Source organism: Bos javanicus, chromosome 10 (assembly GCF_032452875.1).
Source record: "Bos javanicus breed banteng chromosome 10, ARS-OSU_banteng_1.0, whole genome shotgun sequence".
Classification (NCBI taxonomy): Eukaryota; Metazoa; Chordata; class Mammalia; order Artiodactyla; family Bovidae; genus Bos; species Bos javanicus.
In genome coordinates, this window is record NC_083877.1 from 67,955,703 (window position 1) to 68,016,650 (window position 60,948).

The following is a 60,948-nucleotide window of genomic DNA, read 5'->3' on the forward strand; positions in this document are numbered from 1 at the left end:
TTTCCCAATGAGTCAGTTATTTGCATCAGTCAGGGTTGATTTCCTTTAGGATTGACTGGTTTGATCTCCTTGAAGTCCAAAGGACTCTCAAGAGTCTTCTCCAGTGTCACAATTCAAAAGTATGAATTCTTTGGCTCTCAGCCTTCTTTGTGGTCCAACTCTCTCTTCCATACATGACTACTGGAAAAACCAATGCTTTGACTATATAGACCTTTGTCCACAAAGTGATGTCTCTTCTTTTTAATACACTGTCTTGGTTTGTCACTGCTTTCCTTCCAGGGAGCAAACACTTTTTAATTTGATGGCTGTAATCACCATCCATGGTGATTTTGGAGCCCAAGAAAATAAAATCTGTCACTGTTTCCACTTTTCCCCTCAACTATTTGCATGAAGTAATGGGACTGGATGCCATGATCTTAGTTTTTTGAATGTTGAGTTTTAAGCCAGCTTTTTCACTCTCCTCTTTCACCTTCATCAAGAGGCTCTTTAATTCATCTTCACTTTCTGCCATTATGCTGATATTATCTGCATACCTGAGGCTGTTGATATGTCTCCCAGCAATCTTAATTCCAGCTTGAGATTCATCCATCCTGGCATTTCACATAATGTACTCTGTATAGAAGTTAAATAAGCAGGGTGATGATCTACAGCCTTGACAAGCTCCTTTCTCAATTTTAAACTAGATCATTGTTCTATGTCTGGTTCTGACTTTGCTTCTTGACCTGCATACAAGTTTCTCAGGAGACAGGTAAGGTGGCATTCCCAGCTGGCATTCCCATCTCTAAGAATTTTCCACAGTTTATTGTGAACTACAGAGTCAAATGCTTTAGCATAGTCAGTGAAGCAGAGTTAGATATTTTTCTGGAATTTCCTTGCTTTCTCTATGATCCAATGGATATTGGCCATTTGATCTCTGGTTTCTCTGCCTTTTCTAAATCCAGCTTGTACATCTGAAAGTTCTTGGTTCACAGTTCACATACTGACTAGAAAAGAGTTACCTGGATCTGTTTTTAATAGAATATTCATGGACTACCCCTGTTAATTTAATTAAACAGGCTCCCAAACCTTTGTGGTCTCCCCACACTAGAGCCAAAGGAAGAGTTCACCTATCCCTTACTTACTGAATTTGCCTTGATTCTCCATGGATAAGAAAGGAGGGATGGGTGGTGATGGTGTCAATTATGTGGACAATGAAACTCATGGGATATTCCTCTTTGCCATCAGATCTATACTCAAAATGAGAAAATGGAAGGGTTCTGCCTCTGTGCTGGGAACTTGTGCACATCTTACTCCCTCATGGTGTCATAATACAGTGCATTTGTTTCAAATCTGATGAAAATCCAGGAGTAAACAATGCATATTAATTGATCCGTACATTTCAATGAACAATAAATTTGAGTCCTTAGATTGATTTTCCTGAGCAAGCCAATAAAGTGAGTAAACTTTGCATTATTTATCACTGGTCATCCACTGTATGTTTAAGTCAACAGAACTGGTGTGCTTTCCATGGGAAAGCAGCAGGCTTGTTTGGGAGAGATCAGGATACAGCATCAGATTTTTATTTTGATTCTTTCAAAACTTGACAGAAAGGCCATCCACAACTTTCTGTCTTCTTTCTTGTCAGGTGAGCACACATGTGTACAAGGGAAGACAGTCCATCTGTAACCTTAGAAAGAATACAGTAGACCATGAAACAAAGTGTATTTTTACCAATTAGATGAGTCATTTTCCCCATGAGGTTAATTATCATTAATGACTTTAATTAAGGAGGCATGCGAAGTATTTATCTTGGAAAGTGTGGATCCATGTGGTTTGCACTATTGGATTTTTGCTCTCCGCTGTGATTGCGCTCTTTCAAAACACCCTATTAATGTTAAATCTCTTTGGTGCTATATGCTAAGTTGTGATGCCTGAGGGCATATTTTACAGTAACATTGACCAGGTTTAGCCTGACATTTAACAAACTGTGGAGGTAGAATTATTCTTGTTCATTGGAGGCTTCCAAGTTGGAATTTGTAAGATAAATGAGTCAGTTGCATCTATTCTCTAGCAATTAACTGATAATTGGGGCATTTAATCAGAATACTGACTTGAAGGACTCTAGCCTGATTAGATGCTGTTGGCAGGAAAAAAAGATTCAACTACTTGTTCATCTCATTCGAGTACTACATTCACACCCTAAATCCAGATCAAGCCCAAATCTAGCCTATAAATATTTTACAGGAAAATGGATACTTTGCCAACAAAGGTCCATCTAGTCAAAGCTATGGATTTTTCAGTAGTCATGTATGGATGTGAGAGTTGGACTATAAAGAAAGCTGAGTGCCGAAGAATTGATGCTTTTGAACTATGGTGTTGGAGAAGATTCTTGAGAGTCCCTTGGCCTGCAGGGAGATCAAACCAGTCCATCCTAAAGAAAAAGTCCTGAATATTCATTGGAAGGACTGATGCTGAAGCTGAAACTCCAATACTTTGGTCACCTGATGTGAAGAACTGACTCATTAGAAAAGACACTTATGCTGGGAAAGATTGAAGACAGGAGGAGAAGGGGACGACAGAGGATGAAATGGTTGGATGGCATCACCGACTCAGTGGACTAGTTTGAGTAAGCTCCGGGAGTTGGTGATGGACAGGGAAGCCTGGTGTGTGGGTAGTCCATGTGGTCGCAAAGAGTCGGACATGACTGAGTGACTGAACTGAACTGAGATGACAGATAGGCTGGTTTGGAGGACTTGAGATATCTCAATTAAGTTGCTTAAAACTAATGATAAAAAGAAAAATCTTAAAAGCAGCTAGAGCAAAAAAAACATATCATTTTCAGAAAATCAAAGACTAAAAATTACAACAGTCTTCTATAGAACAGTCTTATGGACTCTGTGGGAGAGGGAGAGGGTGGGAAGATTTGGAAGAATGGCATTGAAACATGTGAAACGTCATGTATGAAACGAGATGCCAGTCCAGGTTCAATGCACGATGCTGGATGCTTGGGGCTGGTGCACTGGGATGACCCATAGGGATGGTGTGGGGAGGGAGGAGGGAGGAGGGTTCAGGATGGGGAACACATGTATACTAATTAAATAATTTTCTATTAAAGAAAAAAAAAAGTGAAAAAAAATTACAACAGATTTAATTATTAGAAACGGTGCAAGCCAGGAAACAATGGAGCATCATCTTTGAAGTACGAAAAATAAATACCGGACATCTAGAATTCTTTAGCCAACAAAAATATTTATCAAAAGCAAAGGTGAAGCAGAGACTTTCAAACATATAAAAGCTAAGAATTGTACCACAAGTCAGCATTTCTGGAAATGTTGAAGGAAGTCCTGCTGGCAGAAGAAAACCAAAACCAGATGGAAATCTGAATTTATACAAAGGTCTGAGGAACACCTGTAAATGCAACAAATTGTTTTCATTTTTAATTATTTTAAATGATAACCAACCATCTAAGACCTGAATCATAACAAATGTATTGTGAGATTTATAACGTATATAGAAGTAAAATGTATGAGAACAAATAACACACAAAGGCCTGGACGGGGAAATGGTAGTATGTTGGTGTAAAGTTCTTATGCTCTACATGAAGAGGTATGCCATCACTTAAAGTTGAACTGTGACTAATTACAGATATGTATTATAATCCCTAAAGGGACCACTAAAACAGCACAACAAAATAAGCCAACAAATCTAACTAAATAAATAAATAACATAAATAAAATCTGCAAAGGAAAAAGTAAAATTGCATTTGTAGACATCATGATTATGTATGGAGAAAAATCCACAAAATCATCAAACTACTAAGGTGAATAGTTAAAAATAATTATGCTTCTTCATATTAGCAATGCATAATTATGTATTGAAAATATTTGTGACATTTTAAAAAATATGAAATACTTGGAAATAAATTTGACAAAAGATGCAAGACCTGTACATTGAAACTAAAAGAGAAAAATTACTGAAAGACACTAAAAAAGATCTAAATGTGAAAGAAAAATTCAATAGCCTAGACATCATCAAAATTAAAACTTCTGTTTTTTGAAAGACAACCTAAGACAATGCATGAACTGAGAGAAAATATTTGAAAATTGTATATTTGATATAAGACTTGTATCTAGAATATACATTAAAAAATTTTTTAAAAAACACTCAAAAGTAAGAACACCAGCAGCCCAATTTATACAATGGCCATAAGATTTGAATAGGCACGTCATCAGAGAAGACAAGATGAATGGTAAATAAGTACGTGAAAGGACCCAACATCATCAGTCAATAGGGAAATGAAAATGAAAACCACAGTGTGATACCACCATATACCTATTAGAATGGCTAAAACTAAAAAGACTTACTGCCAATTGTGGGCAAGAATATGGAATAGTTAAAATGCTCATCTATTGCTGGTGTAAATGTAAAATGATACAACCACTTTCAGAAAACACTTTGTAAATTTCTTAAAAGCATGTACTTACCACACAATCTAGCCATTCTATTCCTGCATATTTTACCTAAAGGAAATGAATGCATATGTCCACACAAAAACTTGTAGCAAATATTCATAGTGGGTTTATTTGTAATACAAATGTAAAAGAACCCAAATGTCCACCAACATACCATAGGTGAATGAATAAACAAATTTCTGGTATAATTAACGTAACAAATACTTTTCAGCATTAAAAACAAATAAGCGATTGATATATGAAACATCATGGATGAATCTTGAAATAAATATGCTGAGGAAAAGAAGTCATACAGAAAAAAATATATAGTATATATGATTCCAGTTACATAAAAGTCTAGAAATTAAAAACTATCTATAGTGACAGAAAGCGAATCAGTGGTGCCTGGAGTAGGGGGAGGAGCAGGAGGGAGAGATTACAGAAAGACATGAGAAAATTTGGGAGGTGACAGACATGTTCATTATCTTGACTACGGTGATGGTTTTACAAGAGTGTAAATATGTCAAAACACCAAATTGCGTACTTTTTGTACAACTTGATATATGTCAATTATACTTCAATAAAGCTGTAAAAAGAAGAAAAAAATCAAATGAGATATAATTTCATCTCATCAGACTTGCAAAATTCAAAAAGATCTTAACAGTATCAAGTTTTGTCAAGGATCTGATTGTACACTGCAGAAGGCAGTATAAAATTTGCACAGCCTCTTTGGAAAGCAATTTGGCAATATCATGTTGAAAATGAACAGATGAACGTTCTTTCAACTTTGCGTTTCTACTTTCAAGTAATTACCCTGCAAAACTATTATGCATGTGCACTTTAAGGCGCATAAGGATATTCATTGCAGCATTGTTTCTGATAGGAAAGAAATGAAACAACTTGAATGTCCATCAGTAGGGGAACAATAAACATATTTACACATGGCTTCCCTGGTGGCTCAGTCGGTAAAGAATCTGCTTGCAATGCAGGAGACCTGGGTTTAATCCCTGTGTCAGGAAGATCCCTTGGAAAGGGAAATGACCACCCACTCCAGTATTCTTGCCTGGAAAATCCCATGGACACCAAAGCCTAGAGAGCTACAGACCATGGGGTCACAAATGAGTCAAACACAACTTAGTGACTAAACACCACCAACACACCTATATTATAATGTTTGTTTATTATACAGTATAAGCAAGTTGTGGCATTGTCATATAATGAAAAATAGCAGTGTTTCTTTTTCTTCCTGAGTTCATGTGAAAACTACCTGGGGATCTTTAGATATGGGGTGAGGTTTGGGGTTCAGCCTTTTGAAGAAGTCCCCCAGTGATGTTACTACTTCTGAGTCATGGTATGTCGTGTTACGAAACAGTACTGCATGAATGAACTAGAGGTATATGTATCAACATGGATAAGTCTAAAAAAGTAGAGAGGATAAAAAGCAAATTGCCAAAAGATTTGCACAGTATGATAGCTATAGCGTAAAAAGTTTAAAAACTCAAAGCAGTATTATACATTGTCCATGGGTATGAATGTTCATAAGACATTATTTTAAAGATTTAAAACCATGGACGTGGAGAATAAGCAACAGGGAAAGCTGATTGCAGAAGAGAAGGATAGGCAACAAATAGTGCTGGAGAGGGAAAGGAGACCCTCCATTTAACCATCATGTTCTATTTTGTTCCTTTAAAAAAAAGCCTGGAGATAAAATCTAAAACAGTAACATTAGTTCCTTGCTGGATGTGTATACAAATGTTTAATAGGATTCTGAGAACTTTGACATATTTTGAGCTTAGAAAAATAAATACAAAAGGAAATCAATACCTATAAATTATTTCATAGTTCAACTTCCATGTTAATAGTGCTAGTAATTGACACTTTCAAAGCTGAAATGGTTATGTCACCACTGGGTGTTGAAGTCAGAGAGCCTCCCTGACACCTCACAGAAGGAGGGAGAATCTCCTTTGGGTTAAAAGTAGCATCTTGATAGCGACTTTGCACTCTCCCCTCTTAGTGGCCTTAGTCTCCCTGGGCAAATGCCACTTTGTAATATTTTCTTTCTTTGGACACCAGATTGTGCTCTAGTGTAGGAAGTTGATGGGATGCATATGGCTGATGAACTTGGTTATAATATGTATTTTGGACATCGGTGGTAATGCATACTTGAAGTGTAAGCATGGGAATGGCTGTAGCATGATTGCAAAAGGTGAGTTATCTTCCTTCAGTCACATATGATGTGACAAGACCATCTAGACTCCATGACTGGCTGCTCTTCTTTAGAGACACGCCGCATTAACTGGCCCCCTGAAAGGAAGGGCCCCAGAGCTGTGTGAGGAGTCAAGACAGTCACTCCGTCTGTCCCTACTGCTATCACAGCTTCTGAGACCTAAACACTTGGACAGCTTCTTCTCCCAAGTGAATTAAGAAGGACCCAACTTCCCAGGAACCCACAGGCCATCAGATCATCCTAGACGTCACTGTTAGATTGCACCCAGCCCTGCCTGTATTGGTGAAAAACCTTAGCCCTTTTATTTAATATGAACCTTCTTCTTTTTGATCACAGGAGGACAGCAGGTAGCATTAAATTGTGCTTGTTTTGGGTGTGTATTCTGAGTCTCTTCTTTTGCGTAGAGGAAAAAGATTGCGCAGTATGTCTGACTAGAAAATGGCACAGCAATGATGAGTGGGCCTCAGAGTGTGGTCCACTTTCCACCAGTATTCTTGCCTGGAGAATCCTATGGACAGAGGAGCCTGGCAGGCTAAGTCCATGGAGTCGCAAAGAGTCGGACACAACGCAGGGACCTTTCACTCTCTGACAGGTTACTGTCATCAGTGTCAAGGTGAACTGGGAATCTGCAGCCTGGGGCTCTGGCAGACCTACAGAAGTGTTTCCTTTAGGGGTAGAACTTGGCTTCTTTCCTGCTAGCCACCTGTGGAGGTGGGAATCCATTGCACTTATTGTCTGGGAAATTGGAATAATGCCACTGTACCCTGAGGCCAGAGATCTTGTCACCATTCTGGCAGAGAGAGGAGAATGCTCTTGTGTATTTAGCCCAGGCAGGGGACTGGGGAAACAGAAGAATTGTCAGCGAGGTTCACTGAGCCCCAGCATTCCACAGTGCTTAATACACAGCTCGTTCCATTTCACACAACTGAGTCCTTTTTCTACAATGACAAGTGCTGTCAACTGGACTAGGTCAGAAAGATTCTGGTATCAACTGTTGGGCCATTCCTGAAACTGCTTCTCCAGACTGGATCACTGAGCCAGATCCCCCCTTCCCTGTTATAACTTCTCTCTTAAGATGCTGTTGTCCTTCCTGACTCCTGTTGCGGCCAACCGCGTCCATCAGATATGGCCATGTGGTCTGATTCCCAACAGTGAGCAGCATTCATGTCTTTTTCTTTCCCTGGGATGCTCTCAGTGCTCCGGTAAATGAGTGGCCATAGAAGGAAATGTTTAGTTGGGGAACAGAGTCCAAATCTGCTTCCCAGGGGCCTCAGGGCTCAGTTCCTGTCAAATAGGGCCTCTGTATTATAACCATATTGACTTTTTAAAAATGTTCTTCAGTTTGATTATCATGAACTCTGAGCTGGATGGTATTATATCTAGATATTTCAAATGAGGCTCAGTGAAAAATAAGAGAAGCAGTGAGTTGAGTTCAGTCCCTCAGTTGTGTTTGACTTTGTGATCTTATGGACTGCAGCACGCCAGGCTTCCCCGTCCATCACAAACTCCTGGAACTTGTTCAAACTCATGTCCATCAAGTTGGTGATGCTATCCAACCATCTTATCCTCTGTTGCCCCCTTCTCCTGCCCTCAATCTTTCCCAGCCTCAGGGTCTTTTTCAATGAGTCAGCTCTTCAAATCGTGTGGCCAAAATATTGGAGCTTCAGCATCAGTCCTTCCAATGAACGTTCAGGACTGATCTCCTTTAGGACTAAGAAGCAGTTTAGGGGGAAAGGAAATTTGTTGGTGAAGGTAAGGTGACCAAGTTCTGAAAGAGAAGAATTTAAAATGTGACCATGAAAGGTGCACATTTTAGGTTGTGAGTCTTTGAGGAGAGACAGGCTTCCCTGGTGGCTTAGACAGTAAAGAATCTGCCTGCAATGCAGGAGACCTGGGTTCTATCCTGGGTGGGGAAGATCCCGTGGAGAAGGAAATGGCAACCCAGTACAGTATTCTTGCCTGGAGAATTCCATGGACAGAGGAGCTTGGTGGGCTACAGTTCATGGACTCACAGAGTCGGACATGACTGAGTGACTAACACTTAACACAGTAGCCCAAGCAAAGAACTCAAAAACAGTGTGGGCTTGGACACATGGGGAGAGAGCCAGGAGACTGGCTTTCTGGAACGGAGCTCATGTTGGGAGAGAATCCTAATAGGTGGGGTGAAGCCTGTCTCCAGGAGTCTTCAAAGTCAGGAGGTGTGGTAGGCCAGTGCGATTCAGTGTAGAACCTGCCTAGTGTAAAAAATGATGTGGAATTGATGACAGTGTTTGGAGAGGAGAGGAGAAAAAGACTGTGGGGAGAATATATTAGAAGTTACAATAGTAATTTAAGCAAGCAAAGTCTGGTTTAAGGTGGGAATGGAGAAAAAAAGGACAAATCTTAGGCATTTCATAGTAACAGCTAGAGGATAATGAGGATGTAAAAGTCCAAACTGATGTGAACACTGGTAGAGATGGGACAGTTCAAAAGGAGTGCCAGCCACTTTGGAAGGAAAACAACTTCTCTTTGGGACATATTGAACTTAAGGTGACAGGAGAGTTTAAAACCCAACAAAAGATAAATTGTTAAAGACTCTATTAATTTTAAAGTTGAAGTTCAACTTTTAAGAGGAGCAATTTAAGGTTGAATTCTTTATTTTACCCTAAAATGCCTGGGATTTCCATAGATAGACATAAGTGAAATGGTCTCAATTAGAGACCAATGGAAATTAGAAATAAGAGGAGTAGTCACTGGCCTCTAGGATGATTATGTTAAATGTCATTAAGACCAGAAGACAGGGTTTTAACATGGAGAGAGGTAGCTTATTCATTTCTTATTCAGCCACATCACATTATACTCAGAAGTATGGATTCAACAGGGAAAAAGAGAAAAAAGTGTCTGAGGTCTCTAGGTGTTGAAGGCTTGGGGTGCAATTTTAGTAAAAGAATTTACTTTTCAAAATCCCCAATTTTTTTTTCCACTCTAATGGGTATTCCATATGTATAATTTTTTTAAAAAAAATTTATCTATTTTTATTGAAGAATAATTGCTTTACAGAATTTTGCTGTTTTCTGTCAAACCTCAATATGAATCAGCCATAGGTATACATATATCCCCTCCCTTCTGAAACTCCCTCCCATCTCCCTCCTCATCCCACCCCTCCAGGTTGATACAGAGCCCCTGTTTGAGTTTCTTGAGCCATACAGCAAATTCCCATTGGCTATCTATTTTACATATGGTAATGTAAGTTTCCAGGTTACTCTTTCCATACATCTCACCCTCTCCTCCCCTTTCCCCATGTCTATTCTCTATGTTTCTCCATTGCTGCCCTGTAAATAAATTCTTCAGTACCACTTTTTTAGATTCTGTATATATGTGTTATATATGGTATTTATTTTTCTCTTTCTAAGTCACTTCACTCGGTATGATAGGTTCTAAGTTCACCCACCTCATTAGAACTGACCCAAATGCGTTCCTTTTTATGGCTGAGTAATATTCCATTGTGTATATGTACCAAATTATCTATTCATCTGTTGATGGACATCTAGGTTGCTTCCATGTTCTAGCTATTGTAAATAGTGCTGCAATGAACAATGGGATACATGTGTCTCTTTCAGGGTGCCTAGGAGTGGGATTGTTGGGTCACATGGTGGTTTTATTCCTAGTTTTTAAAGAATCTCCATACCATCTTCCATTGTGGCTGTATCAATTTACATTCCCACCAACAGTGCAAGAGCTTTCCCTTTTTTCCACACCCTCTCCAGTTTTTATTGTTTGTAGACTTTTTGATGAGGGCCATTCTGACTGATGTGAGGTGATATCTCAGTGTAATTTTGATTTGCATTTCTCTAATAATGAGCAGTGTTGAGCATCTTTTCATGTGTTTGTTAGCCATCTGTATGTCTTCTTTGGAGAAATGTCTGTTTAGGTCTTTTCCCCACTTTTTGATTGGGTTGTTTGTTTTTCTGGCATTGAGTTGTATGAGCTGCTTGTATATTTTGGAAATTAATCCCTTGTCAGTTGTTTTGTATGCTATTATTTTCTCCCATTCTGAGGGTTCTCTTTTCACCTTTGCTGTGCAAAAGATTTTAAGTTTAATCAGGTCCCACTTGTTTACTTTTGTATTTATTTCCATTACTCTAGGAGGTGGGTCATTAGAGAAGGCAATGGCACCCCACTCCAGTACTCTTGCCTGGAAAATCCCATGGATGGAGGAGCCTGGTAGGCTGTAGTCCATGGGGTTGCACAGAGTGGGACACGACTGAAATGACTTAGCAGCAGCAGCAGCAGGAGGTGGGTCATGGAGGAACTTGCTTTGATTTATGTGATTGAGTGTTCTGCTTATGTTTTCCTCTAAGGTTTTATAGTTTCTGGTCTTACATTTAGGTCTTTAATCCATTTTGAGTTTATCTTTGTATGGTGTTGGGAAGTGTTCTAATTTCATTCTTTTACATGTAGCTGTCCCGTTTTCCCAGCACTATTTATTGAAGAGCCTGTCTTTACCCCATTGTATATTCTTGCCTCCTTTGTCAAAAATAAGGTACCCATAGTGCATGGGTTTATCTCTGGGCTTTCTATTTTGTTCCATTGGTATATATTTCTTTTTTTGTACCATACTCTCTTGATGACTGTAGCTTTGTAGTGTAATCTGAAGTCAGGAAGATTGATTTCTTCAACTCCATTCTTTCTCAAGACTGTTTTGACTATTTGGGGTATTTTGTGTTTCCATATGACTTGTGATATTTTTTGTTCTAGTTCTGTGAAAAATGCCACTGGTAATTTGATAGGGATCACATTAAATCTGTAGATTGTGTTTGGTAGTATAGTCATTTTCACAATATTGATTTTTCCTACCCAGGAACATGGAATATCTCTCCATCTGTTTATGTCATCTTTGATTTCTTTCATTAGTGTCTTGTAATTTTCTGTTTCTTTTGTCTCCTTAGGTAAGTTTATTCCAGATATTTAATTCTTTTTTGTTGCAATTGTGAATGGGATTGATTCCTTAATTTCTATTTCTGATTTTTAATTGTTAGTATATAGAAATGCAAGTAATTTCTGTGTATTGATTTTGTATCCTGCAACTCTGCTAAATTCACTGATTAGCTCTAGTAATTTTCTGATACTATCTTTAGGGTTTTCTATGTACAATATCATATCATCTGAAAACAGTGAGAGCTTTACTTCATCTTTTCTGATTTGGGTTCATTTTATTTCTTTTTCTTCTCCAATTGCTGTAGCTAGGACTTCCAGAACTATGTTGAATAATAGTGGTGAAAGTGGACACCCTTGTCTTGTTCCTGATCTTAGGGGGAATGCTTTCAGTTTTTCACCATTGAGAATAATGTTTGCTATAGGCTTATCATATATGGCCTTTACTATGTTGAGGTAGGTTTCTTCTATGCCCATTTTTTAAGAGTTTTAATCATAAATGGGTGTTGAATTTTGTCAAAGGCTTTTTCTGCATCTATTGAGATTATCCTAATGTTTTTATCTTTCAATTTGTTAATATGGTGTATCACATTGATTGATTTGCATATGTATTGAAGAATCCTTGCATCCTTGGAATAAACCCAACTTGATTGTGGTATATGAGCTTTTTGATGTGTTGCTGAATTCTATTTGCTAAAATTTTGTTGAGGATTTTTGCATCTATATTTATCAGTGATATTGGCCTGTTGTTTTCTTTTTTTGTGTTGTTTTTGTCTGGTTTTGGTATCAGGGTGATGGTGGCCTCATAGAATGAATTTGAAAGTGTTCCTTCCTCTGCAATTTTTTGAAAGAGTTTTAGAAGGATAGGCATTAGCATTTCTCTAAATGCTTGATAGAATACTTCTGTGAAGCCATCTGGTCCTGGGCTTTTGTTTTTTGGGAGATTTTTGATCACAGCTTCAATTTCAGAGCTTGTAATTGGGTTGTTCATAATTTCTATATCTTCCTGTTTCTGTCTTGGAAGATTGAACTTTTCTGAGAATCTGTCCATTTCTTACAGGTTATCTATTTTATTGCCATATAATTTTTCATAATAGTCTCTTATAATCCTTTGTATTTCTGCCTTGTCTGCTGTAACCTCTCCTTTTTCATTTCTAATTTTGTTGATTTGATTCTTCTCTCTTTTGTTCTTGATGAGTCTGGCTAAAGGTCTGTCAATTTTGTTTATCTTCTCAAAGAACTAGGTTTTAGTTTTGTTAACCTTTACTATTGTTTCATTTCTTTTTCATTTATTTCTGCTTGGATCATTATGATTTCTTTCCTTCTACTAATGTTGGGGGTTTTTTGTTCTTCTTTCTCCAGTTGTTTTAGGTGTAAAGTTAAGTTGTCTATTCAATGTTTTTCTTGTTTCTTGAGGTGGGACTGTATTGCTATAAAGTTCCCTCTTAGAACTGCTTTTGCTGCATTCCATAGGTTTTGAGTTGTGTTTTCATTGTCATTTGTTTCTAGAAATTTTTTGATTTCCCTTTTGATTTATTCAGTAACTTATTGGTTATTTAGAAATGTGCTGTTTAATCTCTGTGTGTTTGTGTTTCTTGCAGTTTTTTCTTGTAATTGATATCTAGTGTCATAGTGTTGTGGTCAGAGAAGATGCTTGATAGGATTTCAATTTTCTTTAATTTACTGAGGTTTGATTTGTGACCCAAGATGTGGTCTATCCTAGAGAATGTCCCATGTGCACTTGAGAAAGTATATTCTTCATCATTTGGATGGTATGTCCTGAAGATACCAATGAGATCCATCTCATTTAATGTATCATTTAAGACTTATGTTTCCTGATTGATTTTCTGCTTTGATGATCTGTCCATTGGTGTGAGTGGGATGTTAAAGTCTCCTACTATTACTGTGTTACTGTCAATTTCTCCTTTTATGTTTGTTAGTGTTTGTTTTATGTATTGAGGTGCTCCTATGTTGGATGAATAGATATTTGCAATTGTTATGTCTTCCTCTTGATTTGATCTCTTAATCATCATGTAGTGTCCTTCCTTATCTCTTGTAATCTTCTTTATTTTAAGGTCTATTTTGTCTGATACGAGGATTGCTACTCCAGCTTTCCTTTGCTTCCCATTTTCATGGAATATATTTTTCCATCCTCTCACTTTCAGTCTATGTGTGTCTTGAGGTCTGAAGTGGGTTTCTTGTAGACAGGGTAAATACGGGTCTTGTTTTTTTATCCATTCAGCCAGTCTGTGTCTTTTGGTTAAAATCCCAAAATTTTAATGGGAAACTTGGGCCAGAAGTTTGAGTTGGTTCAATAATGTAAAGAAGAGGAAAACTGTTATTACAGTCACAATTGTGTTCTGGAAAATTCTTCTGACTTGCTGGACAGCTTGTAGGTTTTGGTCATGCAAAGATTATTTTGGCGCTTTAGAAGTTCACATAGCTCTATTTTAGAGGGAGAAGAATCTAGAGTTTAGGACTTAGAGTCGGGAGCACCTGGATTGTGTGGGTTTGAGGAGCCAGGGGATTGTGTTAGTCTGAAGCATCTCTGCATGGAGAGGCCAGTGTGAAATCTTGGTGGAGGGGAGCCTGGAAGGAATGTCAAATGTTCAACTTAAAACTGCTTTAAATCTCATGTTAAAAATACCTCCTTTTTGGAGTAGACAAAGACGTTTAAGAAAGGGCTATAAATGCATGAACCACAAAGGAAAAAACATAAATTTGACTTTATCAAAATAGAGATTTGGACCTATATGAGACACAGATCAAGGGCACAAGCCAAACTTGTCTAGATCTCAAAAGAGTAGGGGGATCTCAACTACCATGTGAGTTATATCAGGCTTTACTTGGGCTGTTCTGATAGGGCTAGTTGGGTTTGGATAAGCATGTGACAACTTTGTATCAGAGCCTGAAGGATTTTTTTTTTTTTAATAAACTCTGGGTCTGTTATGTTGTATTCACCAACATCATCCAATGATAAGTCCACTCATTAAATTCTTTTTTTCCCCCATCCCTTTTTAGGGACTCATATAACCAATATAATCTCTGTCTGTCTGTCTTTCTCCTTCCCTTTCTTTTCTATCTCCTCTGTACATCCTTCCTCTTAGTTTCTACTTCTTCATGAATTTTCTACCTTTATTGGCTTCAGTATCATTTTATATAAAACATTTCTCCTCTTCCTCAAAGGGACACTAATAATGCAAGTTCATTTCAGTTCAGTCACTCAGTCGTGTCCAACTCTTTGCAACCCCATAAACTGCAGCATGCCAGGCCTCCCTGTCCATCACCAACTCTCAGAGTTCACCCAAACTCATGTCCATTGAGTCAGTGATGCCATCTAACCATCTCATCTTCTGTTGTCCCCTTCTCCTCCTGCCCCCAATCCCTCCCAGCATCAGAGTCTTTTCCAATGAGTCAACTCTTTGCATGAGGTGGCCAAAGTACTGGAGTTTCAGCCTCAGCATCAGTCCTTCCACTGAACACCCAGGGCTGATTTCCTTTAGGATGGACTGGTTGGATCTCCTTGCAGTCCAAGGGACTCTCAAGAGTCTTCTCCAACACCACACTTCAAAAGCATCAATTCTTCAGTGCTCAGCTTTCTTCATAGTCCAAATCTCACATCCATACATGACTACTGGAAAAACCATAGCTTTGACTAGACGGACCTTTGTTGACAAAGTAAACTCTCTGCTTTTGAATATGCTATCTAGGTTGGTCATAACTTTCCTTCCAAGGAGTAAGCGTCTTTTAATTTCATGGCTGCAGTCACCATCTTCAGTGATTTTGGAGCCTCAAAAAATAAAGTCAGCCACTGTTTCCACTGTTTCCCCATCTATTTGCCATGAAGTGGTGGGACTGGATACATTGATCTTAGTTTTATGAATGTTGAGCTTTAAGCCAACTTTTTCACTCTCCTCTTTCACCTTCATCAAGAGGCTCTTTAGTTCTTCACTTTCTGCCATAAGGGTGGTGTCATCTGCATATCTGAGGTTAATGATATTTCTCCTGGCAATCTTGATTCCAGCTTGTGCTTCTTCCAGCCCTGTGTTTCTCATGATGTACTCTGCATACAGTAGTTTGAGCAATAAAAGTTAAATTAAGTTTTGTTTTAAAATATTAAGCTTTTTTTTTTTTTTTTTTTTTTACCCACCGCCGCCCCCCCCTCAAAACAGTGAAATCCAGACTTCAGATAATTTGTTTAAATGGTAGCACTAATGGGAACATTTACTGAGTTACCACCCGAAAAACAACAACAACAAAAAAACTAACCTAAAGGTCTAGCTAATTTATAGAGGAGAGCCTTGGATCAATTTGCCTAAACACAGCTGTCCTCACAGTATCCTCCCACTATTACTTTTAAGTTTGTAGCATTTCACAGAAAATGCCAACATGCAATGTGCTGTGTTACCTCAAGCAGGCACAAATGCGCTGAGCAGATTTGCTGATATGCACAGAAAGGATGATAAGTGTTATTTTTGTGTTTTTTTTTTTTTGTTGAGAGGCTTTTTTAAAGTCTGAACTTGGTAATCCTAAAAACATGCAATCAATTTTGAGACAGAGGTAAAAATCTTCTGCAATTCTCTCTCTAGAGACAACAAAAATAGGCAGCTTCCAAAGCAAGAAATAACTGTGGTTACATGAAAACCTTTGACACTCAGTTTTCTCTTTGCACCCTTTCCAGGGCTCCAAGAGCAACTTACAATCACGGGGAGAAAACCTTTGAGAACTGGTTCTAAAGGAGGTTATTTTGAAGAAAGTGTAATTGGAAAAAAAAAAATCATGGCTGGCTGGTTTAGAATTTGCTCATGTAAAATGCATGTGTGTTTGCCTTCCACAATGCACAAAGGATTCCAGTTATAAACCTCCCTCCACCAGTGAGGAAAATTGGTCTACTGGCAAATATATCAAGGGATTTTTCAGCTTAAGTACTATTTGTCTGTGAAATCTTTTGCAGATGGGGAAATTGTTTTAGTCCACTCTGATGTCCTCCAGATTACTAAAAAAAAAAAAAAAAAATGGACTTACGAGTTGTCAATAATACCATGATCTAATTAGACACACTAGACATTTTGCAAGAAGCCATAATATCTAGCTGATACCAGCAATTCTTACATAGAAATAAAGAAAGATGTCCCAAATAATTCAGTGATTTCTGGCAGCAAATGGGCAAAGAGAAGAAGGGAAGGAAAGAAGGAAGGGAAGGAGAGAAGAAAGGAAGGAAGGAAGGTCTCTTTCACTTTGAAAAGAGAAATTTTGCTGCCAAATGAAATCCATTCATGTGTAGCCAGAAGCATCCATTTTCAGCACATGGGCCACTGCTTCTGAACAGGATGCCAGCTGTGTGCCATGTATGTTCTTGACAAGGAAAGGCTCTGCTTTGAAACTTCAGGTTGGTGTCATATCACCAGGAAATCAACCAACCTGGAAGGCCAGGGGTGCCATTTGTCTTTAAAGACTAGATGAACCAGGGAGGGAAAGGTGTCCTCCAGGTCCTAAATCATGTTAAGGAAAGCACTTGACCTCTGTTCCCACACTCTCGCCAGGCACTTGATGCTCACAGCATCCACAGTTGGTGAAACACTGGGATAACAGGGAAGTCAGCATGCAGCTGAGTACTCTTTCCATTTCAGTGCAAGAAGCTTCTGGAGGGTAGAGCTCTTACCTTTGTCCCCGCAGGGGATAATAGCATAACTGCCATCTATGGGGTCGCACAGAGTCGGACACAACTGAAGCGACTTAGCAGCAGCAGCAGCAGAGTGCAAAGACAGAAACCCATGCTTTGAGAGGTTAAGTAATGTATCAAGGTCAGAAAAGGAGTTGAGGCAGAGTGGGATTTAAACCTGAATCATCTGACTGTGTTCTTAACCTCTATTAGGTATTACCTCCCACTGTCTGAGAGGAGGGCAGCATTAGGAATATTTGTCATTAACTGTTTCCAATTTCTAGAGTTTTTTCCCATGATTAATTAGTCAACTTCCCTTACTTTACCACTATCCTCAAATGGTAGTGCAGAGAAAGGCAAAGGTTTCCCCATGGATTAGACAAAGAAAAAGTAAATAAATGCTGGTCTCCCCAATACCAGCGGCTTTTTGCTGCAACAAAAGCGTGACTCTGAAGAGAGTTATGAGGATGGACTGGGAGGGGTAGGTAGAAAGAGCAGAAATGAAACCATCAGGATGCATTTTCCTGTTTACCAAGGAGTTTCTGATTTGGTTTTATTTGGGCAACTCTTCTGTGCTTCTTTTAATGTAAAGAAAGGAAGCTGTGAAGCAGAGAGCTGCAGCAAACTCCAGAGTGATTGGAAATAGCCAGGAGTCTAAGAGATTTCGACTAACGGGAGAAAGGGAGAGAAGGTCATTATTTATGCTCCCCAAGCTCTTGCAGGGAGAATCTGCTCTGTGTGTCTGACTCCATATGGCTAGCTTTCCAGCCCACAAAGATGGATGAATACAGGCTGTGTCTGAAGATGAGCCACTGTGGAATTAACTGAAAGAAGAAAAAAAAAATTCTTTCCTTTCTACTTCAGTATGTAGTTCTAACCTCAAGGGAGCATATCTGCTATGTAGTAGATATTCAAGAAGGTTAACAGATTGTTATAATGGGCTACAAAGCACAAAGGCTACAGGCCATCAACCATAAGGACTAAATACACTGACACAAGAAACCCAGTGGAAGGGAGTGGTAAGCTGTGAAAGGGCAGCAGCTGGGAGAGGATGTCCCTGGGGCAGGGACTCAGATGTGCCACCACCAGCCCTGAGTTGTTCAGTCTGCCAGTCTCCACCTACCTCTGTTTCCAGACTCCAGCCCCCACCCTCAGTCTCATTTTTATCAAGAGACATTTGCAGTTTTAACAGCTCATTGAAACCTGTCCACCCTGTGGACAGGTAATGGGCATAACAGCTCATGCTCACCCTTGTAGACTTGACTTTTCCTAACCATTTGCATCTAATCAGTTTGCTGGTCTAAGTCTGCCTCATTCATCTGAAAAATGCCAGCAATAATTTGTTATGCAGGTATTTGATCAGAGTTTCTGCAGAGAAACATCCTGGATCAAATATCAATAAATCAGGGTAGCCAGTGCCTTAACCCTTGATCCAATGCATTACTTTTCCAGGAGACCAATTCTAGGCAAAAAATATCTTTGTGAGTATGGAATAAAAATCTTCTTTAATAGTATTATGCAAAATCATAAAAATTTGGAAAGAAAAGTTTTTAATACTTGATTTAATTACATATTCAAGTATGGTATTACATAGTAGCCCTGAGAATGATATTTTTTTAATAGCCTTCTTTGTCATGAAGTCAATTTCGGTTTTTATTTTTTTTCTACAAGGTTTGTTTAAATATGAGAAACCCTAATAGGAAAAGTGGGATTAAGGGAAGGTTTTGAGGGAATTCCTTTATGTACTTCCTACCCATGTTATAAACTGGTAACAGAGTATGGATGGCCAGAAAACCGCAAGTAAGGCTAAGCCTGTGTTTTCCAAATCAATCTGATGAGTGTCAGCCAGCATTTTTTCAAGTAAAAAAGAAAAAGGGAGAGAGAAAAGAATAGAAAACATCAGAGTTCATTGCATGAAGTATTTTTTTATGAAGCATTTGTTTCAATTGTGTCTGTGTGTATTGGTTCTTAAAATTTATTTATTTCTATGGACCTCATAAAAATTTTTTTGGGAAAACTACTGGACAGACATGAGAGAAAATGGCAGTTTCTTTAGATTGAGAGGCTGAATTATTCCGAATGTTAATCACCAAGCTGAGGAGTTAGGCTTCATGTGGAATTCTTTGGACTTTCTTAGGCATGTAGAGTCCATTTTACCTTCTTAAGCATTTATTAAGAAATGACATGATAAAGGTGAAGTTTTAAAAACAGTTTGGCAGTGTATGAGTGATAGCTTGAGGGTAGGGGCAGATATAGAGACTGGACAATCGTTGAAGAGTCTCAGAATGGAGACTAATTCTTGCTATCTTAATTAAGCATGATAGGAATTTTTCAAGTGGATTATTGTATAACTCACCAAAATGCTGTGAAATTTAGGGAATCAGGATGAGGAACAGAGCAGAACTGAAGGGAGCTATGCAGCAAGAACCACTGTCTAACACCCCCACCAACCTGGTCAGGGGAGGACACTGTTAGCACAGGTGCTAAACACTGAGTACCATGGCTTGGCTGACTAAGCACACTAAGGGCTTCCGGATGGCCCTGAAGACACCCACTGCCACTGCAGAAAGGGATTTTTCAACTGTTTCCATTCCTGTGCATTATAGCCCCAGATTTAATGTCTGGGATGGATACCTCTGATTGGCCAAGCCCAGGTGCAGGCACCTCTGCTCTAGCTGCAAGAGAGGCTGAGAGACAACTCATCTACCCTTTTTGGTTTCTATGGAAGGAAGTAGTCTCTGCCTATCATGATTCTGAACCCATTTCCAACAGGTAGGGGTGGGTCAGGGGACTGAGGAGTTCCCACACACCCTAAAGCAGTTCTTCAGACCAGCTGGGTGTCTACTGCATTCTGACACTATCTACCCCAAAGCACCAGATTGCACAGGTTAAGAGCTCAGTCCCACAAGACTGTCTTCCATTTGGATGCCAGTGCAAAGTCCCAGTTGTCACCTGTGCTTCTGACCAGCTGGCTATGGAGCAGAGGCTCCTATGAGAGCTTTCTTAGGTTCAGTTAATTTGCTCGAGTGGCTCACAGAACACAAAGAAATGTTTTACTTACTACAATACCAGTTTACTATGAAGGGGTATAACTCAGGAATAATCAGATGGAAGAGATGCATAGGGTAAGGCTCAGGGGAAGGGTGTGAAGCTTCCACACCCTCTCTGAGCTTTCTAACCTAGAAGCTCTCTGAACCCCCACCCTTTTGGGTATTTATGAAGGCTTCAGTACAGAGGCACAATTGATTAAATTGTTGGCCATTGACAATTGATTCAACCTCCAGCTTTTCCCCCTCTCCCTAGAGGTCAAAGGGGTTGGGGAGGGGTGGAGAAGTGGAGAGCAAGAGAGGAAATGGAAGTTCCCACCTCCTAAACACGTGGCTGGGTTCCCTAGCAACCTTTGGTTACCTAGGGGTTTTCCAAAAGTCACCTCATTAACATAACAAAAGACACCTTTATTTGCTCTCATCACTTAAGAAATTCCTTGGGTTTTAGAAGCTCTATGTTAGAAATGCGGACAAGGACCAAATATATTTCTTAGTATAAATCACATTATCACAGCCTCCCATTGAGATTCACACAATGAAGAACACTTTAAACACAGAAAAGGAGTTGGTTAGTCATAGACTAGCTAGATGATTGCAGTATTCCAGCTGAGGTGATGAGGGCATGAAGTTGTAAAGAACCTCACAGAACTAAAGCAAAAGATTAGTGGAAGGAAGAAACAAACAGACGTGGTGATGGATTGTGTACAGATGATTAATGATGGGGAATGGAAAAAGCTAACTCCAGGCTTCTGTGCTGGAGATGAGAGGCTGACAGATAGATATCTGCAGACATATTAATGTAAGGACTGAGACAAGAGAAAACTAAAGAACACTGGTGAAGTAGTATGCAATGGGCCATATGGCTTAATCATTTTGGAGTTAGTGACTGAGAATCTTGGAGTTACAGAATTCCTTCAGCTAGATTCATTCTATAAGATCATCTCTGTGGACTAATTGCATGATTACATCACTGTCTTTTGTGTGACTCATCTGTACATTGTCCCTGTGGTCTAATATTCTTATGGGTTCAGAATTTCCTAAACCAATGTTCCCATGTAGCCTATATCATACACAATTTCAAAATGTACTGTTACATGCATTTTGAACACTCGGACTAGAAAGATCCCTAAAGAATGCTTTATATCTTTTGCAACTGTAATAGTTAATACCCACATGAATCATAATACCCCATGGATATTTAGCTTGTCTTAAAAAATTCAAGATCCTATGTATAATGCAAACTCAGAAGCACAGAAAAATACGAGATAATAAATCCATATGGCCATAGACTGCCCATACTTCCCCCTCCCAAGACAAGAAGTTGTCAACTATCTGTCACAGCTCCAATTCCCTTTGTTCTCCCCATTTGGAATGACAAGTAGAACTCCATATCTATGGATCAAGTTGATGTGTAGACTCTCTCTTTTGTATCTGATGTCTCATTACAATTTCTAATTGCTCTAGACTGTGTAGTTTAGAATGTGCAATGGGTTGAGTTGTTAAGAGAAGATGGAAAGAGCAGACATGAGAGGCACTCAAATCGGTTTGCAGCAAGTCACAAATAGAAGAATGACTGAAAACCATTTTCAGTCCTAACAGCGTTACTTCCCTGGTGCCCCCTTTCCTCATTACTCTTTCCCATCTCCTTCTATAAGCAGAGCTCGCTTATGTGGTTCAGATTTCCTTGCTTTTAAGAGGATGGTATGGGGAGGGAGGAAGGAGGAGGATTCAGGATAGGGAACACATGTATGCCTGTGGCGGATTTAGTTCGATATATGGCAGAACCAATACAATATTGTAAAGTTTAAAAATAAAATAAAATTAAAAAAAATTAGATGAAACCAAGATATTGAAGTCTTCCTAGTAATTGTAAAGCTCGTATTTCCCATCTGGCATCATGATCTCTATGCTTCCAGAGTTATACTCTTTTCCTTTTATTTCAGGAAAAAGAAAGTATAAGTAAGGAATTGAATTTAATGGGAATTAGGTGAAAATCGATTGAGAAACCTGTATGCAGGTCAGGAAGCAACAGTTAGAACTGGACATGGAACAACAGACTGGTTCCAAATAGGAAAAGGAGTACGTCAAGGCTGTATATTGTCACCCTGCTTATTTAACTTATATGCAGAATATATCATGAGAAATGCTGGGCTGGATGAAGCACAAGCTGGAATCAAGATTGCCGGGAGAAATATCAGTGTCCTCAGATATGCAGATGACACCACCCTTATGGCAGAAAGTGAAGAAGAACTAAAGAGCCTCTTGATGAAAGTGAAAGAGGAAAGTGAAAAAGTTGGCTTAAAGCCCAACATTCAGAAAACGAAGATCATGGCATCTGGTCCCATCCCTTCATGGCAAATAGATGGGAAAACAGTGGAAACAGTGGCTGACTTTGTTTTGGGGGGCTCCAAAATCACTGTAGATGGTGATTGTGCCATGAAATTCAAAGACGCTTACTCCTTGGAAGGAAAGTTATGACCAACCTAGATAGCATATTCAAAAGCAGAGACATTACTTTGTCAACAAAGGTCCATCTAGTCAAGGCTATGGTTTTTCCAGTGGTCATGTATGGATGTGAGAGTTGGACTATGAAGAAAGCTGAGCACTGAAGAATTGATGCTTTGAACTGTGGTGTTGGAGAAGACTCTTGAGAGTCCCTTGGACTGCAAGGAGATCCAATCAGTCCATCCTAAAGGAGATCAGTCCTGGGTGTTCATTGGAAGGACTGATGTTGAAGCTGAAACTCCACTATTTTGGCCAGCTGATGTGAAGAGCTGACTCATTTGAAAAGACCCTGATGTTGGGAAAGATTGAAGGCAGGAGGAGAAGGGGATGACAGAGGATGAGATAGTTAGATGGCTTCACTGACTCAATGGACATGAGTTTGGGTAAACTCCGGGAGTTGGTAATGGACAGGGAGGCCTGGTGTGCTGTGGTTCATGGGGTCACAAAGAATCGGACATGACTGAGCGACTGAACTGAACTGAACTGAGGTGATAATCAAGAGACATGGAGTGAGGTGAATCTTTTTCACTTCTGAAAAAATATGAAAGACTGAAAACCAATGCTTTGATAAGTTTAGAATGTGTGTGTTAGTTGCTCAGTCGTGTTAAACTCTTTGTGACCCCATGGACTGTAGCCTTCCAGGCTCCTGTCCATGAAATTGTCCAGGCAAGAATACTGGAGTGGGTTGCCATTCCTTTCTCTAGGGGATGTTCCTGACCCAGGGATTGAATGCAGATCTTCTGCATTGCAGGCAGATTCTTTACCATCTGAGACATCAGGGAAGCCCATATTATTAAATTTGATCTACCTAAATCAAAGGAAAGATTAAAAACAAGATGGCTAGGGAAAAAAATGCATTTTTTGCAATTCATTGGTCAGGAAGTACTAATATTCCTTAATTCTTGAGCAATATGCACGGATCCACTTATATACATTTTTTTCAATAAATATGAACTACAGCACTACAGGCTTTCCAGGTGGTACAAGTGGTAAAGAATCCACCCCCTCCCCTGTCAAAGCAGAAGACATAAGAGACGTGGGTTCAATCCCTGGGTCAGGAAGATCCCATGGAGGCAGGCACGGCAACCCACTCCAGTACTTTTGCCTGGTGAATCCCATGGAAAGAGAAGCCTGATGGGCTGCAGTCCTAGGGTTGCAAAGAGCTGGACATGACTGAAGTGACTTTAACAGACATGCACGCACACACAGCATTACACAGTCTAAAGTCAGCTTTATCCATGTTGGCTGTGGATCCTCAAATATGGAGGGCTGATTTTCGATTGTGCAGAGCAGGAATCTGTGCCCCATTCCCTCTTCCCCTCCTTCCCTCTACCCATACATTGTTCAACTGTATACTGGAAAACACTTAGGATCTTTGCATTTGTCGTCCCTTCCACCTGGAAACTTCTCCTCCTCCGCCAGGCCACACCTGTTCATCTTAGTAACTCCTACTCATCTGGCTCTTAGATTTCAGCTCAAATGCCATTTCAGTGGGGTAGTCATCCTTGACATCCCCATACCAGGACAAGTGCCCTGTTATTTTTTCATACCATTTGAGTTTATACTTGTAGATCTATTTTCCTACCACACATGAGGGCAGGTGTGTACCCTTTTGATTTGTTTGTTCTAGTATATTGCATAGTGCTTGGCATTTAGTAATTGTTTAATAACTATCTTATGTATGTATGCATGTGTTTATTTATAAGCAATCATGAATTGGGATCCTGGGTTCTAATTCCAGCCTTGCTTCTAACTGGAGAAATTTTCTTGTGAACTTGGAAGGATTTTCTTCATTTTGTTATGCTTGATTTCTTTACTAAAGTTAAGGTTTGGGGTTGGCTCTTATCTTAGGAATTTCTGCTCCAAATTTCATGTTTATGAAATGTTTTGTACAAATAGATTTTGTTGTAAGTAATATGAAGGTGTACCTCTAATAAAAATTCTATAGCAAACTCTGAATAATCGGTGAAGGTAAGATGCCATCTCACCAGTTTAAGCGTATTATCAGGATAGACAAACTGATTATTCTGAGCTGGGAGGGGCTGTTTCTTTTGAAATGTTTGAAGATTTCCTGATTTCCTTAGGTTATCAGGTTTGGGGAAATAAATTGCTGAGAACAGGGATGGGAAGGCATATATTAAGGAGAACCAAAAAGTCTGGTACAGCACTAACTGGTGGGGAAAGTAAGAAAAGAAAATATTTACATACGCACACTCACACACTTGCATTCTGCCCTGCCTGGGTGGATAATGAATCCTTCGGAAAAGTAAATATCTGCATACTGATGGATTTTGTAAATTCAGACTTTCATCTAATGAGATCCTGAAAGCCCTGTCCAACTACATTTTGATCTCTCTGCCTGCTTCTTTGTGTCAACTTCCTCATCCCATAACCTTAAAATCAGTTTTAGAAAAATGCTCTAGTTGAACATTAGATTCCACAAGAGGCCCTAAGTGGGAATGCATTTCTGCTTCTGAAAATGACCAAAGAAAATATTCCTATGCTAATATTTGAAACTCAGACAAAGACTTTTGACATTTTTGCCAATGTCATTCATAAAATGTCTAAAAGGGAAACTGCTGCCCAACCATGTTGGAAATGTATCTCATTTTGCTCTAAGACGTTTATCATTCTCTGTTCCTTCCTCAGCTCTGCTTTGATCTCATGGGAGTTTTCATTAAAATCTGATCTGAAGAGCAGAAGCCATGTCAGTGTTATGAATGGAGACAGGTTTCTGATAGCATCTCCTGTCTGGGACAGGCTGAACTGGGATGCGGGGTGAGACGCAAACTCTAGCTGAGAAATAGTCCTGGAGGAGGAGGAGGTGGTGATCAGGTGCTGAGCTGGGATTGTACCCACACTGCTTGGGTTCACAGCTCTGCCCTGCAGTCCAGTGCTCAGTTAGAGGGACAAGAGAAGGCTTAGTGGGGCTGCTGCCCCCCAGAATCAATACCTAATGTACAGTATGCTCAGTAATACTAGACTGTTTATTTGAGAGTTGCTAAGAAAATAAAACTTAAAAATTCTCATTACAAGAAAAAAATGTGAAACTATATATACTGATGGATCATTTCCCAGTATTCACAAATATTGCATCATTATTTTGTATACCTGAAACTACTATAAAGTTACACATCAATTATATCTCGATTAGTAAGAGTAATGCAGGTGATACTAGTGTTTCAGAAAGGTTTTCTATAGAACACATTTTTACCAGCTAACAAATTTTCTAATGATTAACCATGTTAGAATTGTGTACTTTAAAAAATGTAATTCAGAGCTAACAAAATAGCCTTATTTTAAAATGACATGTACACACTAGTGTATATATATATTTTAAAGATTTATTATTTAATTTTTTTTTTTGGCTGTGGTGGGTCTTTGTTGCTGCACACAAGCTTTCTCTAGTTGCAGTGAGCGGGGCTACTCTTTGTTGTATTGTGTGGGCTTCTCATTGCAGGGTGGCTTCTCTCGCTGCAGAGCACAGGCTCTAGGCATTCAGGCTTCAGTAGTTGCAGCAGATGGGCTCAGTAGTTGTGGCACATGGGCTTAATTGCTCCTTGGCATGTGGGATCTTCCTGGACTGGGGCTTGAACTGGGGTCCCCTACATTTCAAGGCAGATTCTTTACCATTGGACCAAAATGGAAGCCCCACACTGCTATACTTAAAATGGATAACCAACAAGGACCTACTGTATAGCACAGGGAACTCTATTCAGAATTATGCAACAACCTACACGGGATAAGAATTTGAAAAAGAATAGCTACATGTATATGTATAACTGAATCACTTTGCTGTACACCTGAAACCAACACAACATTGTTGATCAACAATACTCCAATATAAAATAAAAAGTTAAGAAACAAAATGAATCAATGATATTCACTGCAAGAGGAAGAAGGTGCCAACCCAGAACCCACTGCTCCAGGCTTTCTCTGGTGTGTTGCCCTTGGGCGTATCCCTGGGGTGCAGTGTAGCTTCTTCCTCTTAGCTACTGATAACCCTCGAGGTGAAGGCAGAGACTTCAGGTCAGGATACTCAAAGGCTGACAGTTCCTGGTCCCTCATCACTCAAATGTCTCCTCTCCTCTCCCAGCAGGATTCAAGTGAAGAGACAGGCTCATACAACAAAACAATAATAACTAATTGTTGAGAGGTTTTGCACCAGCCAATATGCTAAGCTCACTCTATACATTACCTCTGTCATTTGCACAGCAACTTTAAAAATACTTTAATTTTTTAAAACTGAGGCACAGAGTGGTTAAATAGCTTACTCAAGGTCTCAGGTTGGTCAATAGTGGAACCAGGATTTGAACTCAGTAAATAGGACTTCCCTGTCCACCGCATTATCCTATGACCAGTCATCTAGACAAAGCATTGAACACTTATAGACTGATTAATGGTCATGTGACCCTCAATCAGGCCCCATGCTTGATAAAGATTAGACACAGTGGTTCCTGTCTTTATAGAATTTGCATTTCTATATTTTATCATAAGGATTCTCCCTTTATTTTTTAGAAAATACTGAATGCTAGGGCAATGTAAAGAAATAATTTGCTAAAGATCAAGGATCAATTAGACTTATGGATAAAATCATGCCTTATAAGAATCCTGTCTCTTATGAGATTCCAGCCACAGAAAAACCTTCATTATTTCTGTGGCTCATGTTTGAGGCAGAGAAGGCACTGGCGACCCACTCCAATACTCTTGCCTGGAAAATCCCATGGATGGAGGAGTCTGGTAGGCTGCAGTCCATGGGGTCGTGAAGAGTCGGACACAACTGAGTGACTTCACTTTCCCTTTTCCCTTTCATGCATTGGAGAAGGAAATGGCAACCCACTCCAGTGTTCTTGCCTGGAGAATCCCAGGGATGGGGGAGGCTGGTTGGCTGCCATCTGTGGGGTTGCACAGAGTCAGTCGGACATGACTGCAGCGACTTAGTAGGACCAGCATGTTTGAGGGCTTATGAAACAGGAGTGAGGAAGTCCTGAGGTCTGGAGCATGACTGTGAAGGCTCTGTGGTGTGAACATCGAAGAGACCTGAGTCTTCAACAAGTTCTGCCTTCACTCAGGTGCCCCGGAGCTTGGGTTTCTCTTCTGGAAAGTGAGGAGTTGTGACACCTTAGAGTGACACCTTAGAGTAACCTGGGAAGCTTCTAAAACTAGAAATGCCTTATTCCAACCCAGGAGATTTTGACTGAATTTGTTTGGAGTGGGGCCTAAAGAGTCATTGCTTTTTCAAGTTTCCCAGGTGATGCTAGTGTATAGTCAGGTTGAGAACCTGTATCAGATAATCTCTCATTTCTCTGATTGACCTAAAATCCTGAATCTGTGCTACAGAATCACTAGGCCTGGAAACAGGAAACTTCCTATGGAATTCTATGGGGTTTCAGTCTCAGAAGTACAGAAGGTTGAATTATATGATTGACCTAAAATCCTGAATCTGTGCTACAGAATCATTAGGCCTGGAAACAGGAAACTTCCTATGGAATTCTATGGGGTTTCAGTCTCAGAAGTACAGAAGGTTGAATTATATATATATATATATATATATATATATATATATATATATATATATATAGGCATATGCTTATCTGTTCATATATATGTGAAGTAATGTCAATTTTAAGCACCAAATCTGGTACAGTATGAGGACTGGGCAGTGCCTCTGCATGAGGCAGTCTTTTCATTCTCTTTAAACTGATATAAAAAAGTTAGCTAAAATCCCTAAAATACTCTAATTTGATTTAGCCTTTTTTGGCAAGCTATGAAGTGCACAGTTAAGAGCAGAAGTAAAGCCTGAAAGCATGTAACAGTGAAATCTGTGAAAGAGCCTAAACAAGAGAGTGGGAAGAAGTGTTTACTTTATAAATGTATAGCTCTTAAGTCTTTCTTGTTAGTCATTCCTTGAATTAAGCCTGGTCTAGAATTCTCTTAGAAAAGAGGGTGGGCAGGACAGGTGGGGAGTAATGTGAACACATTATGTCATCGGTGGTTATACTGGTAAAGGTTTAACAAATGGCTCTTAAGAAAAGAAGAAGGCCCTGATTTGAACTGCAGCATTTGCCAGTTCTTCTGGTATAAGTATTCCCACCATGGCTGCTTTCAAGCTACCAACCTGCTGTCACTGAATGCAGAATTAAAAAGAGATGCACACAATTGGCTCTTATAAACCATTGTAAACTGTTCCAGCACCCCACTCTTAGGTCCATAAACAGAGTAGTGGGGATTAAGCAATCAGATCAACTTTCTCTGTGACTGAGACATCTGAGCAGCCTGAAAGTTCAGGACTGACAACTGGGGATAACCAAATGGATGGGGGAGGACAGGATGAAATTAGTAAAGAAAGATGGGAGGTACAACCTGATCAGTTGTCAGTCATTCAATACATGTTTATAAGCAGCTGTTATTTGTGAGCTTCTTGTATATTGTCACCCTGTTTATTTAACTTATATGCAGAGTACATCATGAGAAACGCTGGACTGGAAGAAACACAAGCTGGAATCAAGATTGCCGGGAGAAATATCAATAGCCTCAGATATGCAAATGACACCACCCTTATGGCAGAAAGTGAAGGGGAACTCAAAAGCCTCTTGATGAAAGTGAAAGTGGAGAGTGAAAAAGTTGGCTTAAAGCTCAACATTCAGAAAACAAAGATCATGGCATCCGGTCCCATCACTTCATGGGAAATAGATGGGGAAACAGTGGAAACAGTGTCAGACTGTATTTTTCTGGGCTCCAAAATCACTGCAGATGGTGAGTGCAGCCATGAAATTAAAAGACGCTTACTCCTTGGAAGGAAAGTTATGACCAACCTAGATAGCATATTCAAAAGCAGAGACATTACTTTGCCAACAAAGGTCCGTCTAGTCAAGGCTCTGGTTTTTCCAGTGGTCATGTATGGATGTGAGAGTTGGACTGTGAAGAAGGCTGAGCACCGAAGAATTGATGCTTTTGAACTGTGGTGTTGGAGAAGACTCTTGAGAGTCCCCTGGACTGCAAGGAGATCCAACCAGTCCATTCTGAAGGAGATCAGCCCTGGGATTTCTTTGGAAGGAATGATGCTAAAGGTGAAACTCCAGCACTTTGGCCACCTCATGCGAAGAGTTGACTCATTGGAAAAGACTCTGATGCTGGGAGGGATTGGGGGCAAGAGGAGAAGGGGACGCCAGAGGATGAGATGGCTGGATGGCATCACTGACTCGATGGACATGAGTCTGAGTGAACTCCGGGAGTTGGTGATGGACAGGGAGGCCTGGCGTGCTGTGATTCATGGGGTTGCAAAGAGTTGGACATGACTGAGCAACTGATCTGATCTGATCTGGACATGTGTTTGGTTGTGGGTAGGTTAACTGTCCATACAGTTGGGAATAGAGTAGATCCTTTTCTTCAATTGGTTTGCAATCTGGTTTTGCCCAGAGCTGACTACTGAATCTTGGCCAGTGTTGATGGTGATGGAGGAGGATTACTGTCCACCTTTTTGCACTAATGAAGCACTAAATGGATCCTTTATAGCTGTATAAAGATTTGGTGGGCAGGGTTACTGTCTGGTCTGATGATCAGATAATCATTAACAAGTGATTGTCCTGCTGTTAGTGTTTATGGGAAAAGAGCAGCAATCAATACTGCCATCTTAAGAGGAAGAGGAAAAGGGAAACCTCCCAAATGTCAACCCCTGCCACTCATACAGAAGCATTCTGTGACCATATTGCAACTGTTCATTCTGTTTAATCTTTGTTGGGCCAACTAAACCTTATTTTGGGGGCATACGTACTTTTTCGGCCAGCTGTTCAAAATGATTTGAAGATGCTTGTTCTAAAACTCCTGTCTTGTAGCAGCAGAAAACCTAGCTGGTTAAATGATGATGCATTGTAATATCTGCTGCTTTCAAATAGGCAAGATGTCTTATTTCCAGGCAGTGCCAGATAACTGAGCTATATATTCATTCATTCATTTATTCATTCATTTACCAAATGTTTATTGAGGGTATTCTCAGTGCCAGCCCTGCAGTAGAAACTAGAGCTACACCAGAGAACTAGAGAGTTATTCACTCCCCTCATTATGTTTAAAATCAACTGGAAAGAATAAAGCAATAAAAAGGCAGTAAGCCAATGATTACCAACTGTGGAGGTATAAGAAGATAATAAACAAGGAGCTAGTCTTAGATAAGGTATCCAGGAAAGCCCTGAGTAGATTACATTTTAATTTCAGCATGAAGGAAGAGGAAACAGCCACACAAGGTTTGGAGTGAAGGGTGCAGGGAGCCCTGGAGAGCAGACCATGGAGACGTCCAGGCAGAGGAAATAGTGTGTGCATGCACTTAATGCAGAAAAGAGCTTGGTGGATTCAAGAGCTAAAAAATAAGACCAGACACACCTATAAAGACAGAAAACAGGTTAGTGTTTCCTTGGTCTGAGAAGTTGGGGGGAAATGGGGAGGGACTGCTAATGGGCACAGGATTTGGGGGAGAGGTGATAAAATGTTCTGATATTGACTGTGGTGATGGTATATATTGAGAGACATTCAATTGTACATTTTAAATGGGTGAATTATATGATAGGTGAACTACAACTTGATTAAGCTGATTTTAAAAAACAACCACTTGAATGTTTGGAGACTAAGAAGCAAGAATGATGGAGAGTGAGATGAAATCAGAAATTCTCAGGCAGGCTTATAGCACTTGGGGTCTGTGGTAACAAAATTGGTTTTTACTTCGGGTTCCAAAGAAGTCATCACATGGGTCGCTGAGTGGATGTGAGGTGGGATGGGAAGGCAAGGGTGGAAAGAGAGAGCACTTGGGAAATATTGCAGTAATGTAGGTGAGAAATGCAGGCTAAGATTGGGTGATTGAAGTCGGTGTGGAGAGAAATAGGGATGCAGAATACGTTTGTGGGGTATCTGTAATTGATAGGAATTGAGGAAGATTTAAATGTGCAGGATGGGGAGAAATGATGTATCAAGAATCCCTTCTAACTTGTGTACTTTCCAAACTGCAGCTTCTAGATCCTGAAGCTGAAGACACAAAAATAAACAAGGCCTGTGGCCATCCAACCCAGACCTTCCTTCAAGAATTTCTGTCTTGTGTGTGTAGGAATTGTTAGTACTGTGAGAGAGTTAATAATCTTGGTGTGTGTTAGTCCCTCAGTTGTGTCCAGCTCTTTGCAACCCCATGGACTGTACCCACTAGGCTCCTCTGTCCATGGGGTTCTCCAGACAAGAATACTGGAGGGGGTAGCCATTCCCTTCTCCAGGGGATCTTCCCAACTCAGGAACAAATCCGGGTTTCTTGCATTGTAGGCAGATTCTTTACTGTCTGACCCACCAAGGAAGTCGATAACCTTGGTTGTTGTTCGGTTGCCCAGTCATGTCTGACTCTTTGTGACCCCATAGACGGCAGCACACTAGGCCTCCCTGTCCCTCACCATCTCCCAGAGTTTGCCCAAGTTCATGTTCATTGCATTGGTGATAACATCCAGCCATCTCATCCTCTGATGTTCTCTTCTCCTCTGCCCCTGATCTTTCCCAGCATCAAGGACTTTCCAGTGAGTCATCTGTTTGCGTCAGGTGTCCAAAATACTAGAACTTCAGCTTCAGCATCAGTCCTTCCAATGAGTATTCCGGGCTGATCTACCTTAAGATTGACTGGTTTGATCTCCGTGCTGTCCAAGAGACTTTCAGGAGTCTTCTCCAGCACTATAGTTTGAAGGCATCAATTCCTTGGCATTTTGCCTTCTTTACCATCCAGTTCTCACAACAGTATATGACCACTGGGAGGACAGTGGACTTGACTATATGGACCTTTGTTGGCAGAGCAATGTCTTTGCTTTTCAACACACTGTCTAGGTTGGTCATCGCCTTCCTGCCAAGCAAGAACTGTCTTCTGATTTCATGGCTACAGTCACTCTTCCCAGTGATTTTGGAGCCCAAGAAGAGAAATCTGTCACTACTTCCACCTTTTCCCCTTCTATTTGCCATGCAGTAATAGGGCCAGATACCATGATATTAGATTTTTTTTTAACATTTAGCCTTAAGCCAGCTTTTTCACTCTCCTCCTTTACCCTCATCAAGAGGCTCTTTTGATCCTCTTCACTTTCTGCCATTAGAATGATATCATCCACATATCTGAGGTTGTTGATGTTTCTTCCGCCTATCTTGACTCCAGCTTGTAACTCATCCAGCCCAGCATTTCTCATGATGTGCTCAGCGTATAGGTTAAACAAACAGGGTGACAGCAGACAGCCCTGTCATACTCCTTTCTTGATCTTGAACTAGTCAAGATTTCATACAGAGGTCTAACTGTTGCTTCTTGACCCACATACAGGTTTCTCAGAAGACAGGTAAGACGGTCTGGTATTCTAGTTTTTCCAAGAGCTTTCCACAGTTTGTCATGATCTACACAGTCAAAGGCTTTAGCGCAGTCAGTGAAACAGAGATAGATGTTTTTCTGAAATTCCCTTTCTTTTCTATAATCCAGCGACTGTTGGCAATTTGAACTCTAGTTCCTCTTCCTTTTATAAACCCACCTTGGACAGCTGGAAATTCTTGCATAATGCTAAAGCCTAGCATGGAAGATTTTGAGCATGACCTTACTGGTATGGGAGATGAGTGCAATTGTCTGAGGTGTTAGCACATTTTTTAGTGTTACCCTTCTTGGGAATTGGGATGAGAATTGACCTTTTCCAGTCCTGTGGCCACTTCTGGGTCTTCCAGATTTGCTGACATAATGAATGCAAAGCCTTGATGGCTCCCTCCTTTAAGGATGTGAATAGTTCTGCTGGAATTTCATTGTATCCACTAACTTTATTCATATGAATCACTGCCTTGTCATGGTGGAGGGGCTTGTGTAACTCAATGAAGCTATGAGCCATGCTGTGCAGGGCCACCCAAGACGGACAGGTCATAGCAGAGAGTTCTGACAAATTGTGATCCACTGAAGGAGGGAATGGCAAACCACCCCAGTATACTTGCCGTGAGAACCTCATGAACGGTATAAAAAAATAACCTTGGTACACACTGCCAAATAGTTTTCCAAATAGATATCACAACTTCTATTTCCACCAACAGTGTATGAGACATTAGATGCCAGAGGGAAGAGGGAGAGCATCAAAATGCAATAAGTTAAACTGACAGTATGTTAGAAGATGGTAAGTGTTATAGAAAAATAAAACAGGGAAAGGAAGACAACTTTAAAGACCAAGTTCATTTATGTGTTCCTATTTATCTTCTTCTAAACATACTTCACACGCTAGTAAAGTAATGTTCAAAATTCTCCAAGCCAGGCTTCAGCAGTACGTGAACCGTGAACTTCCAGATATTCAAGCTGGTTTTAGAAAAGGCAGAGGAACCAGAGATCAAATTGCCAACATCTGCTGGATCATGGAAAAAGCAAGAGAGTTCCAGAAAAACATCTATTTCTGCTTTATTGACTATGCCAAAGCCTTTGACTGTGTGGATCACAATAAACTGTGGCAAATTCTGAAAGAGATGGGAATACCAGACCACCTGACCTGCCTCTTGAGAAACCTGTATGCAGGTCAGGAAGCAACAGTTAGAACTGGACATGGAACAACAGACTGGTTCCAAATAGGAAAAGGAGTACGTCAAGGCTGTATATTGTCACCCTGCTTATTTAACTTATATGCAGAATACATCATGAGAAACGCTGGGCTGGAAGAAGCACAAGCTGGAATCAAGATTGTCGGGAGAAATATCAATAACCTCAGATATGCAGATGACACCACCCTTATGGTAGAAAGTGAAGAGGAACTAAAAAGCTTCTTGAGGAAAGTGAAAGAGGAGAGTGAAAAAGTTGGCTTAAAGCTCAACATTCAGAAAACGAAGATCATGGCATCTGGTCCCATCACTTCATGGGAAATAGATGGGGAAACAGTGGAAACAGTGTCAGACTGTATTTTTCTGGGCTCCAAAATCACTGCAGATGGTGAGTGCAGCCATGAAATTAAAAGACGCTTACTCCTTGGAAGGAAAGTTATGACCAACCTAGATAGCATATTGAAAAGCAGAGACATTACTTTGCCAACAAAGGTTCATCTAGTCAAGGCTATGGTTTTTCCAGTAGTCATGTATGGATGTGAGAGTTGGACTGTGAAGAAGGCTGAGCACCGAAGAATTGATGCTTTTGAAGTGTGGTGTTGGAGAAGACTCTGGAGAGTCCCTTGGACTGCAAGGAGATCCAACCAGCCCATTCTAAAAGAGACCAGTCCTGGGTGTTTATTGGAGGGACTGATGCTAAAGCTGAAACTCCAATATTTTGGCCACCTCATGTGAAGAGTTGACTCATTGGAAAAGACCCTGATGCTGGGAGGGATTGGGGGCAGGCGGAGAAGGGGACGCCAGAGGATGAGATGGCTGGATGGCATTACTGACTCGATGGACATGAGTCTGAGTGAATTCCGGGAGTTGGTGATGGACAGGGAAGCCTGGTGTGCTGTGATTCATGGGGTCGCAAAGAGTCGGACACGACTGAGCAACTGAACTGAACTGAACTGAAACATATTTCTATTTAATCTATCCAGGGGTGACTTAATCATCTTAAGGGGATTCATTGAGCATTTACTAGATATCCAGCACTATGTTAGAGATACAGAAGTACAAGGCAACGTCCACAGTCAGAGAGAATCAACAATGTGGTTGGAAGTCACAGTGAGCACCGATCCAACCACTCACGAGAGCATGTGTTCAGTGTTGCCCTGGGATGGACTGTCAGTGTCAGGGAGAGAAAAGTGTCACCTCTAGTACATAAGGGACTAGGTGGAAGAGAGGCTGGAGAGAGGTGGAAGCACAGGCCATGGTGTAATCTTATTTTTTCACATATTCCTCCCATTTAAAGGCCCTCCCATTTTGTATTCAAAAAGGCCTCATAATATTTTTGTGCAGCTGTAACCTGCCTTTTTTGGGAGGATTAACAAGTCATGCATTATTTCACATTTCAATAATGTTTGGTGCACTTGTTCTGTCAATGGACATCAAGCCTCAGCCTCATGCCAGACCAGATACCAAAGATACACAGGCACATCAAAACAATCTCTGCCCCCAAGAAGTTTATGATCCAGTAGGAAAGATGAAGTAGATACACAAATAACTACAACAAAAGAGAAAGCAGATTGCAGCAATTCCACTTTGGGATATGTAGCTGAAGGAAATGAAGTCACTGTGTTAGAGAATTATCTACATCCCCCACGTTCACAGTATCCTTATTTATAGCAGCCAACACATGGAAACAAGCTAAGTGTTCATCAACAGGTAAACGGATAGAGAAAATGTGATAGATATACAATGGAATATTATCCAACCATTAAGAAGGAAATTCTGCCATTTGTAGCGATGTAGCGACATGAATGGATCTTGAGGATATTATGCTAAGTGAAGTAAAGAGAAAGACAAGTACTGTATGATCTCACTTAAATGTGGAATCTGAAGAAAACAAACTCTGGAACAAAGAATAAATTGACAGTTGCCAGAGGTAGGAGTAGAAGGTGGAGGATGAAGGAGATGAGTGGCCAAAAGACACAAACTTCTACTCCTGGGGATGTAATGGTCCCGCATGGTGACAGTACTCTTTTGTGTATTTGAGAGCTGCTCAGAGATTACATCTTAAAATTCCCCACCACAAGATAAAAAATTGAAACTGTGTGAGGTGATGGATCTTAATTCAACTTACTGGGGTGATCATTTTGTAAGGCCGTTGACCCTTAACGTGGGTTTGAACTGCGTGAGTCCACTTATACATGGATTTTTTTTTTCACTAAATATGTACTATCCATAGATGGGTGGATGCCAACCATGGAGAGAACCAAAAGTAAAGTTGCACGTGGGTTTTCAGTTGTCTGGGGGGTGGTACCCCAACCCCTGCATTGTTCAAATCAAATCATTATGTTGTGTACCTTAAACTAACACAATGTTATATCACAACTATATCTTGATAAAATCAGGGAGAAAAGAGAAAGTAAAATGTCATAAGAAAGGTGTTGGCAAAACATTTCAGGAGTTTGAATAATAGATGTTGAGAATGTGTATGCATGCTAAGTCGCTCAGTCGTGTCTGACTCTTTGTGACACTATAGACTGTAGCCCACCAGGCTCCTTTGTCCAGGGGATTCTCCAGGCAAGAATACTGGAATGGGTTGGCATGCCCTCCTCTAGGGGATCTTCCCCACCCAGGGAGTGAACCCAGATCTCTTATGTCTCCTGCTTTGGCAGGCAGGGTCTTTACCACTCGTGCCACCTGGGAAGCCCAGATGTTGAGAGACCAAGCAGCTAAAATCTCACATAAACAACACACACACACACACACACACCTGGTTAGCTGTTTCTGTGGCCAGTAGCAGAACCCCTACTTGGCTGAACAAACTGCATCTTTTCTCTCTTGTATCTTTCTCATACTCTGAGAGTTAATTCTAAAATTCTGCTTGGAAAAAGAGCTTTCATTTGTGAATCCTGCCATCTTCCTGTGGGATCAAGCAGCCCCCAGTGCCACCTCAGCAGCAGCAAACCCTTCAGCTCTGAGCTGGGCCTGCTGGGCCAATAGCAGTGTGAGAACGAGGGCAGGAAATAAATGCAGAAGGAGAACAAGGAGGTGGAGTGAACAAAGAAGAAGAAAAGCAATCCCTGAGAGGAGGGCTTCAGGCGCTCATGCCTTGTCTAGAGTAGGCAGGGAGGGGTGTCTCAAGATTTCGTATGTATCATGCTCTCATGGATGTGAGAGCTGGACCATAAAGAAGGCAGAGAACCCAAGGAATTGATAGTTTTGAATTGTGGTGTTGGAGAAGACTCTTGAGAATCCCTTGGACACCAAGGAGATCAAACCAGTCAATCATAAAGGAAATCGACCCTGAATATTCACTGGAAGGACTGATGCTAAAGCTGAAGCTCAAATACTTTGGCCATCTGATGCAAAGAGCCAATTCACTGAAAAAGACCCTGATTCTGGGAAAGACGGAAGGAAGAAGGAGAAGAGGGTGACAGAGGATGAGATGGTTGGATGGCATCACCAATTCAATGGACACATTTCAGGAGATGGTGAAGGACAGGGAAGCCTGGCATGCTGCGGTCCGTGGGGTCATGAAGAGTTGGACACGATTTGGTGATTGAACAACAACAATCACACTCTCACACATAGAGAACACACACTCTCATATTGCAGACTCACTGTGTATGACTCTCTCATGGAACACAGAGGCCAGTGGTTTAGGAAAAACATGCAAAGAGTGGATCCAAGTCTGCCTTCGTCCCTTTCTCCTCTAGCTTCTGAGGACAGAGGTGAGACGTTTGCTGCTCTAGGTTCTGTCTTAGACCACCAGGGTGAAGCCATTCTCTCCACAGGGAGGAGCTGCATGGGAACACAGCTGCCAAATTAGCCCTGGAGTGTCTACCTCCAAAGTACTGCCCTTGCTTGTCTGAAACACTGTTATTTTGGGTATCTGTTATTCACAGTTAAGCCTAATTCTGAGACAGAATTTTTTCTGATACAGCATGGTTTCCTTAACAAATTAAAATTCAAAACCCAATTACCAGATGATTTCCATTACATATGATGAGAGCTGATGTGATCTTTCAATTATATTTTAAATCTCAAAGGCAATTTTGTACTTCAAACAATAAGGAGATATTTTAGGAAAGAGTGAAATTTCTCTTTGAAACGCTCATCTTCCTCCTCCTCCTCTACCAAATTCTACTGTCTCCAAAATAAGTACTGTTTAGTTCATGATCATCTTTTTAGGTCAGTCTTAGCTGGACATTTATGAACATATGTGAGCATTTTACAGAAACTTTTTAAAAAATGGGCCTACTATGTATATTATTCGGCAGGTTTTTTTCACTGTGTGAAATGTAGAGTGAATATCTGTTCATATGGGTGTATTTTTTTCAACCACTTTGAAGTACTCCATAAGTGTGGATGAACCTCATTAATTAACCCGTTGCCTCTTGATAGACTTTTAGTTTCTTTCTAATTTTCAGAATCATGAACCATGTGCATTCAGCAATCTGTGTGCATGAGTGAGATTCTGGTGGGACAGATTTCGAGAAGGGACTCTGCAGAGTTTTGACCTTCCAAAGTAGACTTCTACGTTCTTAAAAGATTGGAAGTCGCATGGCAGTTTTCGTTGTTTTGCCTCCCAAGAGCAGCTACCAGATGCAGAACTAGAGACTGAAGGAGGATGGCATGAAGATCAAGTGTCCATTTCATCCTCTTGTCCTTTTGAACTTTAGGAGACTGAGAAAGGACCTTGCTCATGACCAGAGCGAGGCTCGATGTCTCCAGTGAAAGAACAAGGCCTGTGGTCACGTATGGCCTGTGGCTAGCTGAGCAGATATTCACCCAACTGCGCACGTTGTTCTTTATGGCCTATTGAACATTAGGATCGGGATTCAGGAAAGGAGAAGACCTTCCTAGGTATAGTTCTACACTTTGCTTGACATTCCTCTAGGCTGAACTAATTTTGAGACTATTCAAACTCTGCTGAGTGATGTTCATTTTAAGAGTGTCTACATCATCACCTTGACTCATGGTTCTCATCTGCACAATTTCCTCAAGACCAAGAAATGAAACCAGCACAGAGCACATTTTGAATGAGAGCTGGATCTATGAAGGCCAGCCACGTCAGGGAGAAGGCCAGGGTAAGCACGAACCTTGTTTCTTTTTGCAGTGAACTATTTCCTTTCAGTCCCAGTCTATTTAAGGAGCCCCAGGAATAGGTCATATCCTTCTCAGTGTGGCATTGCTCAGCAGAAATCCGGGAATTATTGACCAGTCCCAAAGGCTTCAAACTCTAGACTAGAGAGATTCTTGACCTTTCTTTGGTCCATGGATGTATTTGGCAGTCTGCCAAAGCCCATAAACTCCTTCCTCCATATTTTTAAAATGCTTCACATAAAATACATGAGATTACAAATGAAATAAGTCATGTTGAAAGACAGTTATTAAAGTTATGAAAAATACTCAGCCATAAAAAAGAACAAAATAATGCCATTTGCAGCAACATGGATGGATCTGAGTGAAGTAGGTCAGATGGAAAAAAACAAAAATCATATGATGTTGCTTATATGTGGAATCTAAAAAAAGGGTACAAGTGAATTTATTTCCAAAACAGAAGTAGAGACAGAGATGTAGAAAACAAATTTATGGTTACCAAGGGATAATGGGATGGAGAGGGATGAATTGGGAGATTGGGATTCACATATACACACTAATACATATATAATATAACTAAAAAAGACCTATTGTACAGCACAGGGAACTCTACTCAATACTCTGTAATGGGCTATATGGGAAAAGAATCTAAAAGAAGAGTAGAGAGATGTATATGTATAACCGATTAACATCGCTGTACACCTGAAACTAACACTGTAAATCAACTATACTCCAATAAAAATGTTAAAAAGTTATGAAAAATAAATGTTACATAATGTGTATGCATGCTAAGTCGCTCAAGTCTAGTCCTACTCTATGCAATCCTATGGACGGTAGCTCACCAGGCTCTTCTGTCCATGGAATTCTCCAGGCAAGAATACTGGAGTGGGTTGCCATGCCCTTCACCAGGGGGTCTTCCCAACCCAGGGGTCAAACCCGCATCTCTTACATCTCTTGCACTGGCAGGCAGATTCTTTATCACTAGTGCCATTTATGCTTTTTTGTTAATATTAAATAATCGTCTTTTCCAGCATATTGAGTAACTACTATCATTTTGAAGAAATAAATGTAAACAATATTTTAACATGTCTGCAGTAACTGCAAAATGGCATGAAACTGTGATTTCTATCTGTGACAGAGGCGGAGGTACTGCTGATGCCACTGCGGTTTGTTGCCTAGGCACATAAAGGAAATACAAAATTTGAGTTAGAGGTTAGTGACAATGAGTTGTAATTTTTTTCTGCTCAAGTTCACAGGCCTAAAGTCTTTTGTATAAGAACCCCTGCTCTAGACCCAAGTATCCTCTTGCTTGCTGGACTGCTCACCCTGGCATCCCCCAGACAATACCAGTTCAGAAAGTGGAGTGAACTGGTCCTCTTCCTCTCTGTCCCCATTGCCTCCCTCTCTCCAGATTTACCACCCCTCACCCAAACCCAGACCTGGGAGTGACCTGCTTCCTCCTCCTCTCACACTCTCCTCCTGTGTGGCTCCTCTTCTCCCTACCCCTGTCCTCTTAGTGGAGTCTCAACTGGATGTGCCCTTGTGGTAGTCTGTCTGTCTTGACCCCCTGCCCTCCAGTCTGTCCCCGACACAGGTGAAGAGGTGACTGTTCCAGAACTCTTTGCAGTCTGCATATGCTTTAATCTTTGCCTGACTGTAGAGTCCGAGCTCCTCAGTGCAACACAGGAGGCAGTCTGGCTTTCTGCAGTCTGGCCCCGGCCACTTTTTCATCCCTGTCACTAATTCCTTCACCAACTCTCCAGGGCCCCACTTTATGGAAAGGCTTATACTCCTCTCTCTCATATCCTGGTTGCTTTGCACCTTCATGGACCCCTCCTTGAAATGCCCTTTTCTACCCTGGCATCCTGGTTTATGCCAACTCATCTTGATATGTCTAATCAACCTGCAACACCCATCCCCCACCACTGCTGGCCACCCCTCCATGCACACACATATACATACAATTGATACACTATTTTCGCCTTGGTTTCTTCACTGCTTCCAGTAAATATTTCCATTAATAGCAGCTGAAAGATCTTATTTCTCTCTCTCTCTTTTTTTTAATCTATCATTTTCTGCCAGGTACGAAGAATATTTCAAGGGTTGATACCATGTTTTTGTCTGTTTTCTCTTTTGATTCTTTAACACTGAGCATGGTATTCCAAGGAATTTTCTCGACCCTGGGATCGAACCCAGGTCTCCCACATTGCAGGCAGATTTTTTACTGTCTGAATCACCAGGGAAGCCCCAAGAATACTGGAGTAGGTTCCCATTCCCTTTTCTAGGGTATCTTCCCAACCTAGGGGTAGAACCCAGGTCTCCTGCATTGCAGGCAGATTATTTACCATCTGAGCTACCAGGGAAGACATGTAGCATGTATAATATACTTAATAAATGTCTGTCTTTTTGAAAGCTAAATAACCAAAGAGCCAACGAGTTAATTAGTGAGAAGAAAAAAATGCACTTGTAATTTCTTGTCTTTAAATAAGGCTTCAGTTGTAGCACTGACTCATGATAAAGAATACTGTGGGGCTAAAAACACAGAAACCCTGTTATCGCATTTCTTCTTCAGCCATTCTGTTGTGCATGCTCTTCAGAGATGAAGGAAGTAAGAAATGGAGAGGGTCTTTTATTCTGCTTTGTATCTGAGGTTTGGTTGGTGGAGAGAATCCAGGACTCCATCTTTGGTAAATCTGCTGATTTGCTAGGAAATATGTGCTAAGGAGTATAGGCATTGCTGGTCCCAGGAACTTGTGTTTACTTGCCCGCCAGGGAGTGGAAATTTCCAATTCCTATTTGAAATGAATTCCAGGCTTGGAGGTCATTGAGTAAAAGTCTCAGGACCTCTCACAGAACAAAACCATACTTTTGGCTTTCTACTTTATTCAGTTCAGTTCAGTTCAGTCACTCGGTCGTGTCCGATTCTTTGCGACCCCATGAACTGCAGCACACCAGGCCTCCCTGTCCTTCACCAACTCCTGGAGTTCACTCAAACTCACCTCCATCGAGTCAGTGATGCCATCCAGCCATCTCATCCTCTGGCGTCCCCTTCTCTTCCTGCCCCCAATCCCTTCCAGCATCAGAGTCTTTTCCAATGAGTCAACTCTTCACATGAGGTGGCCAAAGTACTGGAGTTTCAGCTTTAGCATCATTCCTTCCAAAGAACACCCAGGACTGATCTTTAGAATGGACTGGTTGGATCTCCTTGCAGTCCAGGGGACTCTCAAGAGTCTTCTCCAACACCACAGTTCAAAAGCATCAATTCTTCGGTGCTCAGCTTTCTTCACAGTCCAACTCTCACATCTATACATGATCACTGGAAAAACCATAGCCTTGACTAGACAGACCTTTGTTAGCAAAGTAATGTCTCTGCTTTTCAATATGCTATCTAGTTTCCTTCTAAGGAGTAAGTGTCTTTTAATTTCATGGCTGCAGTCACCATCTGCAGTGATTTTGGAGCCCCCAAAAATAAAGTCTGATGCAATTTTCACTGTTTCCCCATCTATTTCCCTTGAAGTGATGGGACCAGATGCCATGCTCTTAGTTTTCTGAATGTTGAGCTTTAGGCCAACTTTTTCACTCTCCTCTTTCACTTTCATCAAGAGGCTTTTTAGTTCCTCATCACTTTCTGCCATAAGGGTGGTGTCATCTGCATATCTGAGGTTATTGATATTTTTCCCGGCAATCTTGATTCCAGCTTGTGCTTCATCCAGCCCAGCGTTTCTCATGATGTACTCTGCATCTAAGTTAAACAAGCAGGGTGACAATATATAGCCTTGACGTACTCCTTATCCTATTTGGAACCAGTCTGTTGTTCCATGTCCAGTTCTATGGTCCAGTTCCATGACCCGCATATAGGTTTCTCAAGAGGCAGGTCAGGTGGTCTGGTATTCCCATCTCTTTCAGAATTTTCCACAGTTTCTTGTGATCCACACAGTCAAAGGCTTTGGCATAGTCAATAAAGCAGAAATAGATGTTTTTCTGGAACTCTCTTGCTTTTTCCATGATCCAGCGGATGTTGGCAAGTTGATCTCTGGTTCCTCTGCCTTTTCTAAATCCAGCTTGAACATCTGGAAGTTCACGGTTCACGTACTACTGAAGCCTGGCTTGGAGAATTTTGAGCATTACTTTACTAGCGTGTGAGATGAGTGCAATCGTGCGGTAGTTTGAACATTCTTTGGCATTGCCTTTCTTTGGGATTGGAATGAAAACGGACCTTTTCCAGTCCTGTGGCCACTGCTGAGTTTTCCAAATTTGCTGGCATATTGAGTGCAGCACTTTCACAGCATCATCTTTCAGGGTTTGAAATAACTCCACTGGAATTCCATCACCTCCACTAGCTTTGTTTGTAGTGATGCTTTCAAGGCCCACGTGACTTCACATTCCAGGATGTCTGGCTCTAGGTGAGTGATCTATGCTTATCACCTTCTGGGACCACTGCCTGACAGTCTTCCTTAATGGCCTGGTCCCTCACTCTTGAAACCTGTATTCCTTCTTAAAACTGTATTGTTATTCCCCATCTACCATGTTAATTTGTAAATGGCCACTGGACAGCACTAACCTGTCCATGCGATTACCTACTGGTACTACAGAGCTTCTTCCCAAATGGTGTGCAGTAGGGATGGGTGGGGACAACTCCAGTTTCCTAGAATTCTTCTAAATGAGGAAGCAGATTTAACCTTCTTGCTTTGTTCAGTTCTGCTGTGCTCGGTATATTATTATTCTTTGGGTTAATAAAGAAAAGAAGGTGTTTGTGAGTTTTTATAATCATTATTTAGAAACTGCTATTTTTGAAAGCATTACTGTGTTAATATGTTATTACTGTGTATCTCAAGCTAACAGGGTTCTCCTTGGCTCAAAATGTATGTGAGATAGGTGGACAGAAGCAGTGGCCTTCAACTCAGGCACCAGAGCATTTGACTTTCTTGTTAGGAAGACCCTCATTATCACTAACTTGAGAATCACTGCCAGTTATAAGACAGATATGGTGTTGCTACAGTTATTCATCAAACGGAGGGAGAGAGTGACCTTTGACATCTATTAGGATGAGATGGAAAGCTCTGGTATTGGCTCAGTTAAAATGGTGCACACGCCCATGCTGACCCCTTCAAGTCCAGAGTCAGGGCACTGCTTGGAGTCACTTGACTAAGCTCTCTGCTTTTGCACAGAGGAATCTTTACATAATTCAGTCTCTAGTTTCAAAAGACCAAAGCCTTTCATTGCCACCTGCCCTGGGACAGACTTCTCATTCAGTGCTCTCCATATTTTTAAGGACAGGAGACAGCTTTTGCTAAATGCTGATGGAATACATAGACATTTAGTTGCAGCTTAAAAAAAAAACAAAAAACAAAAAAAACTCCCACCAGAGCTAGCTATCTTTAGCGAGGTCTCCCCTTTTCCTTTTTTTGGAATCACAAAGCATACGTTTCTCCTGCTAATTAGTATTTCAAAAGCAAGCTCAGAGACAAGGCAAGGAATCCAGAAAGCTTTTAATTTGCAGAAATGTTTTGTTTTTGATGCAGCCAAGGCGGCTTAAACACATGCTTTGTTAGAAGCAGGAAGATGACGGGGAAATGAATCTGAGGTCTTAAAACTTCTTGGGCACACAGTCTGCAGAGCACCTAGAAATCCCCACAGGGACATGGTCTCAGGGGCTTTGGAGGCCAACTCAGTGAGGGGTGTCACAGGAATGGACCCTGGCAGCTCAGCTTCCTGTACCTCCACCTTCACATTTGTCTACCTTACTCCCCTTCTGGCAGTACCCTCTCCATCCCACACAGGGTTGGTTGCCCTAGAGACAAAACTAGGACAAGAGAAAGTAAAATGCCAACTGGGCCAGGGTGTTGTGCACTCCGAAAGAAGCAAAAAGGGGGTGCTGGGCCATAGACTGAAGCTGTCAGGGCAAAGCCCCTGCCAGCCCCGGTGTCAGGGAGAGAGGGAGTTCCAGGTGCCAGGAGCCAGAGCCAGACACAGAGTCACCATCCACAAAGGAGGGAAGAAGAGGAGATCCCAGGTCACTAACTGCAAAATCCAGGGATATCAGACGTCCCAAATAAAAGTTCAGAGGACAGCATATGGGCTAAGATGAAACTGGGGGGAGCTTACTAATTTTTAAGCTGCACCTTGTATAAATTAAAGTAGTCTGGGCATTTCTAAGTAGAAACCAATCCTCTTTCCCATTATAAAGAGGCAACTCTCACCCTCCATTCAAACCTAAGGCCTCCATCAGAAGACTGGGTTCCCATCTCTTCATCTTCCCTACAGCTATGCTCTAAATTATTCTGTCTCTGGTATCCTCAGTCTTTCTCCACTGTCTCTTTTATATCAACTTTATAAGTCTATTCCAGTTTTTCCCATCATAGGAAAAACATGCTTCCCTAAGTTCTGGCTTCCCTATAGTGATAATGAAAAAATGAAAGGAAGGAAGGAAGGAAGGGAGAGAAGGAAGGAAGGGAGATACCTTTGTGTTTAAGAATGTATACATTGTTTGTAAATCTGTTTTTCAAATCCAGGAAATGAATATTACAAAAGTCAAGATGGAATATTACAAAGGTCAAGAGGAAAGGACAAGAAGAGAACGGACAGTCTACCTTCTGGGGACCTGATAGTATTCTATGTCTTGACCTGGACAGTGGTTATTCAGGTGTGTATTTTCTTATTATTTTGTTAACTGAATATATATATATTGAATGGGATTTTCTATAAGTATGTCACCTTTTAAAATTTTAAGATTTTTTTTTAATTGAAAAAATGAAAGAGCAACAAACTCTGTGCTTAGGGTTCTGTCCCTTCATCTCTCATCCTACTTGGATTGAAGTCCTTCTAAGGGGGCTCTGATACACAGTAAGAACATTCAGCATGGGCACACTTCACCGTTTGCAATCCAGGATGAAAACAAACACCTCTTCTGAGACCTGTATATCAAGTCTGCAGGACAGTGTTCCTTGTTTTGCCCACATGCACCAGTGTGCCAGTAAGCTGACTTTTCACAGGGACAATGGTAGGGCTTGATTTGCAATGTTTGCCAATTTCTGTGGTGTAAATATCTCCACTGAGGCTGACTTTAATGCCTGATATGATGCCACTTGTGAGCTGGAAGGACCTGGCTCCAACATATCACTGCCATGGTGCTGATCAAATCTCTGTGGCCAGGGTGATGTGAAGCATACTCTATTCATCTTGGGGCAGGAGGCAAGCAAGTGTGGACCAGACACCCGAAGTTTGCTTCACCAGTACTGCATAGAGTCAGGGAGGGTGGCTGGTTAAACGATAAATGAGGAGGTGGCACCAGAAAACTGGAATGAACACTCACACTTGAAAACAGCACATGCCTATTAGACTGTGTCTTTTCCTCTCTCCTTCCCTCTTCTGTGTGCTTCCTCTGTGACTCATCCATCCCCATGGCATCAATGCTGATGAAATAATGATCTCCAAAATCCACATCTTCAACCCTCACTTGACTTCTGAGCTCCCATCTTGCCTTTCATTTGTCAGTGGAGTATCTCCATCTGATTGACACAGCAACCACAAACTGGGTGTGCCCACAATCACAGTCATTCTCTCTCTGGTTCACTAGTTAGAAACTTCAAAATCATCTGACTCTTTTCACTCTCCCTCACTCCCACCCACCCTCACCCCACATAGAGCTGGTCCGCAAAAGGTGTTAGTTGCTCAGTTGTATCCGACTCTTTGTCTCCCCATCTTCCCAACCCAGGGATCGAACCCAGGTCTGCCTCATTGCAGGCAGATTCTTTACCATTTGAGCTCCCCGGGAAGTCAGCAAGCCAAAGTTCTTTTGATTTGTATCTCTAAAATATCAGATCAATCCACTTTTCTCCCTTCTAGTGTCATTGCCCTAAATCAAACCCACACTCTTACCCAATTTTTACCTTTGACTCTATATATGGTTTCCAAGCCTTCTCCCATTCATCCAAATTTCAAACAACATAATCTTTAAAAAATAAAATGTGATTATGTCCTTTCTCTCTGTCAAATTCATTTAAAGGCTCCGCATTGCCCATAGGATAAAGTCAATAAGCTCTATCTCCATCCCCAGGTCACATCAGTTCTCACACTTTGGTGCCTTCATATGCTGTTTTTTCTGCCTAATATGCCTTCTTCACCTACCTGTCTGGTGAACACTTACCCATCCTTCAATGCCCAACATAAGCATGAGTTTCCCCTCCTTACTCCATCCCAAGCTCTAGAACTAACTGCTACATTGTCTGTGTTCTCACAGCTTACGGTCAAAACCATAATAATAATGCTTTATACTGTATTATTAACTGTTTATTCATAAATGTTTTTGAATGAATGATGCATTCTAGATGTATAGCGAATAGGAAAGACACATAATCACACCCACCAAGCTCTGTAGTCCTGGTTTTTTTTTTCCGGTGATCCAAATATCTGTTCTGCCTTTCAGACAGTAAAAAGTTTTATTTCAATGTTAAAAAATAATAATAATAAGTCATCTAGGCAGAGTCTTGACAGTTAAGACCATAAGCTCATCTAACAATTGGTTGAAAGATGCTGATAGCTCAAGAACACATTTTCATTAAGAAAGAAATCTGTATTTACATCTCATATACAGATGAATGCATTTCCTTTTATTTCATTTGTAATCAAATATATTTTAATATTAAAGAATTATTTTTGAGACAATCTTCTGCTGCATCTGTGTGTTAGAAGGCACCGTGTTGCATGGTATAAGAAGGAAATCTTTCTGTAGTAAACCTGGGATTAACAGGAGCATGGAGGTATCGTCAGCTTTTTGTAACTCAGGCTGTTAAAGTGCAGAGGCAGTAACTCATTGTCATTCATTTTGCCAAAAGACAAATTTAGGCACAAAAAAGTTGAGTTTTACTTAAAGGAAAAGAATTTGATTGGTATACTGTATTATTTGCTCTAGTTTCTAGGACACACTTGCCCTCTTAAAGAGGATTAAATGGCTTCAAGTGGGAAATTAAGAGATTACTAAAGAAATCAGATTACTGATTACTAAAGAAATAAAGATCTTGTTGTTATATACATGGGAAGACTGGAGAAAAAACACAAAAACAGGGACAGACTATGGAACAAAAACTGAATCAATTTTAAAACTATCATCTACTGGTTTTAAGTTCTATAAGACAACATGGTTTTAAAGTTTAAAATATTATTGTACTTGAAAATAATTCCCTTTCTTGATATTGGCATTAACATTTGAATATATGCAACAGGAAAATGGAAATCACCAATAAGCCTCAACTAAATTTTAAAATCAAAGACCTGATGCTAGAATGAAGTTACCTGTGGCCCAGCCTTTACCTACTATGATAAACATCTATGGCAGGAAGGGGAAACATGGAATTTTTTCCTGGTTTTTCCCTTACTTTCATGCCCAAGGGCGACAGCACCATGGAATGACAGCACTTGTTATTATGATCCGTGTGCCAGTCTTCAGTGCAACATCACTGGGGAAAGCCATCAATAATCGACCACTGTGGACTCACACATGGTCAGCACGGATGGAACACTCAAACTGGTAACTTTGGGGATGTTTAATACAGGGATGCTTGCTCTGCTTTGCCACTCCCAGGCCTGAAGTACAATTGGTTTGAAGAATCCAGACAGAGTGGCCGTATGGAGAGGGCATTTGAAAGGACCTGTGGCCTTTGGTGGTGCAGCAGCCAAACCCTTGCAATCTGGCAGCGGGTGGGACCGGGAAATAAATACCTAGGCCTCCCTCTTCTCACCCCCTCAATCTCCTGCCAGTGTGCTCCATTAATCAGGCCCAGTTGGTACAGTCTGTACTGGGCAGCCCTTGTTGCATGGAGTGGAACAGAGCAGAGTGGAGAGTAGATCTAGATGGCACAATGGAATATTTCTGATTGAGGATAGATTGAAAACATGTCCTTTATAGCTACCCGATTGTGCTGTCTTCTGCAAGGGGTGCAAAGACAAAGTAAAATTGGATGGGCTGCTGACTCTAGGATACCACTGAATTTCATGTCTTCATTTTCCCACTGGTTAGGCAGGAGTGAGCCTGTAGCCTTCTGAGGTAGATGATGCAATTTTCTAAGTTTAACATTCTGAACCAATTGAGTTGTTGGCAAGAGAGTACCAGCTGATGTTGTTAGAAAGATGTGATAGACTATTTTGTTTCTGACGTGTCTCAAGCAAAGCACTCAAGGAAAATTCCTCCTTCTCATCTGTCTGCAGGTGGGATTCTTGTTTCTCTGGAGTCATCTGTGAGTGTTACTGATCCCCACTCTGAATCCCAAGCCAGTAGAGAAGCATGAGTTTTCAGGAGGGTTTATTCATATCCCGTCTATATATTTTTGATGGAAACCTGATATCTTGATTCCAGAGCCAAGTGTCTTGTGATCTGCCATCATCCAAATGTGTTTTTAAGACCTCATCTCAATGGTGTTTTCTTCTGCTGCAAATAGGGTGTTGTTGGTTTCTTTTCTGTTGTGGAAAATGTCTTGTATGCCAGTTTTCAAAAATAAAAATTCTAAAACTGTCCATGGAACATTCTAGGAGGACTCTCAAGAGTGGAGAAGTTCTTGTACAAGTAGTGTTTGTGTTAGCATCTGGCCTGTGTTTAAATGATCACATTAGGAAAGCAGCCTGTGGGATTTCAGCTTAATTACCTATAACATACACTATTCATGCAAAGAGGAATGGGGGGAAGTGAGGGAAACTAATATTAAAAATGAATGCAATGTAATGTATTGCTCCCCATCCCCCAACCTTTTGGTACAAAGACAAGTAAAGCAAAGAGGTGCAAATATATAATTATATATAATTTATCACTATTTCTCATCTGACCATTTAAAAATTTATTCAATACATGTTGATCGTCAATGTGGTCAGTGTATCTTATTTATGTTTCATCAGGAAAACTAAAGGAGAATCTTGTATATTTTCTCTTTGCATTTAAAGACATTTGTTCACTTTAATATTTAAAGAGTACATATGAAACAACAAAATCCTTTTCTTCATGTTTGATGATCATCCAAATCTTGATAAATAATAAGCTTCCAAGTACTGTTGTGAGATTTATTTTATTCTCCTTGGGCCTGGAATCTACATGAGAGAAAAAAAGGCTCAAAGCCATGGGACAGGACTGAGACTGCCCTCTCTTCTGTCACCCGCACTCCCATCTTCCTGCTGACTCTCTGGTTCACTGATTCCCTAAGCACTCCTGGCCACTCCTGCCCTTCTCCTCAACCCAGGTGCTGTAAGCCCCATCACCCCACCCTCGCACCATATAGTTCATTTCTGTGCTCTCCTCCTTTGCTTTCTCTTTAACACTCATGCCTCCTGCCTTTCCTGAGCCATCCCATAACTTAGGGCTGACTTTGGAAGGTGCTTGAGTCTCTAAATACTCAGCAGACCCTACTTATCCTTCCTTGTCAGTTCAAATGGGTCCAGCCTACCCAGAGAGATATACCACGTTAGCAGGTAACAGGGTGAGTAAAATATAGTTCTTGACCTATGGAGCTTACAGTCTAATGAGGGAGTTAGAAATACACACACCCAACCAGAGTTCAAAGTAATAATGCATATAATAATAAGTTCAGAAATGGGAATCTTTTTAAAAGAGAAGCATCCAAGGAAGAGTTCAATTCTGACCAAGGATGGATGAGACTGGAAGGCTTCGTGGAGAAAGTGGCATTAAGGATGGGCCTCCACTAGAGGAGGGAGAGTGAGGAGGCCTCCAGCTAATCAGAACAGTGCAGGGGGTTAGAGATGTACCCATCACCCAAGGCAGAGGGAGGGCGGTGGGAGAGTCAGATTGCTGAGGGGAAGGACGCAATAGGAGAAGGAAAAAGTGAAAGGCAGCATCTAGGAGACTGCTGATGGTTAAGAAAGGCCAGTGAGGGGGCTTAGAGAAAACCATCAGCGACTGAAGGAGAATCGAGAGCTCAGTGGCCGGGAAGCTAAGGGATGAAAGACTTTCTAAAAGAAGGGATGGCTAATAATAGTCATGAGGAGAATAACAACTAACATTTGTGGACTCTACCATGCGCCAGGAATTGTATGAAAACTCAAGTTAGGACTTGTATCCAGGTCCAACTGATGCCAATACTCTTAACTCTACAAATGCTGAATCGAATGGAGATGTAAAGCACGCCGTTGACTGTGGTGATGGGGAAACTGCAGTAGAACAGTCGGGACAGGTTGCAATCGAAGAAAGTAAAGGTGTCAGATTTAGCATTTCTTCTTAAAAGTTTGGCAGTAAAACTTTAGAAATGGGGCAGTAACTTAAGAAAATGGGAAGGATTTTTTTTTTTCTTTTAATGGGAGCTATTTAGAAATTACCTTGAATATGAGCTTGAAAATGTGAGAGGAGATTCCCAGGGAGATGGGAGGAAGTGGGATCAAGGACACATGGAAAAAGATTATTGTGGAAAGATTGCTTCCTGCCTCTGAGATAAGAGAAGGGAGGACAGGGTGAGCATTGAGCAGATCTGCTGCCCGGAGTGGAGCAACTGAGGAAGTTGGCTGAGAACGGCCTCCATCTTCCTACAGCGGTGCTGATGAAATGAGCCGGGAACTCTGCAAATAGAAAATAGCTTGGCCACTGTAGATCATGTGCTCGAAAAAGATGATCTGTAAAAAGTCACAAATGTCCCCTTGGAATGCCTAAGGAGTATATTTGGGACAGAGAATGCATAGCAGGCAAACACCACCACCATGGGGTTAGATGGAAAATGTTTTTGAAAGTAAGGAATCCCAAAGACAAAAAAAAAAAAAATCAGATTCACATTCCATTTGAGTGCCTAGACTTCTTCCCTTACTGGCTTTTTTGGCTATGCAAACAATAACCGAGTGGTTTGGACATCTGTATACCAGAGGATGAATGGCAAATGAAAAGTTACCTTGGCAGAAGACAAGGTTCTGAATGCCAGTGTTGTAATAAAAGGTCCTTTGTAGCATAAGCTGCACAGTACGAAGGTTTGAAGTGGGAGTTTCTGAATTGCCTGGGGATCCAGCGAGGGACAGAGGAGAATCCTTTCTCATTGTCCTGACACAGCACTTGCCTTCCTAATTGACTGTGGAGTGAAGTAGAGTGAGAAGAGTGTGACCCCGAGCCCCGAGAGACCAGGATTAAAGTCTGAGTCCTCTCCTTACCAGTGCCTGGCTTTGGGCAAGTTACTTACTGTCTCTGAATCCCATCTATACACTGGAGATAACAACACCTGCCATACAGAGCTGTCAGGATGGGGTAAGGTCACCCATCCGTTTTCTGCTCCTTTTCCCACCTGCCTGGAAAATCTCAGATTCTAAGTAATGGAAAAGGATATATTGATTACATCCATCAGAGTTCTATCAGGCCCCCTCTCAGAGATTTAAGCATCTCTTTTTTTAATGGTAGAAAATATTTTTGTTAAGCAGAGGAAGAAATGATCAGGGCCAAGTCCATTGAAAACCTGGGGATTCCGTGGAGATGCAGGCACCTGCCTGGGATTCCCCTGGGATTTCTTTTTGGTCTGCTAATTACCACGGCCATCTCCAGAGCATGTTCTCCTGAACATCTGAAAGGAGATTGGACAGAGAGGGGGAGCCTCTTGGAGAAGAGAAAAGGCAGGCACTCATGAAATCAAGGTTTCGTGTCTCTTCCCCCAGGGAGTGACAGAATCGGGTGTGTGAGGCTTCCATGGAACCATCTGAGCCACTTGTCATGAATTTGTTTCCAGAAAGACAGGCCTAGTCTTAACATAGGAGAGCCTCTTCTTCGGAGTGTGAAAAGTTTGGCATAAACTAAGAAGAGAAGCACAACCTTTGTCAGATTTCCCAGCCACAAAATTCTCAACATTGACATTCCTGAGCTTTATAGAAATGTTGAGAAATAACCTTTTTGCTAGAAGCACACACTACTTCAGCAGGAAAATGGAAAGGATCAGAGGAGACCTATCCCAAGGCACTACCTTACATCTGCCAACCCACCTGCCTTCCCTCCTGAGGCTGTGACAACGTGACTTTGCACCTGCCTGTGGCCTGTGTCTCCACCGGGGCACTACATCATCCCTTCAGCCCCGTCTAAGGATGTCTTCTCCAGCAATTCCCCCATCCCCTACACCTTCAAATCTCCCCTCTCAACAGAATCATTCCCTCCAGTACACAAACATGTTGTTATGCTGAGCAACTTAAAAATAATCCACTTCCTCTTCTGGTTATACTCTATTTTTCTCTTTCCCTTTAGAGAAAAACCTCAGGGAAATAGGCATCTGCTGTTGCAACCTCCAGTTGCTTCTCTCTCCCTCTCTTCTGAACTCACTCATGGCATTATTTGAGCCCCACTCCTCCCCTGACTTTGCTCAAGGCCACCATTGAGCTACAAGCTGGCAAACTCTAATGTAACCTCTTAGATCTCAGCTTGACTGACCTACAAGCAGCCTTTGACCAAGTCAGTCCCCCTTTCCTCCTGGAGACACTTTCTTCTTCTGGTGTCCAGATTCTCCTGGTGTTCCTCCTACCTCACTGGTCAAGGTCTTCTTCATTTCTCCAAACACTAAATGTTGGATGTCCCCAGAGCTCAACCCTTGGGTGTTTTGCTTTTTAATTACATTCACTCTTTTGGTAAATGTTTCCAGTCTTAAGATGTTAAGTACCATCTTTGTGCTGATGACTTCCAAAATTGTATGTCCCATAGGAGTGGAGAACTTTCTGGAGTGTTTTTCACAATATTACCTCAGCTTTTGGAAAATAATAGCATCTACTGAAAGTTTGAATGAATGGATTTTACTAATTGAATGTATTTGAATAGCAAAAGAAATAGTGGTTAAATTTTTTAAAAGGTGTTTGGAGAAAAGGTGGCAGAAATCTAGTGTTCTGGAGTATTTACACTCATGCCAAGCTATCACCCCTAATAGTTCAGATGGTAAAGAATCAGCCTGCAATGCAGGAGACCTGGGTTTGATCGCTGGGTCAGGAAGATCCCCTGGAGAAGGGAATGGCTACCAATTCTGGTAGTCAGGCCTGGAGAATTCCATGGTCAGAGGAGCCTGGCAGGCTACAGTCCATGGGGTCACAAAGCGTCAGACACAACTGAATGACTAACACTTCACTTCAGAAATATCACCCAGTATAAACCGAACCCATGGTCTTGGAGAGGGAGATAATCAGAGGTAACATTTTCTTAGCTGCATGCTGATGGCAGGACTCCCTCCAGAGAGCTTCTTCCTGCTGCCAGTGAAGAACTAGCTTTACGGCTCGAATATTAAGAATAAACCTGTGATGGTCACGTATACCAAGCGAGGACTCCTGGGCAGAGTGGCATCGTTCCTTCACGATTTATAATATCAAAGCAATGGAATAATATCTCTAGGCAGTGAGGAAAGGCACCACGTTACGATCTCAGTTATGGTTATGGATGTGGATGGGAAAATCTGTTCTGTCACGCTTGTGACCCAATCACATTTCCGGGGCTCAGAAACGTGAACTGAATTAGACTGAATGTTTCTTTTTGTATGAGAGAAGCATGGCCTCTTTTTTTTTTTTCTTTTTTGAGGAAGAAAGTTATACTTTAAGCACCAGGTACAAGAGATTTATGGATAATAAATACGATGTAGTAGCTGAAGTTATAAAGAAATTCAAACTTTTTTCTTCAAAATATTCATTAAATGACTAGCTTGTGAAGTTAGGTAAGTTTCTTGACTTTTTGGAACTACAATGTCTGCATCCATAATACAGTATGGTCACTGAGATCAATTTCTATTCCTTGAACATGGTATCAACTAACCCTTTTTCCTGTAAAATAAGACAAAATTTGTCCTCTATGGTTCATCATTTGCTTAAGATGCTCAAATGAGTTATTTCTGAAACTACTTGGTAAACTAAAACACTTTTTTCATGCAAAGCTTTGATTATTACTATTCCCCACAGCGTGGCGGGCTGCAGTCCACGGAGTCACAAAGAGTCGGACATGACTGAATGACTAACACATACACATTACTTTGATAAGCTGTGTTTAGAATGTTATTTTCCCCAAAATATTTTTAGGAAAAGAGAAAACTCTAGTGAAGAGCAAATTTGACTATGCTAATACATAAAGTACTTAGATAACTGTCCCTTGAGTGTTTTTAAAGGAAAGTAATTCTTAAAGCTATATTAGTTATGATTATTTTGCCTCTTGATAAGGGTGAAAGAGGAGAGGGAAAAAAACTGGCTTAAAATTCAACATTCAGAAAACTAAGATCATAGCATCCAGTTCCATCACTTCATGGCAAATAGAAGGGGAAAAAATAGAAGCAGTGACAGATTTTATTTTCTTGGCCTCCAAAATCACAGCAGATAGTAACTGCAGTCATGAAATTAAAAGACACTTGCTCCTTGGAAGGAAAGTTATGATAAATCTAGACAGCATATTAAAAAGCAAAGACATCACTTTGCCAACAAACATCCATATAGTCAAAGGTATGGTTGTTCCAGTAGTCATGTACAGATATGAGAGTTGGACCATATGGAAGGCTGAGAGCCAAAGAATTGATGCTTTCAAATTGTGGTGCTGGAGAAGTTCTTGAGAGTCCCTTGGACAGCAAGGAGATCGAACCAGTCAATCCTAAAGAAAATTAATCCTGAATATTCATTGGAAGGGCTGCTGCTGATGCTGAAGCTCCGATACTTGGCCACCTCATGCAAAGAGCTGACTCACTGGAAAAGACTCTGATGCTGGAAAAGATTGCAGGCAAAAGAAGAGGCGGGTAGCAGAGGATGAGATGGTTAGATAGCTTCACTGACTCAATGGATATGAATTTGAGCAAACTCTGGGAGATAGTGAAGGACAGAAAAGCCTGGTATACTGCAGTCCTTGGGGTTGCAAAGAGTCAGACACAACTTAGCGACTGATCAACAAAAATTTTTATTATGTATGATAGATGACATAACTCAAATCAGCCCATGTGAAAATGTGAATGAAAAGTAAAGTCTGAAAGGGCATATACTTCAGGTGTGGCTTGATCAGGCTTACATGATGGCATTATATACTGATTACTGATATCAGCTTTCTCCATACCAGGTCTAATCTCAAGCCTTAAGTATTACAGTCATAAAGTCTCTTCCAGCAGTCCCCAAGGCTATATCCTTCCAAGTTTGAATTAAACAGAAAATAGCAAAGCTTTTATATATCCAGTGATTCACACCTAAACATCCTAAACCAATTTCTGTGATCAGGAGAAATACAGTATATTGATTGATTTAGGCCTAGATATATGCTCTATCCTGGGCTTCCCAGGTAAAGAACCCACCTGCCAATGCAGGGAATGTAAGAGACATGGGTTCAATCCCTGGATCAGGAAGATCCCCTGGAGGAGGACAGGGAAACCCACTCCAGCATTCTTGCCTGGAGAATCCCATGGACAGAGGAGCCTAGTGGGCTATAGTCCATGGGGTTGCAAACAGTTGGACACAACCCAAGTGACTTACCACTCATGTACGCACACATAAGCTCTATCCTAGGACCTGGACTGAAACCCTGTTTAGCCCTTCTGGACTAGATATGAGTAGAAGTGGATCCCCTAACCAAAACTGGCCCATTCTCAGCGAGAGAGGGGACTGGCCGAATGTAGACATTTCCTAAGAAAAATCGAGGCATCAGGTCTTGCCACTGCTGCTATTACCTCTCTAGCTGCCAAGAGAACAACACATCCTTTGTCTGAACCAATGAGCTGGCCATTGAGAGATGATGTTAACTTTTGTTAATAGAAAGCTCTGAGCCTGCAGGGGAGAGTCAAATCTCCCTCGAGAGCCTGTGCAGTCAGCAGTGTTTATCTTGTCCTGGCTTTCGGGTAGTGCTGCCTGGAACAGATCAGCCAGGCCACTAACAGCCATGAAATGTGCTGTGTCTTTCACAGGCTTTGGTGTGGACCTTTTCTGGGGCTCTGCAGTGAGGCATCCTTCTCACATGGCTCAAGGGGGAGAACTCAGTCTATCTTCCAAGAACAAATTAAACACAACTCTGTGGGTTTGGTGGTTAGCTGCCAACGAGAAGACTGATTCCTGAATTAATAGCTCATGACAGGATAACTCCGGAATTCTTGGCAGAAAGCAGGGTTTCCAATACTGATGCTCCTTATGGCAAGAAAAGCCATCTATGCTAAGTGGCCCATAGTCACTGGTAGTATTTGCATGAAGAATCAGCTCTATTATTTTATTCAACACCAAGAGTCCCAAGATGAAGGAGATGGTTGATACTCAGCGTGAATATGGTAATGTAGCTGAGCCCCTACAAGTCCTGTAAACAGTTTAACTGCAGAGGATGTACCATCAACGTGACAGGTTTTCACAAGAGATTCCACTCTCCTATGAATATGAATTTCCCTCTGTGACATATGAGAACAGAATCTTATAATGGAAGCTCGGCTACAAGGAGATTTGGTTAAGCTGTCAGATGGTTAAATAAATGGTCTCTTACAATTTGTTTATACCTTTACCGAGTGCATTTCAATAAAGAAGGAAAATTTTAACTGCCTGAAGGGAGATAGGAAAGAGATTTCTGAGTCTGTGTTGGTGGCCGACCTTTATCTCATTTCAGGAACTTAATTTTTCGGGACATTGAGGAGAAAACAGTAGCATAGTTGTTTTAAAGATTCAGGAGGGGGGAACCCATACATCTGCTAAAATAGCTAAGTGAGCTCTTGTTAGCCAAATCAGCATCTTTCCCCCAATAATTTGTATTGGAAATAGAAATCAAAGTCTGTACTGTCAAAAAAGTCTTTATTTTTTTCCTGCCTTCATTGTGATGCTTCTGGATTTAAAATGACACAAAACCATCCTTTATGTGGAGATTAAAGAACAGAAAAGAATGAAAAATCCTAAGGTTAGAAGTTCACGTTATTTTCCTTGCAAACTGTTTGCCTGCTTTAAAATTTTGCCATTTTTGGTTTGTGAGATTGCTAAATTTTATCCCAGGATATTTACCACCAGAACCACCACAGAAAAGTTAGACTAACAATGAAGTCTCAGAAGCAACTGCTCCAGTTAATTCCAAAGTTTTCAACAACCAGAACCAGCTGCTCTCCAAAAGAGACTCATCTCTGGCCGTGTCTCTGTTCCTGTATACAGAACTCTTGGGAAGAGGTTGCCGAGGCATGCCAGTGTAGCCCTTTATTTATTCACAATGGGACTAGAAAATGCATCCAAAGCAAGCTTTTCCTTGAAAAGTTCCAGAGGTACAATTATTTGCATCTGTCAAAGATAGACAGGTGAGTGTTGTGGTTAAGTGTTCAGATGCCTATGTGACTTTATGCAAGTTACTAAATCTCTCTGATCTCCAGTTTTATCATATCTAACATGATGGTAATATTAATCTCTAACACAGCATTGTCTTGAGAATTAAATAAGGTACTGGGCATAAAGATTTTAGCATAGCTTCAGACTCAATTGCTCAGTAAATGTTAACTATTATTACTCAATTTATCTTAAATATTTGCTTTTGCTCTTACGAGTTGAAAACTATAAAGACAGAAAAAAACTATAATAATGCTGGAAGATGCTTATCTTCATGTTTTCAGAGATGGAGATAACCAATCTTTCCTTTAAAATATCACATATTAGAAATCTAAGATTTTAATCCCAGAGGCTAGTTAGATGTAGTGTGGGATTTTTAATTTAAGAGATAACACATAATAATATAGGAGATAACATAAGGCTCATTCTAGGATCACCCTAATGGAACACAACAGGTTATTCACTTTTACTTTGAATATACTGTTGCAGGAAAAACTTCTAAATATTGGATACTGCTGTGAAGATGAAGTATAAGTGTAAAGTTTTCCTGATCATCACACACACATTCATATACAGTCTGAAGGAGAATCAGATTTTATGACCAGAACAGTTACCCCTTTGTGGTACTTTTGGATTTGCTGAAATGTTTCTCTTGATGGTGGTACATCTGAAAAAGGGGTTTTAAAAGCATAGTTTTGTCTTCATGGACTTAACAAAGCCAGTAATATCTTGGGGTCACATGGAAGGGCCAAGGGCCTCTGTGGTCGAGATGAGCCTTGAAGGACCCAATTCCTAAGGATCCATCAAGCAGGATCCACAGCTGATGAAAAAGGAACGTCAGGCAGCTGCTGCCAGCCATGCAAGTCTATTTTGCCCACCTAAAGTGTTGACCAGATATCCTCTCCCCAAATAACCTAAAAGAAATTACAAATACATATATACACTTTGAAAATTATCATGTGGACACAGGAAAAAAAAAAGAAGTTTCCCCTTTTCCTTATTTTAAGAGAAAAATATCCTTCCCATTTCTTTTTTGTGAGACAGATGCATCAGTAAATTCTAAGGAGAGAAAATAGGTAGTGAGACAAAACATACTTTTATTTCCTTGGCCGATGAGCTTTGAGAAATTGGAATTTGGGGGGGGAAATGTTAAAATGGGAAATAAGTAAAAGGTAGAGCCTCCTCTGGTTTCCTTTGTTACCCTGCACATTCTCAGCCATTGACAGGGTAGCCCAGGCAGGACGATTGATGGGCAGAGATGGTGGAGTCCTGGTCTCAGGTGGCGAGTTGTGGGTCACCAAGGCTATGGCCTGCAAATGGAAGGCGCAGGCCATTTAACAGTGTGGGGCATTGCTAATTAGTGGCAAATTTGGCTGGTGTCTGTCGTGAGAAGCTTGAGCTGATTCTGGCCCCATCTGCTCTGAAAATAATGATGAACAAATTTTACGCAAAGGCTATTCTTTCACAGGGAACTCCTATTTGGTCTTTCATGGGAAAATGAACTACACAAATTTTTATTCTCATCGTTGTAATTATTTTGTTGTTGTCTTAATGTACAGAGGATGTTCCTCCATGATGTTTTTGTCTTGAGGCTGGTATTAAAAGCCTGCCAGTTTGAGTTGATTCTCCATTTCTTTTGTTAAGCTGATTCTCCCTCAAACCCTGAATCTGTGGAAAATACTTTAGAAAAGGAGATTTAAACTTAGCTCTGCAGGGTCAAGTAGTTTCCCTATATTCCATCTGCCTCTGTTCCTCTTTTACAGCTATACAGGAGCCATACCTCCAAAAGCTGATTTATTGGAGACTGACTTTTCTTGGAGAAAATGCCAGGAGACTCTCTCTGTTCTTATAGCGGTTTCTGACCTGGGAAACTCATTTCCTCTTGTTTCTATGTTGTGTATTTACTTTTTTTAGTCAGGCAGCAATTGCTCACGTTTTCCTGTGTAATCACAGTTACCTGGGATTAAAAACCAGAAAAAAGTAAGCAAACGGAAAGATAAACACACTAAGAACAATAGCATGCAAATTTTCTCAGATCCTGTGTATAGATTCCAAAAAATAAGTGAGTAAGCAAGGTAACAGATCTTTTTCATTAAAAAAAATTATTTTACTGAAGTACATATAGTTGATTGACAGTGTTTTGTTAATTTCTAGCATACAGCATGATCTTTTTAATTTTTCCTCCCTTTTCGTAAAGGACAGAGCAGAGAAGTATCTGATCCCTTTATGTACGTATGTATCCATGTATGTATGCATTTGTGTACTTATGTGTTTATTTTATTATTCTTGTGC

At 40.8% G+C, this 60,948-nt stretch overlaps 1 long non-coding RNA gene across 1 annotated transcript; it reads left to right on the forward strand.

Annotated features, from left to right (window-relative positions):
- Window positions 1-29,117: 29,117 nt before the first annotated feature.
- Window positions 29,118-50,133, forward strand: LOC133255439 (uncharacterized). The gene is made up of 4 exons (XR_009738942.1): window positions 29,118-30,128; window positions 30,997-31,180; window positions 45,948-46,078; window positions 49,639-50,133. It is a non-coding gene; the product is annotated as an uncharacterized LOC133255439 (long non-coding RNA).
- Window positions 50,134-60,948: the final 10,815 nt, after the last annotated feature.